Source organism: Trichosurus vulpecula, chromosome 1, assembly GCF_011100635.1.
Source record: "Trichosurus vulpecula isolate mTriVul1 chromosome 1, mTriVul1.pri, whole genome shotgun sequence".
NCBI lineage: Eukaryota > Metazoa > Chordata > Mammalia > Diprotodontia > Phalangeridae > Trichosurus > Trichosurus vulpecula.
The window spans coordinates 15,790,964-15,860,591 of NC_050573.1; the positions used below are offsets into that span (position 1 = coordinate 15,790,964).

The 69,628-nt window shown below is 51.6% G+C and overlaps 2 protein-coding genes across 5 annotated transcripts in view; both read left to right on the forward strand.

Annotated features, from left to right (window-relative positions):
• The first annotated feature begins 13,155 nt into the window (after positions 1-13,155).
• On the forward strand, positions 13,156-51,712 carry AP1B1 (adaptor related protein complex 1 subunit beta 1). Of its 4 annotated transcripts, XM_036760011.1 has the most exons (23): positions 13,156-13,318; positions 30,155-30,218; positions 31,573-31,678; positions 33,217-33,352; positions 33,728-33,973; positions 35,699-35,889; positions 36,146-36,367; positions 36,954-37,074; positions 37,347-37,442; positions 38,498-38,613; positions 38,918-39,083; positions 40,881-40,979; positions 41,558-41,817; positions 42,322-42,523; positions 43,101-43,121; positions 43,585-43,614; positions 43,700-43,843; positions 46,546-46,691; positions 47,498-47,627; positions 48,120-48,204; positions 48,737-48,823; positions 49,073-49,227; positions 50,537-51,712. In XM_036760011.1, exons 2-23 carry the CDS (start codon positions 30,182-30,184, stop codon positions 50,609-50,611), a joined length of 2,871 nt encoding a protein of 956 aa, XP_036615906.1. In that variant the 5' UTR covers positions 13,156-13,318; positions 30,155-30,181; the 3' UTR covers positions 50,612-51,712. The 4 variants fall into 4 exon arrangements, with proteins under 4 accessions (XP_036615906.1, XP_036615922.1, XP_036615932.1 ...); XM_036760027.1 differs by lacking the exon at positions 43,585-43,614 and having other exon boundaries at positions 50,537-51,711; XM_036760019.1 differs by lacking the exon at positions 43,101-43,121 and having other exon boundaries at positions 13,189-13,318.
• Positions 51,713-63,861: 12,149 nt separating this feature from the next.
• Positions 63,862-69,628, forward strand: part of RASL10A (RAS like family 10 member A) — a 10,899-nt gene continuing 5,132 nt past the window's right edge. Inside the window, exon 1 of the mRNA XM_036736004.1 lies at positions 63,862-64,222. Coding sequence (XP_036591899.1) covers positions 63,887-64,222 — 336 coding nt within the window. The 5' untranslated portion in view covers positions 63,862-63,886. The remainder of the gene's footprint in view (positions 64,223-69,628) is intronic.

Below are 69,628 nucleotides of genomic sequence, written 5' to 3' on the forward strand. Positions count from 1 at the left end.
GATGGTATGGGACCCTGAGTCCATGTCATTTAACAACAATAACAATATCCTTACAGTGTATTAAGGTTTGCAAAGCGCTTTACGATGACCTCATTGATTCACAACAACCCTAGGAGGTAGGTGTTATTATGGCTCCCACTTTACAGTTGAGGAAACTGAGTCAGGCACCAGTTAAATCACTTGCCCAAAGACATACAGCTAATAAATGTCTAAGGTGGGACTTGAACTCAGGTCTCCCTGACATTAGGCCTAGCACTCTACCCCCTATGCCAACCTAGCTGCCTGTCAAATGAAGATTAATGAAAGGAAGCTGGTGTGTTTAGTCTGGAGAAAAGAGGACTCAGGAAGGACCCTGAGCCCAATATTCAAGCTTTGTGTGTATGGAGGAGGGATTAGCTTTGTTCAGCTTGGTCCCTGGGGGCCAGGGGCAGATCCAGGAGCAATATGTGCAGGTTGTAAAGAGGCCAGCTTGGGCTGGAGGGCGGAGGACACCTGCCCAAAGTGGAGTGAGCTGCCTTGGGAGAAGATGGCCTCTCTGTCTTGGAGGTCTTCAAGCAGAGATCAGACGACCATTTGTCAGGCGTGTTATAAGAGAGGATTCTTCAGAGGCTCTGAGGCCTCTTCCAGCCCTAGATCTAGGCTCCTAGGACCCTAGTGCTTGACATTCTCTGAGGAATCTTCAGGCCTCGGTTTTCTGTCTTCAATGTTCTGAGATCCCTCCTAGCTCGGACCTTCTCTGAGGCTCTGGAAGGTGGGACCAGAAATAACTGTTGGTAAAGGCAGCAGCAGTTCATGCCTCCAAGCAACCAGGGTGTCCCTCCCCACCACACACTCGACCGCCTCAAGTATCGGCTATCTGGTCAATTCAGGGTCCTGGCTTGAGATGTGATGTAACGAGGCTAAACTGTACAGGGTCCTATTTGTAGTACGACCATGTGCTCCAGGCTGTGGCCACTGGAGGGCGACATAAGCCCACACAGAAAACAGCCCGCATTGCAAATGTTCATCTTTGCTCCTGCAGGCCTGTCAACCTTGGGGCCCCAAGCCCTCTCCCTAACTTCAGTGCCCAAGACCTCTGCTCTCTAAGCCATCTGTGCTCCACAAGCCCCTCCTCCACGATGGAGCAGCAGCCCTGGCATCCGCCACCTCAGGAAGGGGTCTGCTCTTCAGGAGGACCAACTCCTCAAAGGAAAAGCATCATTGCCCTGGGGAGCTGAGTGCCCCCAGTCCCTCAGCAGTGCCTGCCCCTTCCCTCCTAGGAGCCTTTAGCTCCCATTATCCACAAGACCAGGCCTGCTGGCTGAAGCCCTCAGCCAGGACTGTATGGAAAGAGGGGAGGAGGGAGAAAGGAAGGAAAGAAAGAAGGAAGGAGGGAGAAAGAAAGAAAGGAAAGGAGGAAGGAGTGAAGGGGGAGGGAAAAAAGGGAAAGAGGGGGAAAGGGAGGGAGGAAGGAAGGAAAGGGAATAGGGAAGAAGGAAGAGAGGGAAAGAGGGAGGAAGGAAGGAAGGAAGGAAGGAAGGAAGGAGTGAGGGAGGGAAGGGAGTATCAGAGGTAGGAAGGAGGGAAAGAGAGAAAGAGGAAGGAAGGGAAGAAGCAAGGAAGAAGAACAGGAGGAAGTCAGGAAGGAAGGAAGGAAGGGAGGGAGAAAAGAAGGAAAGGAGGAAGGAAGGAAGAAAGGAAGGAAGGAAGGAAGAAGGGAGGGAGGAAGGGAGAGAGGAAGGATGGAAGGAAGGAAGGAAGGAAGGAAGGAAGGAAGGAAGGAAGGAAGGAAGAAGGGAGGGAGGGAAGAAAAATTTATCAACACCTACTCTGCGCTAGCCACTGTGCTAAGTGCCTTATTAATATCATCTCATTTGAGACACAACAATCCTGGGAAGTAGGTGCTTTTATTGTCCCTGTTTTACAGTTGAGGCAGACAGAGGTTTAGTGACCTGCCCAAAGTCACACAGTTAGTATCTGAGGCTAGGTTTGAACTCAGGCTTTCTTGGCTCCAGATGACAGAAGAAAAGGAAAACTTGAGTTATCCAGGATGTGGAGATGGAAGACCCGGAAGCTGACAGCTGAGCCCAGAAACCTCACAAGAGGCCGTCCCTTCAGTTAGGGTAAGGAGGCAGAGCCCCGTAATGATAGGCTTTTTAGAAAGGCCCAGCATCTTTATCTCCTTTATGGGCCCTGCAGCGGCCTGCCTACCCAGTGGGATGAGGGATCTAAGGATAGTGGAGGTTTGCCTGGACCCCAGACAGATGTTCAGTCTGCCCCCTTCCCATACTCATCTCTTCCCTGAGTTGACCAGACAATGACACAGCCAGCAAATCAGGGGCCCAGCCAAGAGGCCAAAGACTCATTAGGTGGGACTTTCTCACCTGCCTGTGGACCAGTCTCACCTGTGAGAAGAACACAGTTGCCCAATCCCCAGATCTCTACCCAGTTTTTTGTTTGTTTGTTTCTGGCTCTTCCCAAGGTACCTCCTTCTTATCAAACTACCTATGAGTTATAGAGAATATATTTATTTTCAAAGTAGGGCCCTGGGAGGTAGGTAACATTAAATGATGGGTTTTGTAGCATTCATCCCATAGACCAGCCCCTCCTCTCTGCCATCATGGATGGGCACTGGCTAAACAGGGCAGGTGGACTTGCCTGCTTGGGGCTTTGTCTAACTCTGAACAAGCCATCTTGGCAGGACATGGCAGCTGGGCTGGTCACAGACCCAGTGACCCTGAGCATCAAGGAGACTGAGCTGGGCAGGGGGAGAGAGACTTTTATACATTAAAAAAGGAAACAAGACAACATTAGGTAATCTGATGCCTAATTACAGGAAAGATTAGGGACTTTCCAAGTTGGAAGGGAGAAAGCAAATAGGTACAACCCCCTGAAATCAGAGATGGAGGTGTCCCAGTCCCCGCAAGGGTCTGTAAACAACCAAAGGAACATGGAGTGAGCAATATGGGGCCAGTTTTCAGATAAAACATATGGATTGCCTGAGAAGAACAATTGTGAGAAAACTCTGTGTAGCAGTCTTCAGATCTGACCTTCTGGTCAGCATAACCCAGGTCCTTAGTTAGGGATCTCTGAGCAATAAACAGAGACGGTCCAGTTTTCCAGCCATGTAGGGATAGGTTCAAACAAGGCAATACAGTTTTCTCCCAATTCCCACTTTATTCAGGTTTTCTCAAAAGATGGAATTTGGACTAAAATCATAATTGAATTATTATTGGAAAAGCCATAGCTTTGACTACAGGGATCTTTGTCAGCAAGGTGGTGTCTCAGCTTTTCAGTCTGCTGGCCAGATTTGCCAGACCTCTCCTTCCAGGGAGCATCTTTTAATTTCATGGCTGAAGTCGCTGTCTGAAGTGATCTCTGAGGCCAAGAGTATAAGATGTGACACTGCTTCCATTTCTTCTCCTTCTATTTGCAGGTGCAGGGGATAAAATGCTGGGCCTGGAGTCAGGAAGACTCATAAGTTCAAATCTGGCCTGAGACATTTACTAGCTGTGTGACCCTGGGCAAGTATTTACCCCCACTTGCCTGAGTTTCCTCATCTGTAAAATGAGCTGGAGAAGGCAATGGCAAACCTCTCCAGTATCTTTGCCAAGAAAACTCTAAATGGGGTCACAGAGTCAGACACGACTGAAAAAGACCGAACAACAAAGATTAGACCAGATGCCATGAACTTAGGTTTTTTTTATGTTAAGCTTCCAGCCAGCCTTTACTGTCTCTTCTTTCACCCTCATCAAGAGGCTTCTTAATTCTTCTTCACTTTCTGCCATCAAAGTGGCATTGCCTACATATCTAAGACTGTTGGTATTTCTCCTGGCAGCCTTAATCCGGGCTTTTGATTCATCCAGCCTGGCCCTTTGCATGATGTAATCTGCATATAAGTTAAATAACTAAGGTGATATATCAGATTTCTTACCATCTCAGAGAGGGAGGGAGGGACAGACTTTAGAACTCAAAACTTAAAAAAAATGCCAATGAATGTTCAAACTGTTTTTACATGTACTTGGGGAAAATATTGTTAAAAAAATTACAAAGTGAAAAAAATAAATCAGGTGAACATACAGCTTTGTTGTGATCCATAGTCAAGGCTTTAGTGTAGTCTATGAAGCAGAGGTAGATTTTTTTCTGGAACTCCCTTGCTTCCTCCATAATCCAGTGAATGTTGATAATTTGGTCTCTAGTTCCTCTGCCTCTTTGAGAATTACCAGAAGACAGGCTAGTTTTTGAAGAGGCAAGCCCTCAAAGAAATGGGAGGACCAGATTATCTGCCTTGTCTCCTGAGGAACCTGTATGCAAGCCAAGAAGCAACAGTTAGAACCGAACATGAAACAATGATTGGTTTTAGATGGGGAAAGGCTATATAGTGTTACCTTACTTATTTCACTTATGTGCAAAGCACAGGATGTGCAAAGTTAGAGTATCCACACCAAATGTTCATATAGACTATTCGTGCCTGACCTGTGGCAGACCATTCTGAGCTCATATTGGTCTGATCAGTCACAGTCAGACACACTGAATCTTGATTCTAGCATAGTGACGTCATTTTGGTCCTCTTCAAGAACGAAGGACAACAACCAACCAAACCATATGCAGAGTATATCATGCGAAATGCCAGTCTGGATGAATCAAAAGCTGGAATGAAGGTGGCTGGGAGAAATATTAACAATCTCAGATATACAGATGATACCACTCTTATGGCAGGAAGTAGAGAAGAATGAAGAAGCCTTTTGATGATGATGCAAGAAGAGAGAGTAAAAAGCAGGCTTGAAGCTTACTATTAAAAAAAAAAAAAAACTAAGACCTTGGCAACTGGCCCTATCACCTTCTGGCAAATAGAGAGAGAAGAAGTGGAAGCAGGGTCAAATTTTGTATTTTGGGACTCAAAGATCGCTGCAGATAGTGACTGCAGTCATGACATTCAAAGACACTTGCCCCTTGGAAGGAAAGCCATGGTGGATCTAGACAGAAGACTAGAAAGCAGAGATGTTGCCTTGCCAACAAAGGTCTATGCAGTCAAAACTATGGTTTTTCCACTAGCAATGTACGGCTCTGAGAGTTGGACTATCAAGACAGCTGAGGACCGTAGAAGCACCATAGAATTGTCACTTTCAAATTGTGCTGGAGAGGACTTTTCAGAGTCTCTTAGGCAGTGAGGAAGTCAAATTAGTCAATACTTAAAGAAATTAATTCAGACTATTCACTAGAAGGTCAAATACTGCAGTCAAAGCTTAAACACGTTGGCCACATAATGAGATAATGAGAAGATGAGATTCATTGTAAAAGACCCTGATGTTGAAGGCAGAAGGAAAAGGGGACATCAGAGAATGAAATGGCAATTAACATGAACGTGGACAGACTTTGAGAGACGGTGGAGGGTAAGAGGGCCTGGTATGTTATAGTCCATGGGGCCACCAAGAGTCGGACATGACTGACTGACTGACCAAACAACAAATACCTAATTCTCAGCCGTCTATAGCATCTTCTCAAAAACTGACCACACAAACCTCACAAATAAATGCAGAAAACATGACTAATATGAAAATGTGTTTTTCATGACTTTGCATTATAATGTATAATATTGCTTGCTTTCTCAATGGGTACAGGAGGAGCTGAAGGAAGGGAGAGAATTTGGAACTCAAAATTTTAAAAATAAATGTTAAAAAATGTTTTAATGCTCCCAAAATGCAGAAAAGCAGAAGTATTAGATCCATATTTTATTGGCTATAATGCAATAAAAAACCTTCAAAGCAATGATGAAAAATTAAGTGTAGACTAAATAACTTAATCCTGAAATATGAGTAGGTCAAAAGACAAATAGAAATAATCAGTAATTTCCCTAAAGATAATGACAAGTCAACATACCAAAATTTGGGGGATTTAGTCAAATCAGGACTTTGGGGAAAATTCATATCTCTAAACACTTTTATCAATAAAAGAGTGAGTGAATAGATCAATGAATTGGGCATGTAACTACAAAAACAACAAAGTGAAATAGAAATCCTATTTCTAGTAGAGATCCAAAGTAGAGATTTTTTTAAAAACCTGAATTTTTAAACAAACAAACAAATAATAAAATAGATAAGCTAGTAGCTTATTTTTAAAAGAAAGGTAAAAAATAAATTACCAGTATCGAAAATGAAAAAAATGAATTCATAAACAATGAAGGAGAAATAAAAGAAATTATTAGGAGCTATTTCACCCAATTACATGCCAATAAAAATGACAATCTAAATAAAATATATGAACAGTTGCAAAAATACGAGTTGCCCAGGTTAACAGAATAAGTAATAAAGTATTTAAATAATGTTATCCTAGGAAAAGAAATTGAATAAGCCACAAATGAACTCCCAAATTTTTTTTAAAAGTCTCAGGACCAGATGCCTTTACCAAACACTTGAAGAACAATTAATTCTAATATTATGTAATTTGTTTGAAAAAATAGGAAGAGAAGGATTCCTACCAACATTTTTCTACAACGCAAATAATGGCCTTCATACCTAAACCAGGGAGAGTCGAAACAGAAAAAGAAAACTATAGACTAATATCCCTAATGAACAGTGATGCAAAAAATGTAAATAAAAGAAGACTATAGCAACATGGCATAAAGATTATACATTATGACCGAATTGAATTTATGCGACACATGCAGGCAGGGTTGGTTCAGTGTCAGGAAAACTATAAACATAACTGACCATGTTAATAACAATGACAAAGAAAAACCACCATATAATCATATCAATAAATGAAAAAATGCTTTTGACAAGATATAACGTCCATTTTTGTTAAAAATAAAAAACATTAGACAGTATAAATGGAACTTTCCTTAAAATGATAACTCTCTATCTAAAACCAAGAGCCAGTATTATCTGTAATAGGGATAAGAGCCAGTATTATCTATAATAGGGATAAGCTAGAAGTGTTTCCGATAGGATCAAGGGTGAAGCAAGGTTGTCCATTATCACCATTACTGTTCAGTGTAGCACTAGAAATGCTCACCACTGCAATAATACTAGAGAAAGCAATTGAAGGAATAAGCACAGGCCAAGAGGAAGTTTGATTATCGTGGCCTCTGACTGTAGGTGTCCCTCAGGGCTCCATCCTGGGCCGTCTTCTCTTCTCCTTCTGTATTACTTCTCTTGGTGATCTCATCAGCTCCCACCAATTTAATTTCCATTTCTATGCAGATGCTTCTCAGATCTACATATCCTATCCCCAACCCCTCTGCTGACCTCCAGTGGTGCATCTCCAACTGCCTTTCAGACATCTCGAATTGGATATCCAGTAGACATCTTAGAACTCAAACTAGAACTCATTATCTTTCCTCCTAAATCCTCACCCCTCCCCCACCTTCCCTATTACTGTCAAGGGTACCACCATCCTCCTATCCCTCAGGCTCACAACCTATGAGCCATCCTGGACTCTTCACCATCTCTTTTCACTCAGATTTAATTTGGTACCAAGGCCTGTGCTTTTCACCACTGCACATCTCTCTTTGCATGTCTGGGAGTGAGAGGACCAGGCAAGGCCTTCAGGAGATGGGATTTGGTCTGGGTCCTTCAGAAGGAAGCCAGAGAAACAAAGAGACACAAGTGAGGGGATGTGGGGGAAGGTGGGGGAGAATTCCAGGCATAAGAGAGATACAGTGCAAAGGCAGGAAAATGAGAGAGAAAATGTAAGTAGCCCAGTATAGCTTAAATGTAGTTTGTAAAAGGGATATGTAAGCAGCTTGGAAAGAAAACTAGGTATAGAGCAACATCCCATAATATATTCTGAGACAAGCTCCAAATGGGTACATGATTTAGATATAATGGGTGACATCATAATTAAATTAGCAAAGCTAATCTGTCAGATCTATGGATAGGGGAAGAGTTCATGACCAAATAGGAGAGAGAGATGCTCACAGAAGGTAAAATGGATCATTCTGATTACATAAAATTTTAAAAAAATTTGCACAAACAAAACCAATAGATAAAATCAGAAGAAAAGCAGGAAACTGGGAAAAAAATCTTCGCAGAAGATTTTTCTGATAAAGTTCTCATTTCTAAGACATATAGAGAATGAGTCAAATTTACAAGAGAAAGAGCCATTCCTCAGTTGATAAATGGACAAAGGATATGAACAGGCAGATTTCAGAGGAAGAAATCTAAACAATAAATAGCAATTTGAAAAATTGCTCTAAATCACTAATAATTGGAGGAGAAATACAAATTAAAATAACTCTGAGGTTCCACCTGACACCCAATAGATTGACCAAAATGACAAAAAAAGGAAAATGAGAAATGCTGGTGGGGATGTGGGAAAATAGATACACTAATGCACTGTTGGTGGAGCTATGAACTAGTCTAGCCATTCTGGAGAACGATTTGGAACTATGCCCAAAAGGCTATTAAACTGTGAATGCCCTTTGACCCAATAATGCCACCATTAAGTCTATACTCCAAGGAGGTCAAAGAAAGAAGGAAGGGATCCATATGTACAAAAATATTTATAGCAACTCTTTTTATGGTGGTAAATACTTGGAAACTGAGGGTGAGGTGCCTATAATTCAGGGATTGGCTGAATAAGTTGTGACATACGAATGTAATATAATACTACTGTGCTATAAGAAATGATGAAGGGGATGGTTTCAGAGAAATCTGGGAAGACTTGCAAAAACTGATGTAAAATGAAATGAGAAGGACCAGGAGAATAATTTATATAATAACAGCAATATTGTAAAGACAAATAACTTTGAAAGTCTTGGAGTTCTGATCAACACAGTGACTACCCACAATTCCAGAGAACTCATGATGAAACATGCTGCCCACCTCCAGAGAAAGGGGCAATGGATTCAGAGTGCAGAATGGCATGGCTAATGTGGGGATTTGTCTTGCTTATCTATACATGTTTGTAATGAGTTTTGTTTTCCTTGCTTTCTCAATGTAGAAGGTGGGCGTGAGGAAGAGGGGAATAGAAGGGAGAGAATTCAGAGATGAAATAAAATAAAAACTGAATTTTATTATTAAAAATTATATTATTATCACTTAACCCTGTTTACCTCACTTTCCTCATCTCTAAAACGAGCTGGAGAAGGAAATAGCAAACCACTTCAATATCCTTGCCAAGAAAACCCCAAATGAGGTCATGAAGAATCTGACATGATTGAATAACAACCAATTAACTCAGGCTTTGTTATCATTTTTATTGTAGTCCTACCCTTGGTAATAAAGCATCTGATGTTTCTGAAAAAGAAAAACTCAAGTAGACCGTAGAGTTATCTGCATAACGATGATTATTAGAACCACAGCAACTGATGAGATCACCAAGTGAAATAGTATAGAGGGAGAAGAAGAGAGAGTCCAAGATAGAGCATTGAGGCCCTCCCACTCTTAGAAGGCATGGTATGGATGAAAATCTGCCAAAGGTGACAGAGAAGACGCAGCCAGAAAAGTAGGAGAACCAGGAGAGAGGGGTGTCGTGAAAACCTAGAGAAAAGAGAGTATCAATAAGGAGAAGATGCAGAGAGTTCCAGAAGAATGAGAATGGAGAGAAGGCCATTGGATTTGGCGACTGGGAGATCATCGGTAACCTTGGAGGGCACCATTTCAGCTGAATGATGAGATCAGAAGTCAGACTGTCAAGTTAAGAAGAGAATAAAAAGAAAGGAAGTGGAGACACCTATTTTCTCAAGGAATTTAACTACAAAAGGGAGGAGAAATATTGGGTGACGGCTATCAGGATTGGACCAATGGAACAAATGAGGGTTTCTGTGCATGGAGGAGAAATGGACATGTGGAGGAAAGCAGCTCAGAGATGGGAAGAGACTGAAAATAAGTGAGAGCATGGGGATGGGAGAAAGATCAACATACTGGAGAAGATGAGATGAAGTGGGATCGCTTGTGCAGGTAGAGGGGTTAGCCTTGGAATGGGATCACTTGTGTAGGTAGAGGAGTTAGCCTTGGAATGGGATCACTTGTGTAGGTAGAGGGGTTAGCCTTGGAATGGGATCACTTGTGTAGGTAGAGGGGTTAGCCTTGGAATGGGATCTCTTGTGCAGGTAGAGGAGTTAGCCTTGTCAAGGAGAATGGCCACCTCATTACAGGCATCAGAAGGGAAGGAGAATCTAGCAACAGAGGGCATGTGGATGATGTAAAATGAGGAGGAAGGGAGAAGGGAATAGGTATTTATATGGAGCCTACTATGTGCCAGGCATTTTGCTAAGTGTTTTTGCAAATATTATCTCATCTGATCCTCCCAACAATTCTGCAAGACAAGTGCTATTATTTACAGATGAGGAAGCTGAGGCAAACAGGGGTGAAATGATTTGCCCAAGGTTGCATAACTATTAAATGTTTGAGCCCATATTTGAACTCAGAACTTCCTGGCTTGAAGTCTGGTGTTCTATCCACTAGGCTACCAGCTGCCTCTAAGGAGAGGGAGCTCTCAGTGAATGGCCTCAATCTTTCTCAGTTGAGAGGGTAGAAGGAAGAAGAGTCATAGGAAGTTTGAGGAGGGATAAAAAAGTTTGGAAAAATCAATGTGGTGAATGGGATGATGATAATAAGCAGCATTTATATAGAGCTTAAAGGTTTGCAAAGTACTTTAAATACTATGCCATATGTTCTTCCCAACAACTCTAGGAAACAGGCATTATAACTGAAGCTTCTTGAACAGAGAAGAGACATCATCAGACCATGACTAGAGGGATAGAGAAAGAGAAAGAAGGAAACAGAAGGAAGGAAGGAAGAAGAGAAAGAAGGGAGGAAGAAGAGAAAGAAAGAAGGAAGGAAGGAAAGAAAGGAGGAAGGGAGGAAGGAAGGAAGAAAAGAAGTAGGGAAGGAAGAAGAAGAAAGGAAGGAAAGAGAAAAAGAAAGAAGGAAGGAAGGAAAGAGTGAATACATACTTTTAAAAAATAATCTGGGTGTAATAGAAATTCACCGTTTCATATACAATCCTCTTTATATGTTCTCTGTATGTTTGAAATGTTCACGTTTGCTAATGTTTGTCAAATTCATAATAATAAAAAAAGAAAATTGGGACAAATAAAAGGAAGCTACTACCTGGGTTGCTTTGGGCATATCGTTTATCTTCTCTGGCCTCAGTTTCCTTATCTGCAAAATGAGAGAGTTGGACTAGGTGACCTCCAAGATATTTTCCAGCTCTAAAGCTCTGGTCCTGTACGTGAAAGATCAATTTGCTGGTTGTACAAATAGTGGATTGGAAGGTGGGAGAGAACGCAGGCAGGGAGAACCATTAAGAGCTTATTGCAGTATTCTGAAAAGGGATGAGGGCCTGAACCAGGGTGGTAGTGGAGGGAGTTGAAAGAAAGGGACAGGTGTCAGATATGGGGGGAGGGGCAGTGAAGAAGAGAAAAGAGCTGAGGCTGACTAAGATTAAGAAACTCGGTGACTGGAAGGACGACAATGCCTTCAAGGGAAAAAGAGAATTTCAGGAGAGGGGGAACGATGATGAGTCCTGTTTTAGCCGCGTTGAGTTTGAGATACCTATGGGACATCCGATTGAGATTTCTAACAAGCAGAGGGTAGTGCCTTAGGCCGCTGGTAATGGGGAGCTGGTGCTCCGGAGAGGTGACCTCCGGGTATTTAAGTCTAGGAATCTACTGCCTGGAACCCTGGGGACTGTTTCATTTTTCACTTTGCATACCCAGCAGCAAGCATGGTACCTGGAACACAGTAGGCACCTTTAAAAAAAATGCTCGTTGACCAATTGAGCTGATGAGCCCTCTAAGAGAGAGAGAGAGAGAGAGAGAGAGAGGAGAGAGAGGAGAGAGAGGGAGGGAGAGTGGAGAGAGAGAGAGAGAGAGAGAGAGAGAGAGAAAGAGAGAGAGGAGAGGCTCAGGACCGAGTGAGGTCGGGTTCTGTTACCTTTTGCGGTATCTTCCCCAATGTCTGATACACCTTTGTACATAAGCAGACCCTTGGTGAATGGTTGTTGAATGAACGAATGAAGGCACCCATGTTCAGTCCCATTGTGATAAGAATAAAATTAGCATTTATTAAGCACTTTGCAAACCTTAAAGCATTATATAAATGCTACTTGTTATTATTAGAATTTGAATTTTCTGAATCCCTTTGGGTTTATCCCTGAAGCAAAGGCTTATGCCCATCATCACTTGCGAGCTGCCTGGAAGACAAGGTTAGGTCAAGTTCACGATCATCCCTAGAGGTGGCTTGGGCCGCAGCTGCCTGATGTTGTCAAGAGTTTGGGATGGAACACGTATTTAAGGTAGGGAGATGTTGGAGGCTGTTTTTACCAGCTGAGGTCTGGGGTGTTGGGGTGGGGGAAGAAGTGCAATTGGGGGAGAAAAGAGCCTGAAACCCCTCGGCTTCCTCCAGTCGCCTTTGCAAGCTGTAATTGGCAGCGGACGGGATTAACACCAGTTCCCTCTTATCTCCTTATTTTTAAATCTGCTCTGTGGAGCTTGTAAGGAGAAAAGGAGGGTCAGACCCAGAAGGGTTCTGAAAACACTGAGAGGGAGGGGTGGAGGGCTGCCATTTGCCACTACCTTCTTCTATGCCCTTGGGCGTATATTAGTCTTTGGACCTTGGTTTCCTCGGCTGTAAAATAGACTCGATACCAGCAGTCCTCCTTAATGTGGGCGCCTTCCGTATGAGAATGTTTCCCGTATCTTATTGGTACACAGTTGTTTACACGTTGTCTTCCTCTTTAGACTGTAAGCCTCTCGAGGGTAGGGACTATCTTTTGCCTTTCTTGGGATCCCCAGGGCTTAACACATGTACTAGTTTGTTGTACTTAGCACAGGCGCTTGTTGATTGGCTGAAGGTCTCTTCCAGTTCTAGATCTAAGACCTTGTGATCTGGTAGAGTACAAGCTCCTGGAGGGCAAGAAGAGTTGAATATTTTTGTCCTACACCACCGAGCCCGAGGGCCTGACATTCTGCCGGGGCTGAGATGCGACACCAGAAGGGTTAACACTAGAGCGCACGCCCCGCCCCTCCCACCTCGGCCGCCTCCGCCCTTGGCTCCGCCCCCACCTCTTCGCTTTCTCTCCCATTGGCTGAGCCCGTCCGCGCGCCCCGCCCTTCCCTCCGTCATCTCCTTCTCTTGGTTCCGCCCCCTATGCCCCCCTCCTCCCGCCACCTCCTCCGCCTCTTCCCCTTTGGCTCCGCCCCCTCCGCGCGCGCCCCGCCCCGCGCCCAGCGTCCACCGGAAGTGCCCCCGCGCAGGCTCACTTCCGCCCGGCAGGTGACAGCCACGGTTCTGGGAGAGCGGCCGGCGTCGGAACGGGCGGACGGACGGACTGAGCGGCCGGCGGAGCAGGCGCGGGGCCGAGACCGCGGACGTCGTGCAGCCCAGCCGAGGCGAGCCGAGGGGGGAACTCCCGGGGCCCCGAGGGTGAGGGGGCCGGAGCCAGAGCCCGGTGGGGGAGGGGGGGGGCGGGGACCAACGGCCACCTCTGCCGGGCTGCGAGTCCAGGCGCGAGGGGTCAGAGGTCGCGGTGGGCAAGAGGCGGGGGAGGGGCGGCGGGGGGAGCGGAGCGTGGCCCCCACCCTCCTTGCCCTTCCCTCTCCTCCTCCCCCCAGTGGGCGGGCAAAAAAGAGGGGGACAGTGGAGCGGGGCAGAGACGGCCTGTCACCCTCCACCAATTCATTCATTCATTCGTTCGTTCATTCATTCCTCCCTCCAAGCCGCCAGTCCCAGACTCACGAATGTCCGACCTGGGAATGGCCTCAGAGGTCGCCCAGCCAGGCCCCTTCATTTTTTACAGCGGAAGAAACTGAGGCCCAGGGGGAGGAAGTGCCTGCCCAGGGTTACACAGCTAAGGGTCAGGGCTGGCATCAGCATCCACCTTTTACAGATGGGGAAACTGAGACTTAGAGAGGGGGGATGAGCTTGCCCATGGTCAGGCAGGATCCTCTGGGCCCCGAGGCTAGATGTCCACACACACACACACACACACACACACACACATCCTGCTTCTTCCTTGTGCCTGGATTTGGAGGTGGGGGCTCGGGGCCAGGCCGGACCTCTGACCCTTACTCCCTGTGTGACCTTGAGCAAGTTACCCCATCTCCAAGTTTCCTGATGTGTAAAATGAGGGGGAGGACTGGGTGACCTCTACTGTCCAGTTCTGACCCCGTGGTCCGGGGAGATGGACAGCGTGAGGTGCTGGGGCAGGACCCCCATCTAGGGCTCTAACTGAGCTTCACCCCAGCAGGAAGCTCCAGGGGGGCAGAGCTCCTTCCGTTGTGGTCTTTATACCCTAGTACAAAGCACCTGGCACATACAGTCGCTCAGTCGATGCTTAGTGAATTGAATGGTCGTGAGGAAGGACTGAACTTGGATCAGAAGCTCTGGGTTCAGGTCTTATACTCTGAGGCCCCTCGTTGTCCGTGTGACCTTGGGCAAGTACCTTCCTTTCTAGGGGACTCTCTTTCCCCATATGTAAAATTAGGGTAATGAGTCACAAGAAAGTGCATTGTCAACCTTAAAGTGCTGGAGAAGTAGGACTTTGTTGTCCAGAGCCTGGCAGATGATCACAAGTCTTGGAGCTGGAAGGAACCTGAAGGGCCAGTCCAGACCTTGCTTGTTGGTTTGCTGCCTTTCCCGCCCCCAGTGTTTCTGTTCCTGACCATGGCTGTCTATGGGTGCTTTGGGTCTGTCATTTGGCTCTCTCCGGAGATGGGAGTTTGTTCCTTGGAGATTCTGCCTTACTTAAGATGCAGAGATTAGTAAGAGCATCGAGGAGGTTCTGTTGAGGTGGCTGGGTTAGGCATTGGGGAGCGTTAGGAATTTGGGAGGAGGTATTAAGTGATCGCTATTCATGTATCTCCCTGGACCTTTGCAATAATGATTCAGGTTTCTATATTGCTTTAATATGTGCAGAGAACTTTTCTTTCTTCTGAGAGGAGGTTTGTTGTTCAGTTTTTCAACCGTATTTGACTCTGTGACCCTGTGGACCAGACTGTCCATGGGGTTTTCTTGGCAGAGATACTGGAGATGTTTGCCATTTCCTTCTCCAGTGGTTTAAGGCAAACAGAGGTTAAGCGACTTGCCCAGGGTCACACAGCTAGTAAATGTCTAAGGCTAGATTTGACCTCGGGTCTTCCTAACCCCAGGCCCAGCACTGTAGCCACTGAGCCACCTAGCTGCCCTCTTGTACTGATATTATCTTCATTTTACAGATTCAGAGATTGGGGCTCTCTGAGATTAGTGTGTTCACTTACCTGGGAAGTTTCTGAAGTTAGACTTGACATTCTGCCTTGGAGCCCTCATGAGGCTTGGGTCTGTTATCATCTGCCTGAATGAGATGATCGGAGGATTTATGCTTTAGCTCCCAATTCCACTCTTTCTGAATGAGTCGTTTGACCTCCTTGGCAAGGGGGGAGAGTGAGGAAACATGCCGGGTCTGCTGGGGCCGAGAAGCTGTAGAAGAGAGTGTCAGGGAAGGTATTTTTAAGAATAGACGAGTGTAATGTCATGGAGAGTCAGGAGGTCTGAATTCTTCACCTGATTCTGCCATAAACCAGCTTTGTGACCCTGGGTCGGTTACTTCACTCTCTGGCCTCGGTTTCCTCATCTGTAAAAAGGCGAGATCATAGAATCCCAGATTTAATGATGAGTCAACATTTCTGTGGGTTGGAAAATGTTCTACATATACCATGTCATTTGAGCCTCATAACAACCCCATGGTACCACACAGGTATTATTTATGCCCATTTACAGGTGAAAACTTTAAGGTAGGTTGTTATGCACCTGCCCATGGTTATACAACTAGTAAGTGTCAGAGGTAAGTGTGGAGCTGACTCCAAATTGAGCCTTTCTTCTGCTGTGCCTGCCTGCCTGTTCATTTTACAGACCAGGCACTACAGGTGGACAACCTCCAATACCGATTCCAGGGCTAGAATTTGGATATCCTGGAGGAGGCCAAGGTATTGCTCACACTCGGCTGCCTGGGGGCTGACCTCGGGAGTGCCTTCCATGACTGCATCATTTGATGCCTCACCCAAAGAAGGGTCAGTGCGACCCTTCTGAAGATGTGTGAGGGTCTTACTTTTATGTCTGAGGACTCGTGCTCCCAGTCCTGCTGTGATGCATTGTTTGCTTAGAGGTCAGAAGGCCTTCATTTTACTTTTGATGCTGTTGTTGGTATTCTCACTTTCTCCAACCCTGACTCAGTTTCTCAGTTGGTAATATGGGGAAGAATATCTGCTGCCAGCTCCCCCCTTCTGGGTGTTATAAGCGAGTGTATGCGTGTTTCCACAAGCTCGTTAAGAAAGCTGTGATATAAATATTACCGTAGTGCTTTTTTTTCCTGGGGATCTTTATTCCTACTTACATCCAACTAACAGAAACTTGTTAATCATTACTGTATCCCCATTTAACAAGGGAGCATTTAAGATGAAGCGACTTGGCCATGGGCGGCAGAAACCAGATGAAATTTGGAGCTTCTTTCTCTTGGGCCTGTGGGCATCCACTGGGCGCCTCTGGCCTCCATCTTTGGCACATTGACTAGTACCCCTAGTGGCCCCAGAGTTATTTCTTACAGGGGCACACATCTGCTGACTAGTGAAGCTTCCTGTGGAGAGGGATGTAGCTATTTGCTTTGTCCCTTGGCCCAGTTAGCACTTGAGGGAAGTTCACTCAGGCATTGCTGTGTTCGGTCTTCCTTCCCTTTTCAGAAAACTTTGTTCTGGGGCTTTCTGAGGCTACCTAGGGCTTTCCAGACCCTATTTAATGTACTTCTTAAGGGTGTTCAAAAGATACGAAGCCCATCCTGCTCTTGCTAACTAGCCAGGCCCAGGGTCTAAAGGGCTGGGGGGATGCAGCACATTCCCCAGCCCTGGTCTAGAAGATTTTATTTCTGCAGGCATTCTCCCTGGAACAGACACTAACTTCTGAAATGGTTTGGCTGTTGGCTTCCTAGGAAAACACCAAATTCATTATGAAATGCTTGAGGTGTGGCCAGTGGCTAGGCACAATTCCTCTTCTTCAGTGTTCTTGTCAAAGCTGAGTGGGCAATCTGGTTTCCTTGAAAGTCAGCTCTTCATGGGAGGTTTCATTGCCCAGATAATACTCCCTGTCAGAGACAGATAATTAGAAGTGGAGGAGGTTGACGTGGTCTTTTTAATTATCAGTTCCAAACTTCCTTCCTGTCACCTCCTTTCTTAACAAAAGAGCAAATTTTCCATGGAGAATTGGCCATGCAAGTAAATAAGGGAATGCCCTGTAAACATAGGCATTTAGTAAATATTTGCTGAGTGATTGAATTGATCCGGGGAGTTTAAAACAGTTTGTGAATGTTCTGTCATCTCTGTCATCCATCCTGGTGCCATTCCAGGTGGCAGTGAGGTTTTCCATCTTTAAAGCCATCAGTTGCTTTGCTTCTTGTGCCACAGTGTTCCCAGGACCCAGAAGGTCAGGAGAAGGTGAGGAGGTGTATAGTTGTGAGGACAAATGCCAAGGGCTAGCACCGGTGATAAGGTCTGAGGTGCCACCTGTCCACTAGCCAGGCCCCTCTCACCGAAGTCCTGGACCTGGACTCCTTCTGTGCTATCATGGAGGAAAAAGAAACTGTATGAGTTCGAGGCTTCCTGCCCTGGCCAGGGAAGGGGCCAGGTCCCCGTAGCTACTGGTCCCCTGGTTGCTCTTTGCATCTGCTCTTTGCTGGCTTCTCTTCGGGGCCCCAGGCCTGCCCTCTGCACCAGCACCTTTCCTGAAATCAGGAAGTTAGGAGGAGGGGGAGGGGGTTCTCTCAGCTGACTGACTGACTGCTGTGTGGTCCTGGCCAGAGTCCATCCCCTGGCCTCTCTGTAATAACAGATCCCAGACTCATGTTTGTAGCTCTTCCCTTAGAGATAACACTGCCTTAGGCAGCTCACTGCCCTCTCCACTTTTCCTGCAAAATGAGGCAACTTCTCTAAAGAATCTCTGTTGGTCATACAGTGAATAGAACACTGGGCCTGGAGTCAGGAGGAGCTGAGTTCAAATCCTGCCTTTAACACTTACTAGCTGTGTGACCCTGGACAAGTCACTTTACCCCCATCTACCTCAAGTCCTCATCTGTAAAATGAGGATAAGAATAGACATCATGATGATAATAGTGATAGCTAACATTTATATACTGTATGAGGCAACTGGGTGGTCCAGTGGGTAGTGCCAGGCCTAGAGTTGGGAAGACTCATCTTCCTGATTTCAAATCTGGCGTCAGACACTTACTAGCTGTGGGACCCTGGACAAGTCACTTAACCCTATTTGCCTCAGTTTCCTCACCTGTAAAATAAGCTGGAGAAGGAAATGGCAAACCACTCCAGTATCTCTGCCAAGAAAACCCCAAATGGGGTCACAGAGAGTCAGACAAGATGGAAACAACAACTTCCTGACTCTAGGCCTGGCTCTCTATCCACTGTGCCACCTGGCTGCCCAGCACCTACCTCTCAGGGCTCTTGTGGGGTTAAATGAGTTAAGATTTATAAAGCACCATATAAACGCTGGCATCATTCATCAGCAGGTACTTACCAAGCTTCTGCAGTGTGCTAGGCGCTGGGGGGGCCAGGACAAAAACAGAATTGCTGTCCACGCTGAGCTTACCTTCTTTGGGCAGGGGAGGGTTTGGAGGGGGAAGGCAGGGCAGTTGAGGTTAAGTGACTTGCCCAAGGTCACACTGCTAGTAAGTATCAAGTGTCTGAGGCCGAATTTGAACTCAGGTCCTCCTGACTCGAGGGTCAGTGCTCTACTCACTGTTCCACCCAGCCACCCCAGTGAGCTTACCTTCTAATGAGGCAGACAAATACTTGTACAGGAGATGCAGCATAAGTTTAAGGTGAATAAATACACATGCACAGAGTAGATAAGGACAGAGTGCTGTGGGGAGACCCTAGCAGTTGGCAGAACCCAAAGATTTCATGCAACAGATAATAGCATTTATATAGTGCTTTAAGGTCTGGAAATCTCATTTTACCCTCACAACAATCCTGGGAAGTAGGTATTCTTATTATCCCCATTTTGCAGATGGGGAAACTGAGGCAGAGGGGTGAAGTGACTTGTCCAGGATCAAACAGCTAAGGAAGGGTTTGAGGCTGGATTTGAACTCAGGTCTTCCTGATGGCGGGCCTGGCACTATATCTACTGCATCACACAATAGCTTGAGGCAGAAGTGGAGCTGATGCCAGGCTCAGGAGATGGCAGAGTCATGCAGACAGGAGGTAGATGTGATGTTGACTTGCAAGTGAGATCTCCGTCTTTTCCAAAATCTCACCTGTGAATTTCTAAACATTTCAGCAACTTGGCCAGATTGGCTTTGGAAGTGAGATTAAATACTTTTGTTTCAAGGACTTGACTGGGACTTCACTGGGATGGTCTAAGCAGGATTTAGCTATAGTATGTTGTTGACCTCTCAGGCTTGGCTAAGTTGGGTGTCCTGACACTCTAAAAGAGGAGGAATGTATGAGTGTCGAGAGGGAGAGGCATCAAGGCTGGGCTCCCACCTGTGGGCCCCCCGACCTGTTCGAGGAAGTCCGTGGCTGCTCCGATTCTGTTTTCATTATGGCAGCCAGGGAGGGGCAGCCTGGCCTGGGTGGGAAAGGGAGGGTGCAGCTTGACTTTCAGGCCCATCCACCCTTTTGTCCTTCCTTTTCCCTTTTATCATTTATTTACTTAGCTGTGGTCAGCTGTCGAAAAACTTGCTTGGGGACTGATATATTCAGTTTCAGTAACGTGAAAACCAGTTGCCAGTCAGAGCAAACACGTCTTTGAGCCACCAGAGTCATTTTTGTTCTTTTTCTTGAGTCCAGAGATGGAAAGTCTAGGTAATTTCCCTCCCTCTGAAGCTAGTTCACCTAATACTGAGGTTTCTTTCACAGTGTGCCCAGTCTCAACAGATGAGGTTTTATCTGTACCATCTGGCAGAAGCACTCTTCCCCAGAAAATTGCCTCCAAGATAAAATCCAGATTCCTCAGCTTGGCATTCCAGGCCATCCCTAATCAGGACTCTCCTACCCTTATCTCCAGCCACTTTCCATGGCAATCCTTTACTTGAGCATGAAGGCACGCATGCTTCCATGCCACGTGTTTGCTCTCCGCCCCCCCCCCCCCCAGCCTTCAAGGGCCAGCCTCATTCCATCTTGGTTTCTAGCATCACCAGGTTATTCAAAGCCTCCATCACCTTTACAGACTTTTTGTTGGCATTAATTTACTAGGTTTCTGATTGGTCTTTCTGCCTGTATTTCACTCCTCCCTTGTCTGCTTCAAACCCTCCAACAGGAAGTATCTACCTGAGGCCATGGCCTTCCAGCCAGCCCCCAGCCTAGCTTTCCAGGCTTATTTTACACTATTCCCCATTCTTTTCTGACTCTGCCTTTACTCACATCTTCCAGAGCCCCATCCTGGGATCACCAGCTCCTCCTATGAAAAGAACCCCTTTCCTGCAGCCTCCAGGAAACTTATCCTCATCTCCTAGAGCGGAAAGTGATCCCTCCCTCCTCCAGTTTCTCATGGCACTCTGGCCTCCTTCTCTGAACTCACTCCTGTCATAATTATCTGTGTATAGCACAGCTGTATCTTATTTCATCTTTGTTTTAGCAGCACCAGGAGCTTTAGAAATGTTGGTTTAGTTGAATGTTCTCCCCTCAATGAGGGCACAGTGATGTGCTCCATGTCTGAACTTTGCTAGTATTTATGGCCTCCGTTGTTCATCTGAGCGATTGTATATTCCATTTGTAGGTAGTTTGATGAGGTGTGTGTGTGAGTGACTAGTCGTCCCAAGCAGGGTGTAAGATCTTGGAGGATGAGGACTGTCTTCTCTTTTATGTCCCCCTCGGTGCTGAGCAGAGGGCGGTGTACAGAGTGGACACTCAGCACTTGTGGATCCCAAAACTTAGCCCCACAGAAATATCCCCAACTGATGGTTGAGAAGTCTGGTAGCTGCCCGGGATGGCATGTTTCTTGGGGCTTCTTTCTCTGGTGTGTCCTGAAAGGCAGTGGGCAATAGAACATAGGATCATAGCAATAGAGTTGGACGAGGCCTGAGAGGTCCGTCGTCCGGTTTGGCCTCCTTGTTTTCCAAATGAGGTAACCGAGGCCGAGTGGTCAGGTGATTTTCCCAGGTTGTACAGCTAGTAAGTATCAGAGCCAGCATTCGAACCTGGGGCTGGTATTCTGACTCTCTCCATTGCGAGGACCCAGGGCTTGGCCCACGGGGCCTGTAGGGATTGCAGTTGATATGGAGAAGTTGCACATCGAATAGGTCCTGGGGCAACGTCAGCTCCCAGCCTTGCTGGCTTTTTCCCTGGGATTTGGCCCCTGCCTTCTCCTTGCTCCCGTAGCTTGAGGTCTTTCTTATCCAATGAGCAGTGAGAAGCCCCGGTGTGCCACAGAAATGTGAGTGATTGCTGTCCTCCTACAAAGTTTCTTGTAGGTTCTTGAGAATGATAGACTGGAAGGAATCTTGTAGGTAGTGTAGCCTGCAGACTGGTTGAACCCCCCTCCAATCCTGGATTCTGCTCTAGAACCGCAGGACAGAAACAAAAACAAGGCCATATCGTGTCAGGATGTGCCTGCTTTTGATTTTTTTCCTTTTAATTTAGCTGCTCACGTGCCCCAAGAAATTGCTTTTAGGAGTAATCAGTTTTTATCCACTCCCAGGCAGGACCAATAACTTGATAAGCTGGCACAGACCTAGCATTTGCCAGGTGTGTTACTAAATTTGGGTTTCACTTTGTTCAGACTAGATGGTCTGGCTCTAAAATATCCTGTAATTCAATCCCAGAAGGGCTCTTGAGGGCCGTGTTGCAATCCTTGCTACCAAGCGCCTTTTGGTGAGGAGAAGAGAGCCAGAGGCCCATTTCTGGGCCGCACTCTGCGCACAGGGAGTCCCTAGCTTGATGAAAAGGTATGGTTGCAGCGGCAGCCACCTCATCACCTGACCACTGTGTTAGCCCTGGCCGGAGAAGGCTCACGGCCAAGTCTGCGGCCACCACCTTCTACTGAGTTTCCTTGGCAGAGTTGCCATTTTTCTTTCCTTTCTCCTATTTTTTTTGTTACAGGGATAGCTCTGGGTCTCAGGAGCGGGCAGGATGTGTTTGGGAATGAGGCTGTAACAAGATTAAGGAAAAGATCCAGAGCCCTGATAGACTTTCGCCTCTTGGCTGGCCACTGGGATCTTCCAGCTGCTCGCCAGTGAAGGAGCATGCCTCCTGGTTTGAGCGGGTGGGCATGTTGGGGTTTACGTGTCCAAGGATTCACACAGGCCAGCTGCTGGGCATCATTGGCAGTGTGCCAGCCTCAGATCCAGCTGAAGCAGGACCAGGAGAAGTCTGAAAGGAGGATTTGGGCTTTCCATTCCAGGGAATACTTTAGCCTCTGCTACGTCCTCCAAGATGAGGACTGACCTTTGGCACAAATTTACCCATATTAAAAATTTAAGCCTACTGCTTTTAGGGTTCCAAAGCATTCATACACATTATCTCATTTGCTAGGATGTGATTGGTAGTGCAAGAATGACTATATATCCCATTTTACAGATGAGAAAATTGAGGCTCAGGTTATAACTTGCTCAAGAGTTACATACAAGGTGGGGGAGGTGGAACTCAGCCCAGGGCTTTTGATTCCACCCCCGCGATCTTGTCCTCCGTGTCAGGACTCCTCTTTAACAAGACCAGGTCAGAGAGACTGTTTTTGCTGCTAACTTCCTTAGGCTGCCCTTAATTGGTTGCCTGGCACCCCACATGCCTCCTGTACCTATCCCAGGGCAGCCCCAGGGTGGCCCAGGATGTTGGAGTCGACCCATGGGCTGAAGTGCCCAGAATCCCACCTGCTCAATCCCTACACACACCCCCCACACACACACACCCTTGTTGTCTTGGCAGCATCTTTTGTCATTTGTTTGTTCGGGAGGTTTCCCGGGTGCCCTCAATGTGCTTCTGCCTACTGTAGCTGCCCCATTGACATTTATCATCTGACTGAATAACTTCCCGGAGATGGTGAACCCTCCCCAAAGCTGTTTGGGGAACTACCCTCTGCACTGTTCACCCCCTCGGGCACTACCCTGTTCCTAATGTTTTCTCCCCAGTAGAGAGCTTCAGTAGCATCCATTGTCATTGGCTACGTCAGGCGTGGGCCTTTCTGTTGTTCCCCCAGAGGCTTAGAGGGCCACCTGGCTCTATTTCCTGTGGTTTGAAACCCCTGGGTAAAGTCCCTTGTCACCATGTGTGTGGCATTTCACTTCTCAGCCTCAGTCTCCTCAGGTCTAAAAGAGGAAAATCCTGCAGCCATAACGCCTACCTGAGGCCCTTGTGGGGAAGGGGTATATGAAATGTGACAACCACATTCATGTGCCGCAGTGCAAAGATGAAGTGTGTAGTGGGCCTCAGAGCTGGGCTCTTCACCCTTTGCAGGGCCTGCACCCCTCGCGCAGTCCGGTCAGGCAGTCCAGGCTTCCTCCGGGAGCTGCCAATGGGCAGTATCCATATACAAGCGAGCTGCAGCCACCATCCAACCAGCAGCCGCTAGGGGGCACCATGGACGGGGTTGTTACCACCTAGGCCCTGCCCTTGGTGCACAGTGAGTGCTTACTAGGCACACAGTGAGGGCTTTTCCATGAGCAGTGGGTAGCAGGGCTTTACAGACCTTCTGGCCCACTGTGGGGCACCCTTCCCTGAAGAGCTAGAAGGGTGGTCTTTGGAGCCCTTTCAGGCCGCCACTAGCTTCTCCAGAGGCTTGACGTCAGAAAGCGCTCTGTACAGAGAGCAGGAAGAAGACCCCCTTCCTGAACCTGAGCCACGGGTGCCCACAGGGCAGTGCCCCATGGGGCTCTTTCCTAAAGCCTTCTGAAAACTGGACTCCCCGGAGAGAATGGCAGTGGATGCCAGGCTTTCTTTTTTGTTTGTTTGGAGTGTGTGTGGTGCCCTTTCCATGATCCATTTAGAATTTAGATTTAGATTTAGTGGAGGAACCTGAGGTTTAAACCATTTGCCCAGAGTCGTATGTATAGTAAGTAATAAAGCTGGGATTCAGACCTGGGCCTTCTGTGCCCAAACCCAGCTAGGCCAGACTGCCTCTTTAGAGAGGTAAAGTTACTTTTAACATTAAAATCACAACGTTGACTTTATCATAAAACTTGCCTTCTGTGAGGCTCTGGATCAGAGAGGGAAGTGGAGAACAGTGAGAGAGAAAAGATTTTCTGTTCCAGTTCCCAGGAGCCTCCCCTTTCCCCTCCTTCAGTTCTGGAGTTAGGAGGGAAAATGTTTTCCCACTTCTTGTCCCCATTCTGGTCCACTTCTGGCCCCTTGGGTGGTACTGTTTCCACCACACTGCCTTGGTCCCCTGCAGACTGCTCCCAGACCCTCCCAAAGGCTCCCTTAGCACCTGAGAAATAACCAGTGGAAATGATGCCATGCCTGGCTTTCCTGCTCAGCTGGGGAAGGGGCTGCTATTTCTACAAGAGAAAGGGGGGCCAGGGAGAGGTTCTTCCTTTTCAGTCAGATGATGACTAGTCCAGGGATTTGGCCCCAGAGGCCAGGAGACTGTCCAGGCCTTCTGCATGGGTTGGAGGAACACAGGACCCAAGGGGGCTCCTGGCTTGGGAGCAGTAGCAGGGCCTTTCTCCTCTTGGGATAGTTTACATGCACCCTTCCCTTGGGGCCATCCCAGCAGCCATTTACCAAGACTCAGGTAGAACTTAGCTTTGGCAGAAGTAATTGAGAGTGGGAGCAGGAGGCATTCTGAAACCAGCCATGGCCTTATAGTCATCCTGTGCCTTCAGCAACAATCAGCCTGATCAGACCTGCGCACACGGGCACATGCGTGGGCAGGTACACATGGGCACTCACATATATACATGGGCAGGCATACATGGGCACACACAGGCATACATGGACATACACATACACCCAGGCACACAGAGAAATGCACAGGCACACGTATACACATGGGCAGGCATACATGGGCACATACATGCACACAGAGAAATGCACAGGCACACACATATACACATGGGCACACAGGCAGACACACAGCTCTAATAGGCAGAAACCCAGGCCTGGGTCATCCTCCGTCCTGAGGCCTCTGACCCTTGGGCCCCAGGCACCCACACACCTTCCTGTGGCAGGTGATGTGACACCTCTACAAAATCAAGGAATCTCGGAGCAAGGCCATGATTCCTCTGAGCTCTGCAGGGTAGAAGTGAAATCTGTCAGACTCCAGTCATGCCAGGAAAACAGCTGAGCTTCCTTTGGCATCACTAACTCTCCTTCTCCAGACATTAACTTTCTAGGTTTCCTCTTCCTTGGGGAGGAAAAGGAAAGTTTCCTCCTTTGGTATGAGGAGGCTGGGCCAGATCTCCTCCTGAGATCCTCCTGCAGAAATAATCCCAATAGTGATAGCTTACACTTTCCCTAAATTCTCTCCTGTGATCTTAACCGTGCTGAGTGCTGTCATGATGAGGAATCCGAGGGTCAGGGCAAGGGTTTGCTAGAGGTTACAGAGTAGCAAAGCACCCCAGGGCTTTCTGCGCCAAGTCTGAGCTCTTTCCATGATGGAGTCTCTCGCAGAAAGCATATGAAAGGTTAATAATTCTCACCAAATAGATGAGATTCAGGGGCTGGTTTTGTGGTTAAGTCTCTAGGCTGGTTGTGCTTGACTCCCTCCCTGCAACATGACAGGTTTCTCTCTTTAAAAATGAGTCTCTTATCTGACTTCAAAGGAATAAGACTTCTGCAGCTTCTCCCTTTGGGATCTCTGCAGCAGCGATGGGCGGAAAGAGGCTGCAGAATGGCAGGAAGTCGGCCTCAGGTTGATTCTGGGACAAGCTGCTTAGCAGCCGTAAGGAGGCCGTGGTCCAGAGCTTAATACCGTTGAAATGTCAGAGACCTCGGTGGCTGAGTAACAGGCCCCTTCTCCTGATGTTCCCCAAAGTGAAGCCTCTCTTCCCTTCCTCATGGCTGGTGGGTATAACACCATTGGAGGCCTGGGATAGTCTAGCAGCCCAAGCAGCAGATTTCAGCTCGGTATAAAGAAGGCACCAGATTGGAAATGAACGGGGGCTTCCATTGGGAGGTAGCACACTGGACTCCAAGGAACCTGCCTTTCCATCATTATGTCCCACCGTACCCTCACCGAGGCCAGACACTGGCCTACTTCCCCTGGCCTCCTGATCACACTCGGCAGGCCCATCTGTGCCTCTGCAGCGGCTGGCCCTTTCTCTCCATGTGGAGACCGGACCACCCTGCCAGATGCCACGGAGGTGATCAGTCAGTCCACCAGCATCGAGTAATCACCTTCTACATGCTAGAGATGCTGGAGACACCGGAGATGCAGGCGAAACTGAGATAGAACCTGGCCTCAAGGACCTTATGGTCTCTGCACTGGAGATACAGATGAGGCAGCCAGGTGATGCTCTGGGCCTGGAGGCGGGAAGCCCCAAGTTCAAATCAGGCTTTGGTATGCCCTGGCTAAGTCACTGAACCTCCCTCAGCCTCATTTTCCTCACCTATAAAATAGGAATAACCCACTTCCTAGGGGTGAGGTAAAGTTCTCAGCAAAGCTGACAGTGGTGTCTGATTCTGTGACTTTATTTAGAAAACAAATGCAAGTTAAAGGGGAGGGGGGCAGCCACTGGTAGTTGGGGCATCAGGAAAGGCCTCAGGTGTGGCAGGTGGCACTCCTTTCTAACTGTAGGTCCCATGGTTCTTCCCGCCCACGTGAAGCCACTTTTCAGAAGTTGGTTCCCCCGACCATCTCGTTCTGTTCTGCAGCTTTTCCTATGTACTTCCTATTCTGGTTTTTTTTTTCCAATCTCAAATGAAGTAGGTTGCTATAAAACCAGGAGGGAGGTTCTTGGGGGAATGTGTTTTGTCCCTTGCAGATGAGGGAAGGTGAAGTTGACTTCCTCCTGGCCTGGAGAAGTTGGTTCTCGATGCTTTTAACACCATCACATCAGGGTCCAGGTCTTGGACATAGTGAGGCCCACTTGGATTCCAGCCTCAGCTGTGTTTTACCTGTAGGACTTTGGGCCGGTCATGTCACTTCTCTGGGCTTCATCTGTAAAATGAGGTGGTTGGCCTCTCAGGTCTCCCTAAGTCGATGTTTCTGTGGTAACTGTAGCTCAGACACATCTAGATGGAGTGTGGCTTTCCTTCCAGCTTCAGCAGCGCCAGCCGACCTTGGCATAGAGTTTGTTTTATTTTCTCTGTGTGTTTGTCTGACCCCGTTTATTACCAGAGATATCCCTTCTAGAGACAGCATTTCATTCCCTACACTTACCCTTCTAGCACAGCTCAGTCCTTCCTGTCCTCACCTTCATCCTGCCTCCACAGCTGGTCTTGTCCTCGTAGGCAAGAAGAGCCTTTCACCCCTAGGGTTTCACCCATGGTGCTCTCCCTTCAGTTAGATGCAGGTAACATTGATGAAGTGGCTACACTGGCCTGGCCTGAGGAGAATACAAAGACACATGAGACAGAGTTGCTGCTCAGTGGATAGAGCCCCTGGCCTGGAATCAGGAAGAGCTGAGTTCAAATTCAGCCTCAGACACTGACTAGCTGTGGGACCCTGGACGAGTTGCTTCACCCTGTTTGCCTCAGTTTCCTCATCTGTCAAATGAGCTGAGAAAGGAAATGGCAAGCCACTCCAGTAGCTTTGCCAAGAAAACCCCAAACTGGGTCACAAAGAGTGGGACCTAATTGAACAGCCACAATCTGGTAGAGGGGTGTGTGGTGGAGGGAGAGCTGGCCTCAAAGCCAGAGATACCTGGGTCAGAGCCCACCTCTAACACATCCTGGCTGTAGGACCCCGAGGTTCTGAGACTTCACACTGCCCCAGACTAGTGGGTGGGGAGGAGAGCATATTGGCTTAGAAAACCACAAATCAACATTATCTGTGTTATATTGTGTCTTTTATTAGTTTTGTCAAACATTTCCCAATTCCATTTTAATCTTATTTAGCTTCGCTTTGTGGGCTGGTGCGTTTGATACCTCCACTTTTGGCCACTCTCTGAGATGATCACATGACCACAGACGTGCATAGTAGAGGGAGTTTCCCTGGGAGGTCCCTGTCCTAATGAATTCCTGGGTGCAGTCCCTCATCCTCAGCTAGGGGAAGTAAGAGGCAATGAAACTTGGATTAGGCATCAGCAAACCTCCTTTGCCTGGGAGAGACAGCTTCAGAGCTGGATGGCTCCTGGTCAGTGGTGGCGTCTGAATGACTCGGGGGAGATGGGAGGCCATCGTTGGCGTGCAGAAGGGGGTGAACAGCTTGGAGTTAGGAAAGCGCGGGAGGCTTTGGGGGGTGAGACGTGAGGAATCCAGTTTACCTTCCTTGGGACCATGAGTCCTAAATTTAGTTAGGCTGTCTCAGTGATGCAGAGAGGCTTTCTATCCCACCCATTCCTGTTGGGCCCTTCCTAAAGAATCTGATTAGGACTAACTAGACCAACTTCCAGTGGCCCACTGTTGAGTTGGTTGTTGGCCATTTCAGTCGTGTCTGAGTTTGTGACCCCATTGGGGTCTTCTTGGCAGAGATACTAGAGTGGTTTGCCATTTCCCTCTCTAGCTCATTTGACAGATGAGCAAAGTGAGGCAAACAGAGTTAAGTGACTTGCCCAGCGTCACCCAGCTACCAAGTGTCTGAGGCCAGATTGGAACCAGGAAGATGAGCCTTCCTGACTCCAGGCCCTGCGCTCTATCACCTAGCTGCCCCAAATTGAGGCATTGCCTGATTTTTATTCGAAATAGTTCATATCAAAAGCAAAAAAAAAAAATGGATGGCTCACAACCAGGCAGTAAGAGACTGAGAGGTTTAGTCTGGAGAAAGAAAACCATGAGCTGTGAGCGATGGCTGTCTTCAGGTATTGACGTCTGCCCAGCTTCAGAGGGCAGAACAGTGTAAAAGAACTGGCCAGAGATGGAAAGGGCTGCCTCAGGCCCAGAGCAGAGACCAGGTGAGAGCAAAGGTGTGCCTGCCTGGCCTCCCAGACCCCTCCTCACCCCTGGTCAGTTATGAGGCCCATTGCTGCAAGGGTCTTGCCTGCCTTTGTAGGCCTCATGGCAACCATCACGTAGACCCCTCAGGGAACCTGCTTGGGAACGGTTGTTCTGAAGGGTCTGTTGTGCCAACTGACATTTGGAGCCCAAAAGCTGCGGCCCCTTCTTTCCTGTGCTGCGTTTCTCTACCCTTCCACTAGGGAAATTCCACATCCCTTTTTAGTTTTGCAAAATAATACATCTTTACATCATGGAACCAGGCAGGTGCTTTTCCCCCTTTCCACCAACAATGACTAACAACTATTGTTAACCTGGAGAAGGTCTCAGAGCCAGTCTGCTTCCCATCAAAACTCCCTTCTACCAGAGGGTAGCAGAAGGCTGCCCATCCTTTTTTGGTGGGGGGAAGGCAGGTCACACAGCTAGTAAGTGTTATCAAGTGTCTGAGTCTGAATTTGAACTCAGGTCCCCCTGACTCCAGGGCCGATACTCTACCCACCCCTAAGGCTCCCCTTCTTGAGGCTCGTGGCATGATGTCTCCTAGCCGTCATTCTCAAACCTTGACCTCCCCATCAAGAAGTAACAGATTGGAAGAAGGTGGGGTTGGGTCCACAGCAGTCCTGAGTCTTTTGACTTCTCTCTTCCCTGAAGACTTATGAAGAATAGACAGAGGGCCGCAGGGGGCCGAGTCTGTGCCACTTTAACAGAGCTTCCTCCCAGTTAGCCAGATTTTGCTGCTAACTCTGTTTTCATCTGTCCAATTAGGATCATAGGCTCATAGACTTAGAGCTGGAAGGACCCTTAGAGACCATTGAATGCAACTCCCCCTCCCATTTCACAGCTGAGGAGATTGAAGCTCAGAAAGGTTAAGGAATTCGTCCAGGATCATGTCTGGGGTAGGATTTGAACCACACCAGTGCCCTTTCCACCGTCCTGCCTCTCAGCTGACGCCATTCCTCACTCAAACTCCTAATGTCAGGCCTGCGTCTGAGAGGCCTCTGAGAAAGGGAGAGAGGAGCTGTCAGGAAGGCGGGCAGTGGAGAGTCACTGGATGCTCCTGCCAGGCTGCAGCCTCTCTACGGCTGCTTAGTACCAGACCATCCAGTTCGCTATCTCCCCCAGGCAGCTTGGCCTTTGGATGGCTTCCCGAGACTTCTTTCTCGTGGCTTTAGTGTGAAGTTATCGGGGTAAAGTCTTTCTTGTTCTTTCTGCTTCTTGTTCTTGCAGAGCTCTGCTACCAATCAAGGGACCAAAATGACTGACTCCAAGTATTTCACCACCACCAAGAAAGGTACTGCCCTGGAGGGACGCCGGGCTGGGCCTCAGCGGGGCTGACCTGACCACTTACTCCCCGGGGGGTTACGGGAGAGGGAGCCCCCCCATGGAAGGCAGTCGATCATGTTAACAGCTGGAGGGGTTTGGCCAACCTTGGGCAGTCACTTCTCATGAATGGTGGAGGTGACTGACTGTTCCTTTGGAGAGTGGGCAGAAGGAGTGATCTCCTCATGGAAATTGGCCACTTGGGGAAAGAGGCAGCCGGAGGTGTCGGTCTCTCTGGTCCTTCCTCCGTCCGGCCCAGCTAGATGTGCCAAGCATGGGAATAGAGGGTTCTGGTCAAAACGGTTGGGGGCTGGGCCTCCAAGCCTCCCTTCTGGTCACGTGGCCATCTGGCAGAGCCCCCTTCCACCCCATCAGCTGCTATGGGGTTTAGGCAGTGATCCCAGTGGAGCAGCCGTTGCTGCCTGCCTCAGAACCCTCTGGAGCTGACAGGGCTTACGGGAAGGGAGCAGAACTCTCACTGTCAAGGCCAGGCTGAGCTCATGCGGCTGCCCGGCTCATTCTTCCTGGCTGAGCTGCCATGCTGTGCTGTGTGTCCTTGTGTTTTTGTTAACCCTGTTTCAATCTCAAGATCCCTCCCACTTCCCCAGGGTCCTGAGCCATTCTGCATTTCCTTCTCTTCCTGGCTGCTCACTTTGTGGGGGGTATGCCTGTGGCCCCTCCCCCCAGAGAACTGTTTCTCACCACTATAGTGCCCCCCCTTTAGGAGCTCAGCACAAAGGAGGTGAGAGTTCTCATGGTACAAATGGGAAACTGAGTACAGCAGCCCACAGTGTGGGTGTGCTCAGAGGAGAAGTCAGGAGTCCTGGTTACCACCACTTGTCAGTCCTAGACTGCCCTGCTTCCCCATTCCTTGGGGGTTCAGGGTGTGGATTCCCATGTTCAGCACAGAACAGCCGGATGTAGGCCAGGAAGTGAAACCCTGACCAAGGCATTCTAAGCAGATATTCCAGGAAAGGCCCAACTGCAGAAATCACTCAATGTCTGTTTGACCCAGGGTCCTCTGTCCCTTAGCTCTGCATTTTGCCAGTTGCTGAGGATTCCTGCTCAGGCCTTGAGTGAGCCCACTGAGCCAGAACTATCCCTCACCCTTGTTCTCTCCTTGGTCCTCAGCCTTCCAAGCCCTCCCTGCCCACGAGCTCCTCCTTCTAGAGAACAGCTCTCCGGTGTGTAGTGGTAGTCTGGTCTCTTGGGTTTCTGGCTGTCCCTGCAGAGGCCCTGGGCTGATGTGGGTCTCTGCCCTTCGGGGGAGGTGAGCCCGGTCGTGCCGCACAGGCCTGGCTTCACCGTCACCTGCTCTTTTCCAGGGGAGATCTTCGAGCTGAAGGCAGAGCTCAATAGCGACAAGAAGGAAAAGAAAAAGGAAGCTGTGAAGAAAGTGATCGCGTCCATGACCGTGGGCAAAGACGTCAGGTGGGAGAGGCCTCAGAGCCCCCAGGGACGTGGTTCAGTCCTCCCAGCCCCCAGCAGCCGGAGCCCAGGACGCAGCTTGGCTCGCGGTGTTAATCGCCTTCCCCCTCCTGCCTCCTCGGAATCCTAGGCCCCTGCCAAGCCTCTCCTGACTCTGGGCCCACCACGCTGTCACCCCTTTTCTATCTAGGGCGCTGTTCTCACTGCCATGCATTCACTTCTCGTCTGGTCTTGCATCGTGTGTGTACAGCCTGTCTTTGCAGCCAGATTGGAAGCTCCTTGAGGGTAGCAACTTTATTTTATGCTGAGAATTCTCTTAGGGCAGGGCTTGGTCACCTTCCTGTGTCCTGGACCCCTCTGGCTGTCTGGCGATGCCTAGGAACCCCTTCTCAGAATCATGTTTTTAATGGAGTCGAATAAAGCAAGTAAGATTATAGAAGAAAGCCACTATATTAAAATATGATTATCGAAATATTTTTAAAAGCAGGTTCATGACCCTGACTAAGAATCGCTGCCTTCTGGTGGCAGTCCCATGACAGCTGGTCTCTGATTTGCTAACACAGGCACACATCCACATGTGCTTTTCCTTTTCACTGGGGACCTGGTGGCTGGACCAGATGTGTCCTTGGAGCTGTCACCCAGCAGAGGAAGGGCTCTGATCACCCATGATTATCCCCAAGCCCTCTGCCCAGTTGTCAGCCAAGAGAATTTGCTGGACCTGCTCTGGGGCCTGGCCCGGCCCTGCTGGGCCCCTTCCTAAATCAGATGCCTCTGAAACTGCATTGCTTGCCTCAAACAGAACTCCCGAGTCACCTCTTTGTGGAGAAAGTGACTTTGTCACTCTATTTCAAATGATCCTGTTTTGCTCAGGGGTTGGGCACACAAGATTAAGTCAGGCTCATCAGTATTGCCTCCAGCCCCCTTTTTTCTCCCTTGATGGCAGCTTCAGGGTGACCTGTCTGCTTCAGCCCTGGCCCACCGCCCCTGAGCCCTTTGGAGATCCATTTCAAGCTCACAAACCTCAGCCTTCCCTTCCCTTCCCTGTATTTGCCTTAAGAATTTGAGGGAAGTGAGAGTGAGGCTAAGACTGTCCACCCACTGGAGAACACTGGGCTTCCCCACGGCCCAGTTTAAAAGCGGAGTCTCAAGGCCAGAGGCAGTGTCCTCCACTAAGGGCTATGTGGAGAGAGCTCTTCCCCTCAGGAGCCCAGCAGGGTGTCCACACAACTCCTTGCCTTTTCTCAGGTTCCATCCAGAACAGAGGAGATTTGTTCACAGAGCAAAAACAACCACCTTAGAAGGACCTTTGGACCCCCAGGCTGCTTAGACGTCATGGTAGCCAAGGGAGGCCCTCCCTTTCAGTGGAAATGTCTCTGGCTGTCTCCCCTCCCCCAGCCACACTCTTCATCTCTCTCATGTGGGCTCTCACACTCCTGCCCCTCCCTGCCCAACCCTAGGCAGCCAGTTACCTGAGGCTGCCTTCTGCACCTTCTCCACACAAGGTCAGACCTGGTGCTGATTGGTTTGCTTTGGCTTCCCAGTGCCCTCTTCCCTGACGTGGTCAACTGTATGCAGACTGACAATCTCGAGCTGAAGAAGCTGGTGTATCTGTACCTGATGAATTATGCCAAAAGCCAGCCAGACATGGCCATCATGGCCGTCAACACCTTTGTGAAGGTGGGTAGGCCCAGGCCTCAGCATGGGGGAAGTCCTTCTCTCCCTTTTATTCACACTGATGATCCCAGCATGTTTCAGCAGGAATTTTAGGGCTTCCTTCTCACCCTCTTCCCCCTCTTCCCTCCCCCCGCCCCCGCACATGTGTGCATGGTTATTTCCCTTCATGGTGTTATCCTATAGATACTAGGACCCCCTAGGATCATTTTGGAGCAGATAAGGAAGATTTCTGTTAAACCACTTGACTTGCCTACTCTTGGCAGGTGAATCTGGGGCTAGTAAGCTTAGTGGTGTCAGCTTGCACTCCAGCATATAGTCCTGAGACCCTCTGTAGGGAATTCTGGAAATGAGATAAGCACCTGTGTTTAACCCCTTCAGGATTGCGAGGATCCCAACCCCCTGATCCGGGCCCTGGCCGTGCGGACCATGGGTTGCATTCGAGTGGATAAGATTACTGAGTACCTGTGTGAGCCTCTCCGCAAGTGCCTGAAAGATGAGGACCCTTATGTGCGCAAGACTGCTGCTGTGTGTGTGGCCAAGCTGCATGACATCAATGCCCAGCTGGTGGAGGACCAGGGCTTCCTGGACACCCTCAAGGACCTCATCTCAGACTCCAACCCCATGGTGAGCCAGTGCCTTCCTGCCTCAAGCTCAGGCAACTTGTCGAGCCTGGCACTTCCTGGGCAGGCCAGCCATGATTAAACATTATCGCCTCCCTGTTAATGGCACATGGGCTGCTGCTTTCCCAACCATGGTTCCCACCAGTGTTTGTGGGAATTTCCACTGGTGGCATTTGGTGCAGTGAGACTTGTTTGTGTCCCTGGACTCCTTTGGTACACCAGGGAAACCCTGGTGGAGAGCTTCCCTGCAGCACAGCAGAGAAGTGTCCTAGGCCAAGACAGTAGGAGCTGGGCTGTAGAGAGGGGATGCCTTGGCCTAGGAGGCGAAGTCACTTGCCCAGAGCCACACAGCCTCTGTGTGTGTGTGTGTGTGTGTGTGTGTGTGTGTGTGTGTGGAGGGGAGTGGGGGAGAGAGATGGAGTGGGAGAGCAGGGCACGACTCAGTGGCCCCAGGGTTGGCCCTGGATCTGTTAGGTTAAAGGCACTGCCTCTCACTGGAATGGGGATTAGGGCCTGAATTTTCCTCCTCAGCTTTGTCTGTCCACTAACCAGAAGAGTTGGGGCCACTCACTGAAGTGGCGGTGGTCCGTGCTTTCTGTCCATCAGAGGGAGGTTAGGAAAAACAAATGACCCAGTGAGTGTGTGCATATGCGTGTTAATGTGCATGCGTGTGCGTGCATGCGTGTGCACGCGTGAGCTCTGGAGCATGTAAGATGCAAGGTAAGTCCCACTAGCTTGTGTGTCAAAGTTGACAGGGCTCCTTCATCACAGTCCCCCAGGAGGCAGGCAGGATGATGATAGAGGAGGCTCCAATCCCTGCCCAGCTCGTAGCTGAGCCAGGACTGCAGGAGAACTCTTGATTCCACACTCCAGGTGCCCCTCATGCACCGGCCTGGCTTCTCTCAGCAGCCAGCTCTTGGTTGTGAGCCCCTATTCCTGCCATGGTGGGTGCCTCCTGGGAGGCCCTGTTGACATCCAAGAGGTGCTCTCTCTGCACCAGAGCATGTGCCCCTCTGGGCATCCCTACCCAGCAGCCTGCTCCTGGGGTGCCATGGCCTGGGCAGCAGCCAGAAGACATACAGAGTAGCCTCTGACTCCAAGACAGGGAGAGCAGGAAGGAGATTGTGACCTTCCCCAGGCTCTCTGCCAGATACTGAGGCCCAGGAGTGGTGGCTGAGGTTCTCCACTTGGCAGCCTCCCCTGACCTTCCCGACCCACTGGAGACAGGGGCTCTAAGGAGCCCTCTCTGTCGGCCTCAGGAAGCGGACACTTGGGATGGTGGGTGGGGTCGATGGGAGATGTGGTCCCCAAGCACCTCTTCCTAAAAAGAGCCTCATATGGCAAAATAGGGAGGGGAGCATCACATACCAGAGACGCCTCCGTTGTCATCCTCCTCTTCTGGTTGGACGCATAGAGGCTTTTGGTTCCATTTTACAAATAGAAGAGTCATAGAGTCATCGATAGACCCCAAGTGCTCTCAGATCACAAGCACTGCCTGCTAGATCGAGCCCTGTGTTAGTCAGGCAGACAGTGACTATTTGTGAAGTACCTACTGTGTGGTGGGGACAGAGACAGAAATGAAGTAGTCCTCTGCAGGAGCTGTTAGGGAAGGGCACGCATGTGCGTGTGCGTGCACGCGCATGTGTGGAGGAGACAGTAACGAGCACGTATACCAAGTAGCAAACCGCCGGTCTCGTCATGACCTGATCTGCCAGCCTCTCTCTCACAGGTGGTGGCCAACGCTGTGGCCGCCCTCTCAGAGATAGCCGAGTCTCACCCGAGCAGCAACCTCTTGGACCTGAACCCACAGTCAATCAACAAGCTGCTGACAGCCTTGAATGAGTGCACAGAATGGGGGCAGATCTTCATCTTGGACTGCCTGGCTAATTACATGCCCAAGGACGACCGAGAAGCCCAGAGGTGAGCTGGAGAGGGGATGAAGGGCTGCTAGGTTCCCAGTCTAAGGACATGAGCCTTCTGATGGCTCCATGGTCCCCAGCTTTGTCCTTCCTCTGCTCAGAGGAGCCCCGGTGAGGAGGGACGTGGCTCAGGGGCGGGGGCTGTGCCGGCTCCCTTGCCTGGCCCCCAAATGCTGGGATTGGGTGGCAGATGCCGGCCCTGTCCTCTGTCCCCCTCTCTTGTTTATTGCACAATGGGGAATGCTGTCTCTCCTCAGCATCTGCGAGCGTGTGACCCCCCGGCTCTCTCACGCCAACTCAGCCGTGGTGCTGTCCGCGGTGAAGGTGCTGATGAAGTTCATGGAAATGCTCTCGAAGGACCTGGACTACTACGGCACGCTCCTCAAGAAGCTGGCACCTCCCCTGGTCACCCTGCTGTCGGCCGAGCCGGAGCTGCAGTACGTGGCCCTGCGCAACATCAACCTCATCGTGCAGAAAAGGTGACCAGCAACCTGCGCGTGTGAGGGGCCCTCTGCTCACCCCATTCACTGCTGCTGGGCTCTCAGGCTAACCCGAGGCAGAGGGGCCTCCGCTGCCCTCTGCTGCCATCTCACTTTCTCACTGAGGGCTGCCAGGGGAGCGGCTGGGCTTGGGCTCGGCTCTGAGCTGGCGTGCCTTCTGTTACTTGCTCGGGTTTGGGGCACATGAAGGCAGGTCTGAGCCTCCTGGCCATGGCAGTGGTCAGAGCAGGCAGCTGGCCCTTGTCGCTGCCCCAGGTCCCCTAAGGAAGCCAGCTATGCAGACCTCTTTTCCCTCTTTCTTCCTTTCCTCCCTCTCCTGTGCCTCAGGCCTTGTGTCCAGCTGCCCTGTGGGTGTGGGCTCATCTCCTAGGCATTCAGGACAAAGCCTGCGGAGTTTGGTGCTTTGTGGAGGTGACTCCTGACTAGATTGTCACTTGTTTGTGTAGGACAAGACATTCCCAGGAGAATGGAGAATGTTGCTGCCCCCCTCCCAGTCCCCCGGGCTTGCTTTTTTGATCATTTCTTAGGATTGCCTTATGTGTGAGCAGTTTTTCTCCCCTTCTAGGCCTGAGATCTTGAAACATGAGATGAAGGTCTTTTTCGTCAAGTACAATGATCCCATCTATGTGAAGCTAGAAAAGCTAGACATCATGATCCGCCTGGCCTCCCAAGCCAACATTGCCCAGGTTAGCCGGCCCTGGAGCTGGGGCACCTTGGGCCTGCCTCCCGGGTAGCCTCAGGCTCCACCCCCAAAGAACCCTGGTTCTCCAGCCCGCCCACCCCTACCCCCACCCCCTGCCATGGGACCCAGACTCCCTGCTCCCAGATGACCCCATCCACTATGGCCTCCATCTTTGCAAAGCAGTCAGTGTGCCCTCTTAGGAGGAACCCAGCTCCTCACCTGCAGAGAGCTGATCCTGTTCCCCTGACTATATCTCACTGCATGTCCCTGTGGCAGGTGCTAGCAGAACTGAAGGAATATGCCACAGAGGTGGACGTGGACTTTGTGCGCAAGGCTGTGCGTGCCATTGGCCGCTGCGCCATCAAGGTGGAGGTGAGCATTCCCAGAGCTAGCCCCAGGAAACTGTACCTGTCATCATCTCGGAGAAGGTCCGGGCCCATCTGGGTAGTAGGAACCTTGGGAACCCAAGCCACGGGCCCCAGTAGGAGATCAGAGTGAGGGGGAGCTTCCTCACCGCAGCTCTCACCTCCTTCAGGGCTCCCCAGTCCTGGTGATGGAGTTCATCCACCCCCACAGAGCTCATCTCTCCTCCCTGTCCTTTGGGCACTCGGAGTCACTGGCTTTGAGGTCAGTTGTGGTGCTCTGTGTAGATGAGTTGGACCTCACAGATCACTAGCAATTAGGGGCTGTCCTGCAGGAGCTCAGGCCAGATTAACCTGGATGTCCAGAAAGGCATCTGTGGTTGGCTTGCCCGGTGAGGTGCATCCTATGGGGCAGACAGAAGGTTGTCAGTGGGTCCGTCAGCACCAGGGCTGGCATCTCTGCAGACCCTGCCATCCCCCTCGGGCCGCTACCTCCACACTGTGGCCTCCTTGTCCTAATTTAGATCTGGAGGGAACCTCAGAGGTTGGTACAGCTGAGGAAACTGAGGCCCAAAGAAGGGAGGTAATGTGTCCAAGGCTACCCGCAGAGGCAACAGTGAAGGGTGAAGCTGCGGTGTAACTGATGGCAGAATTAGCACTCTGCCCCTGTGCCAAACCCCGGCTGGTAGTCTGCAGAGATATCCCCTCTGCCACCAGACCTGATTATCCTGGGGGTCCTCCCCCAGGCTCCCTTCAGGAGCCCCTCCTCCCTGGCTCCTAAAGTGTGGCGCTATCCCTATTCAAGGATGGCCTTTGTTTCAATGCCCAGGAGGCTGGTTTTTAGCAACAAAGGTATAGAGGTCACACCTTGGGCTGTGATCCACGGTCTGACTTCACCTCCCCAAATGACTTTACATGAGTTATTCCTCTCATTCTCGGTTACCAGGGAGGAGATAGCACTGCCTTGCTTCTACTAGAGAGTGAGGGCTTAGAGAGGCGGGCAGTGGGCTCTGAGACCCCATTTGGGTGCTGTTCTGACCTCTGACCCCTGCTCTGTCCTTGCAGCAATCTGCAGAGCGCTGTGTGAGCACACTGCTGGACCTGATCCAGACCAAGGTGAACTACGTGGTGCAGGAGGCCATTGTGGTGATCAAGGACATCTTCCGCAAGTACCCCAACAAGTAGGTACCCAGCAACAAGTAGGTAGGTAGGAACTCCTCAGGCCCTCCCACTGCAGGGCAGGCCCAGACACATCTGCCCTACCACCCACACATGCCTTCCGATCTCAGCTTCCTGCTTCCCTCGTCCCTTGTTCCCCTGCCCCTCAATGCTTGGTGCCAAGATGCCCCAGGGTCATGTCTGAGTTTTTACACTGTCTCCAGCTTCATGACTCAGTAGACGATTGCTGAGGCGGGGCAGCCACTCCTGGGGTCCCCGGCGGCCTTCCTGGTCCGCCCTCATCACCTCGCTCTCCTACGGCCCCAGGTACGAGAGCGTGATCGCCACCCTGTGTGAGAATCTGGATTCCTTGGATGAGCCAGAGGCGCGAGCGGCCATGATATGGATCGTGGGCGAGTACGCGGAGCGCATTGACAATGCTGATGAGCTCCTGGAGAGCTTCCTAGAAGGCTTCCATGATGAGAGCACCCAGGTGAATGGGCAGCGTGGGCATGGCCTTGTGCCCTGGAAGTGTGTGCCCCCTGTTGGAGGAGAGTGCATCCCCCTCAGCTGGCATTCTCTAGAGGCAGGCCCCTGGGAGGGAAGGGGAGAGGGACATGAAGCAGAGGGACCAGCCTTCGCTCGGCCTGGGCCTGACTGGCTTGGGGTGCACAGCAGCTCCTCCTCCCCTGCGCATGTACACACGCACGCGCACACACACACGTACATGTACACACACATACTCTCTCTTGCAGAAAGAATCAGGGGGAGCAGGTCTTGAAGCAGGAGGCAGCTGGGAGGCTCTGCTGGCAGCAGGGATGGCCACTCCTCCTCACTCCCCCACGCTGCCCAGACATTGCCAAGAAGCCCAAGCAGAATTTGGTGACCTGTAGGAGGCTGGGCTCCTCTCTAGCCCATGGCAGGCGAGGGGGCTGATATGGGCCTGGAGAGAGGAGTTGTTCTGAGGGGAAGCTGGCCCTCTGACCTCCCACAGAATGCAGCACAGAGGCAGCCCTGGCTACCACCAAGCACTTTTTTGAAATCAATAAGCTTTTTTGAGCACCCACCTAAACATTGAGGAGGCCAGGACAAAAGATGGAAACTGTCTGCTTTCAGGGAACTAGGACTGTTGTCCAGAGCCAGGCCATTGGCCCCCTTCACAGTGGTGGCCTCTTTTCACAGCCCTGCAAGGCAGGCAAATAGGGGACATGGTTGTCCTGTGGGACGGTCAGAGAGGCGAATTTGCTCCCCAGCTGTCCCCTGAGAGGCTTGTGGATTCACTGTGTTCCACACCTCCACACCCTCATTAGCCTGCCATGTGGGCTGGGATCATTGAGCAGCTGGTTGCCATGGGCATGATCAGCCCTGCAGCTGCTGCCTCAGTGTCCCCAGCCTCTGCTCTCCTCCTCCCTCAGAGCTAGCTTCAGTGAGGGGCTGGTTTTGGGTGGAGCCCTTGGGCGGCCTCTTCCTGTGGGATTTGTATCAATTCTGTTTGCTATGGGACACAGAGGGCCTCCCCATCACGCTCACTGTTGCAGGGGATGTCCAGGGGCCCTCTGGGTGTTTCTCAGAGAGGGCCGGCTGTCTCCAGGGAGTTCAGAGCCATCAGGGCCTGTCACTCCCATGTTATAAAGAACCAACAGAGGCCACAGAGGGAGGATGTGGCAGAGCCACAACCTGGGTCCCTGGGCTGCCAGTCCACAGACCGGGGCTCTCCTCTCACTGCTGCCATTTGAGGCCTATGAGACCTGGGAGCTGTCCTCACCCTGCGTTAAGCCTCCATGTCCCCACCCATAACGTGCTCTGGGTACCACCCACAGTCTGCAAGTGAGGGTATGAGGACTGGCCACGAGTCATGGCCTTTGTCCTTCCTAGGCCCAGAGGCCTGGATCAGCCTCATTCTAGTTATTTCCTGCCCCTGAGGCTCCGTTTCTTCCACTGCAGAGTAAGAATCACATTTGTAGCCCTGGCCTCTCAGGGCTGTTCTAAGCAGGGTACCTGGGGAGCCTTCAAGTGCCATAGAAATGTGGGCCATGGGCTACCCAGGGGAGGAGGAGCCCAAGTTCCCAGTGGGGAGAGCCCACTGCCAGCTGTGCCCAGGGCTCCAGCCTGCCCGGGCAGAATTGGCTGAGTTGAGGCCAGATGTTCTCCTACCCCCTCACCCAGAGTGGTGGGTTCTCGGGTTTCTTGCTGGCTCCTCCTGGAGATGGTGACCCTGGCTCTGGTGCTGGGGTGTGGATAATGTCTCTGCCATCCCCTACAGCTCTCACGCCTCTCCCCCACCCTTCAGGTCCAGCTCCAGCTGCTGACAGCAATTGTGAAACTCTTCCTGAAGAAGCCGACGGAGACCCAGGAGCTGGTGCAGCAAGTGCTCAGCCTGGCCACCCAGGTGTGTGCCAAGGCCTCAGCCCAGCTCAGCGTGGCAGGGTTGGGGAGGTGGGAAGCGGGCACCGGAGCTAGGCCTCAGCAACTCTGCTGCAAGCACGCCAGACAGGCTCAGCCCTGAGGGAAAGCCTGGCCCCTGCCCTCAACAAGCTTTCATTGGCCACAGAGGCCTGCCTGACATTCAGGGCCATGTCACCATCGTGGCTAGAAAGAATGTGTCAAGTGAGCTACAGAGGGCAGGCTTGGATTGGTGAGGGGCCGCTGGACTTGATGTGGGAGCTGAGGCCAGGGTGACAGGCCCATGACCCTAGTGACCCTGCTGCCTCAAGGCCATCAGCACCCCCCACCCCTTGCTCCTACAGAGGGAGGGTGTGTGTGTGTCTGTGTGTCAGACACAGAGAACAAGGCCACTCTCTGGAGGAAGGCAGTCAAGTTAAGGTAGCTGAGGGTGTTGCTCCACCCTCCTCAGGCCCTGCATAGTGAGATCTGACTTGAGGCCATCAGCTGCTGCCCTGCTCTGACCTCCTCTGGGCCTCTCTCTTCTCTCTCCACGCCATGCCATGCCCACCTCCTCTGCTGAAGGACTCTGATAATCCTGATCTGCGAGACCGAGGCTATATCTATTGGCGGCTGCTCTCCACGGACCCCGTGGCAGCCAAGGAGGTGGTCCTGGCCGAGAAGCCGCTGATCTCAGAGGAGACCGACCTCATTGAGCCCACGCTTCTCGACGAGCTCATCTGCTACATCGGCACGCTAGCCTCAGTCTACCACAAGCCCCCCAGTGCCTTTGTGGAGGGCAGTCGGGGGGTGGTGCATAAGAGCCTGCCCCCACGCACGGGCTCGTGAGTACCAAGTCCTGCAGGGAGGGAGCTGGCTGGGCCCTGGGGCATCCAGCCAGGCCAGTCAAGTCAACTCAGAGTCACCTCTCCCTGGGATCCAAGGAGCTGGTGGTGGTGCATGGCTCGGAAGGACAGTCCGCCATTTCCCTGCAGTGGGGTGGGCATCATCGCCACCCACTCTGCAGGGTCTCAGCATTTGTTGTTTCAGGGTGATCTGGGGTCTTCCTCCCCTCTGCTGTGTCAGCTCAGTTTAACAATTGAGTTCCTGGAGGGGAAAGGGGCTGGCTTCAACCTCCTGGAGGCCTCTGGGTAGGGGGTGCAGAGATTGCCCTTTCCCCTCCAAACCAGAAATGGCACCCAGCTATGCTCCCCTCCCCCTTTCCTACCCCTAGAACCAAGATGCTCTGGGTTGGTGGCACAACTTCTCCTGACTTGGTCACACAGAAAGGGAAGGCTTGCTGCTGTGCCCAGCTCACCATTTCCTTTTCCCCATGTCTTCTGTGGCAGGAGTGAGAGTGCCGAGAGCCCTGAGGCTGCCCCAACAGGTGCACCCCCCGGGGAGCAGCCGGCTGTCATCCCTGCCCAAGGAGACCTCCTCGGGGACCTGCTCAACCTGGACCTGGGCCCCCCTGTCAGTGGGCCCCCACTGACCACAGCCCCTGTCCAGATGGGGACTGTGGACCTGCTTGGGGGAGGTCTGGACAGCCTGGTATGTTGGGGCTTTCCCTCATTTTAATGTGTGGGCATTTCCAGACAAACAGGCCTAGACTCTGTCTACGTTTGGCCTTTCACAGTCACAAATGTGCCTTCAGAAACTGGGTCTGGCTATAGATTGGTGGAGAATCTGAGGCACAGCAGCCTAGAGGGTGGCATGGACTGGTACAGAGCAGAGGGGGAAACTCTTGGTGAGCCCCTTTGAGGGGTCTGGCATGGCTCAGGGCACCTGCTGCTAAGTCAGCAGCTCTGAGGAGCCGGGCGAAATGGGGAGCTCTCTAGAGGCCACTCCGGCACAGGGGGAGAGACTGTCTAGATGAGTCTGTAAGGAAGGCCTTTCTCTCGAGGTTCACACATCAGGAGTCCTACCTGGAATCAGGTACCAGCCTAAGGGGAGGGCTTTTGTCTAGAGTAGAAATGTCTCATGACTGATCTTTTTTCTCTCCTTTCCTTTCTTTCTCTTCTTTGTCTGTGTCATGTCTGTCTGTCTTTCTGTCTGTCTGTCTCTCTCTCACTCACTCTCTCTGCTTGTGGCTGGCTGTCCTCTTCACCCTGGCTGCATCTGCTTGGAGATGGGCGATGAGACTGAAGGGGTAGGGAACAGGCTCTTGGCCCTTGCCAGTCCCCCCACATGCCCAGATTAGATCTTCCCTCCCTACTTTCCTGTTTGACTGGCCCACAGCAGCTCCGAGTGGGCATGCCTCCGTACCAAGGGCTGTACTGGACACCTGCTGCTGCCTGTGGCCTCCGGGCTTGTGGCACCTCGTGGGATTCCTACCACACTGGGGGTGGTCCCTGGGCTGACCTGTTTTTCAGCAGCCCCCTTTCTGGCCGGGAGTTCTCTCTGCAATCCCAGCCCTGGGGGGAGTCACTCTGGCTCCTTCCCTACAGCCCCTTTTTCTGAGCTGGTTCTAAATCCCCTTGTGATGTGTGTGTCGAATGATAGCCAGGCAGTGTCCCCGCCAGGAAGGCTACCCAGAGGAGGGGCTTCCCCAGGGGCAGTGGGAAGCTTCCACCCTGGCGCTCCAGTTACTGGGCTCTTTCTTGTCTCTGCAGCCTAGAGGTGATGTGAGTGGCAGCCCTGCAGTAAGTACCCTGCCTCTCTTTCCAGGCCTGTGGTATCACCTCCTCTGCAGCCCCCCTCACCACCTCTCTCTCTGTCCCTTTCCAGATGGGTGGCACCAATTTTGCTGCCCCCTCCGCAGGGACGATGTCAGCCAACCTGGGTGCCCCCATTGGCGGTGGCTTGGGTGACCTCTTTGACCTGAACAGTGGAGTGGGATCGCTGTCAGGCTCCTACGTGGCCCCAAAAGCAGTAAGTCATGTGTCTGCTCTGATGCTCATTCCGGGAGGGAGCTTAGCTTCCAGAGGGAAGAGGTCTTTCTATGCCCATTATCCATGCCTTGGGCCAGTCTGACCAGGGTGTACTAGTTTGCCAATGGCAGGTTTTGTCTCCTTTCATCCCAGGAGTCACAGACATTTAGGAAACCCCCACTAAGTGCAAGGCACCATGCTGGGCTGTGATGGCCCTGTCATGGCGAAGCACAAAGAATGGCCTTGCCCACCATGGCCTCACCCGGCCTGCCAAGGGGAGGAGCCTAGCCAGGGATGTGGCTGCAAGGGGCACTTCTGCCAGCATTGATTTAACAGACAAAACACATTTACTGACCATGTACTGTGAACCACGTTTGTGTCCCATGAACCAACATCACTGATGGTTGGGCAGAGGGGGCAGCTGAGACCGTGGCAGTCCCTTGAGGAGAGTGTGTGTGCATGTGCCCAGACATTAAAGTATCGTATAGGCTAATTGTTTGTAGATTTCAGCATCACAGGGTCCATCCTGTGTCCCTAATATCCTGCTTTTGCCTGGTCAGCTTGGAGAGGCAGCATGAACCCTGTTTCATCAATGCTGAAACTCACTGAGCACCCACTGTAGGTGGTACCGTGTAAGATGCTGGCTGGTCTGCTCGTCCCTCTCATCAGAGGGTCTGTCAAGAGCTGTCCAGGGCTCTGTGGTGATAAGTGCTTAGCAGGTGGCCCTGCTCTGGAAGAAAGCCAGGAGACCATGTCCTTTGTCCATGCCCTGTTCAGCATCTACAGCAAGCTCATTGACCACTAGCCTTTCCCAAAGCCCCCTGGGCAGCCCATTCAACTTTGGGAAAGCTCCCACCATGAGGAGACATCATCTGACATTCAGCCTCAATCTGCTTCTTTGCCACTTGGAGCCCCTGCCCCTGGTTCTGCTCCCCAGGCGCAGCAGAACAAGCTTGTCCCTTTCCCTCAGGACTGCCCTTCAGGCACTTGTCCTCCACCCCTGGCCTCAAGACTCAGCATCACCATCTTCTCCGAAGCAGGCAGCCCTTTGTGAAGGACTGACCTTGGAGGGCCAAAGGACCCCTCAAGGGCCCTCTTTACCGGCTGAGGGCCGTAGAACCATGCAGTCTGATGGCTGAAAGAGGCCTAAAGAGATCATGGAGCTGGGAGCCCACTCCCCAGAGACCGAGGCGGCATCAAGATGGCATGTCCCCAGTGTGTCAGGGGCCGCTTGTGTCCTGGCCTTCCTCAATCTTCAAAGGAGAGAATATCCCCTTGTAAAAGCATTCAGAGAGAGAGAGAGACCCAGTGAGCTAGCACGAGGGATGAACACCAGATTCCCCCGCCCAAAACAGGCCCAGAGCTTCCAAGCTCATTTACCCTGGACAGCTTTTCTGTGGCCATCATCCATTGGCCTGCCCAGCCTCACTGGGGGCTGTGCTTAGAATCCCAGGCCCTGGGATGGTGGCAGCTGCTCAGACCCCCCTGTCCTGGCAAGGCCAGTTTATGACCCTCCAGGTGTCACTGGGGTCACCTTGGGCTCTGGGGAAGAGATGAGAACAGTGGCCTCAGAGTCCATCCTGCACTGGCAAGGGGTCACCCTGAGGCTGAATTGTATCATCTTGGGCTCTGATCCTAAGGAGAGCCCTGCACCTTCACCCAGCCTCACCCCAAGGTAACAAAGGCAGGCAGGCAGGCATTAAATATTTATTAAGCACTATTTTTTGGAGAACTCACACAGGGCAGGCACTCCCACAGAGGTCAGAAGAAGTGATACCAGGACACTCAAGGTTTCTCTGAAGAACTTTGGAATCGATTGTGACACATGGGAGACACTGGCACAGGACCGCCCAGCACCGCATGCCCCCATCAGAGAAGGCACTGTGCTGTATGGGTGAAGCAGAATTGCAGCAGCTCAAAAGAAACGTGAGATGTACAAATTTAGAGACGTCTGCCCTCCAGGTGTTCATCTGGACTGTTTGTGCCCAACCCGGGGTGGAGCCTTCCAAGGCGGTACTTGTCCGGTCAGCCCCAGTCAGACACACTGGGCCTCGATCCCAGCGTATGATGTCATTTTGGTCCTCTGCAAGAACGAAGAAGTGCCACCACCCGACCATGTGCCCGGCACTGTGCCCAGCACTTGGTGGTCCAGAGAAAGGGAAAAACAGGCCCTTTCCTCAAGGAGATGCCACAGTTGCCAGTCCTCACCTTCAGCTAACCCAAGCTGGCCGAGCTGCTGCCTTCCAGTGAGGCAGGGCAGTATGGCAGAAACAGCCTTGGCTTTGGAGCCCAGAGGTGCTACTCTAATGCTGGTCACTTGGGGCACATCTCGCAGCCCTCTGGGCCTCCTGTAAATGAGGGGTTTGGCCTCAATGGCCCTTCCAGGTGTAGGTCTGGGCAGGGGGCATGGCCACCCCCCCCACTGGCCTTGGGGCTTCCTCGGGGGCCTGGGAAGCAGGCCCCTGAAGAGGGCAGCTAGGAGCACTGCCCCAAGCACTCTCAGGTGCCTTTTCCTCCAGAAGGCCAAGACAGGGATCTCAGGCCCTTATCAGGGCCAACACTCTCACTTTACCAAGGAGGAAGGGGCATTGGCCTCAGGTCCCACAGCTTGTAAGTGTTTGAGGTAGGAATCGAACCCAGAGCTCTAGCCGCCATGCCACACCATGCCGCTGACCCCTTCCTTGTGTTGACCTTCTCTCATAGGTCTGGCTCCCTGCCATGAAAGCCAAAGGCCTGGAGATCTCAGGGACTTTCACCCGCCAGGTGGGCTCCATCTCCATGGACCTCCTGCTGACTAACAAGGCCCTGCAGGTCATGTCTGACTTTGCCATCCAGTTCAACCGCAACAGGTAAAGCATGGAGCTGGCAGCTCTGGCCAGTCCCTCGTGAGCTTTCTGAACCATGCGCTTAGGGAGGAGGGGATGCTCTTAATGAATGCGCCCCGGGAGCAACCAAGAATGGCAGACCAAGAGAAGGAGGGCGATGGTGGGGGCTTGGTGGGTGGCCGGTGTGCATTGCCAGGCAGGGCCAATCACCAGACCTCTCCACTAGGCCCAAAGCAGCCTCTCCTGATAACTCTTTTCTCCCTGAATGGCTACAGTGATGCCTGCACTGCAGTGTTTGAGAAGGTGCCCAAAGGCACTCCTGTTAGCCAGAGCCAGCAGGCAGAGGCTGGCACCCACCTTGAAACAAAGGAGTCAGTGCCAGCCGCTACCCTGGGCCAATCAAGGCCAGGCCTTGGGAGTCCTCTGGGCTGGGGCAGTCTTTCGTAGTGATGGGGGTGCCCCAAGACAGAATCTCAGAGTGAGGGGCCTCATTGGCCGTCTAGTCCAACCCGTGGGATCTGTCTTCCCTTGGGAAATGTCACGGAAGCAAAAGTTGGATTGGCTCCTCTGAGAAGGGCTGTGAGCTAGGCAGAGCTGGGGCCAGAGCCTGGCCCAGCTGATGGGTGGCTGGAGACAGAGACTCCCCAAATTCTCCAAAGAGAAGGAGCTTAAGTCCAGCTCCCTTGTTTGGGGCAGCTGAGGACTGACTTCTCTCAAGCCTGCTCAAAGGGACGAGCACAGCCGGACAAGTGGGAATGAGGGTCTGGGGGGTGCACAGCGGGAGCTGTGGCTCTGGCCTCCGGCTCAGCTCTGTCCCACCACCTCCACAGCTTTGGCCTGGCCCCCGCGGCTCCCCTCCAAGTACATGCCCCACTCAGTCCCAACCAGACAGTGGAGATCTCCCTCCCTCTGAACACTGTGGGTTCTGTCATGAAGATGGACCCTCTGAACAACCTCCAGGTACGCTCAGCCCTGGGGCAGCCTGGTAGCCAGCATGGTAGAGCTGGCCTACGTCCATAGAAGGCCTGCAACATGTGGTTTCTTGGCTAAGGGGAGGCAGAGTGGGGTGGTCAGCTGTTAGATCCAGGAGCTCTGAGTTCGTCTGCCTTCCTCTCTTAGAGCTGCGGGGGAGGGTTGAGCCCCTGGCATGAACCTGAGCCTGTGGGAGTCAGGGCCAGCAGTGTCAGTGGCAGCCAGGCCCAGAGCACTCCCAAGGACAGTGGGAACCAGCTTGAAGTGCCACTGTTTAACAAAACAAATCGAGACAGGCACAACATAGATGATGTTAATATGAGGTTTTCTAAGTCTATTTGAGTCTGATAGCCAGGGACCAGAGGACACCATCCTTCCCCACAACAACTTAGGGAGGGCTGGAGGCCAGAGGCGGTGGGGCTGGCTTTGGGCGGGTCAGCAGAAGGCCTGGCAGGTGCCTCACCCCCTTCACACCCCCAGGTGGCCGTGAAGAACAACATTGATGTGTTCTACTTCAGCACCTTGTACCCGCTGCACATCCTCTTTGTGGAAGACGGGAAGATGGGTGAGCGGCCCTCTAGCCCCCCTCCACTCCCCCAGCCACACATCCCTGGGGCCCCCTGCGGGCACAGCCGGGCAGCCTGGGGCCCTCAGTCAAGTTCAGGGTCAAGGGAGACACGTCCCTTGCTCTGGGGGGATGGCTGGACGGGCAACAGTCATGATTGAGGGCTTGTGGAAAGGGGCACGGTCCCCAGCCCTGCTGGTGGCCTGGGACAGTAAATGTGGAGGAAGGACCCTCGGGCTCCATGTGGGATGAGAAGAATGCCCTGCTGGGGAAAATTGGGGACAGACGTGGGGAGGGCTTGCAGAAGGGAGGGGCGAGCAGGAAGGACCTAGAAGGATGCCATAGTCCGTCATCGCATCCCCCATTGGTTTTACACCAGCGGGGTGGGGTGGAGGATGGGGACTCACCCCAGTTACAAAGTAGCACAGTTGGTCTAGAAGCCCAGATAGAGATGGAGGCTGGGCCTGGCACTCGAGGCCTTTGCTTTGGCCCCAGCCGCAGCAGGTGGGCTTAGCCCAGCTTCTCCCCTCAGAGCGGCAGATGTTCCTGGCCACATGGAAGGACATTCCCAATGAGAACGAGGCCCAGTTCCAGATCAAAGACTGCCCCCTCAATGCAGGTGAGGGAGATGGGCTGTAGCCCATCCTGAATCTCCATTCGAGGCTCCCTCTGCCGGGCACTGGCAGCCCACCAAAGGGAGCTGGAGAGGGGTGATGGGAGAGGGGTGAAAGTTGGCCAGGCTGCGCCCCTCCCCAGAATGGGGACTTTGGGAGAAGGGGACCAGTGTGGCCACAGGGGCAGAGGGGTCTTGAGGTGTGGGGGCCTGCTGGCCCAGGGTGCCATTTCCCCTCTGATTGCCTCCTCCCAGAGGCCGTGAGCAGCAAACTGCAGGCCAGTAACATCTTCACTATCGCGAAGAGGAATGTGGAGGGCCAGGACATGCTGTACCAGTCCTTGAAGCTCACCAATGGCATCTGGGTCCTGGCCGAGCTTCGCATCCAGCCTGGCAACCCCAACTTCACGGTGAGGCGCGTGGCAGGGCCCTGAGATGGGCCGGCCTTCCCTGCTGGCTCCTCCTCTGGTCACAGCCGAGACATACAGCAGGGTCACACACACACCCACACACAGCCCTGCACCCACTCATCTGCTCTCTCCCCATCTCCCTCTTTTCCTTCTCTCCATCCCTGCCCAAAGCAGTCACGTATCTTGCTACACTTGAATTTAAATGGATTCTGCTCTCAGAAGAAAGCAGGTTGAAATCCAAGATCAGGAGCTCCTTTTTTCAGTCTCCCTTTTCTTCTGAAGGGCCCCGCCCCCACCCCCACACCACCTCCACCCCCCAGTCCAGTCTCCAGCCTCGTTGGGCTGCGCTTGGCGCCTGAGTTGGCGTGTTTATTTCCACCTCCCCTTCTCCCATATGTTTGGTGGTTTCATGCCCACCTCCTGCAGGGCCCCTGGGGGGCGGATCCCTCTGTCTTCCTCCTGCATCCACCTCCCACTTGCTCCCCAAAGACTGCAGCTGGTCTGGCTGACTTTGACCTTGGGCTCAGGGGATGGCGCCAACCCTGGCTTTCCCTCAGGCAGATCACAGCCTCCTTTGGGCCTCAGTTTCCTCATCTCTGAAATGGGAGAGGTCCCCTCTGGGTCTGGGATGATGCTGACACCAACAGCGCCTTGCCACTGTTGCCTCATTTGGCCTTCATAATAATATCTCCATTTTATAGTCAAGGAAACTGAGGCTAGAGAGGTTAAGGGACTTGCCCTAGGTAACACTAGTCAGTGTAGGAGTCTGGCACCCTGCCCGCCAGGCCACAGTGCCCAGAGAGGCCAGAGGGCTAAGTACCGCTGACCAGGAGGCTTCTACTTCCTTTCCCGTCCCCTCCTTTCTGAGGAGGGCGATGGCAAGAGGAGGCTGACGTTTTCATCTCCTTGGCTCAGTGATGCCGAGGCTGTCACTGCCAGACCCAGAGAGGACCTCCTGCCCCTGCCCCCCCCCTTCTTTCAGCTCCCCAACTTCCTCAAGCCTCCTGGGATGGGCTCCCTGACAACCTGCAGCTGCTGATTCATCCCTTCCCTCTCTGGCAGGGAGCGGGGAGCGGGTGTCTGGGAGCTCGCTGGCAGCAGGTGTGTGGGCTGGAGGTATATTTGGGTCCCTGGCCTAGCGTAGCAGAGGAGGCTGCAGCGCTCGCCCCCGGCTTCGTGCGTGGCTCATCTGCAGCATCCGGGGCTCGGGCTTGCCCTGGGCCTGGGCGGGGGACGGGGTGGGGGGCGTTGAGTGATCCCTCTCGGGTCCTGTGCCAACAGCCCCTTTCTCTTCTGTCTCCCGCTCCAGCTGTCCCTGAAGTGCCGAGCCCCGGAGGTATCTCAGCATGTCTACCAGGCATACGAGACCATCCTCAAGAACTGATGGTCTCCTCCCCTTCCCCTGTCCCTCCTACCCCTCCTCCCCCAGGGCGAGGTGATGGCATCTCTTCTCATCAAAGGGGTCCAGGGATGCTGAGTCTGCTCAGGCCTCAGGCTTCCCAGAGAAGGAGGAGGACACACACAGTGGGGGCCATGTCTGCGAACTGGAATTGTGCCCTCCTGCCACTACAGAGATTTAGTGGGGGAACACAAAGAGGGAGCTGAGGTCCGGAAGCACTGGGGCCTCCTGGCTTGGGCCGGAGCCTAGTATTGTTCTCCCTAGTTCAGACCCCAAACAGACCCTGGGAAGACCCTTTGTCTCTTGGGTTTTTTCTTGACTATATCTATCAGAGAACCAGCGTCTGGGCCCTAGCTAGAGGGGTGTCTGTTTTTAGGAAGGCGCTCCCTCAGCCGGGGAGTGGGGAGGTGGGGACAGGAGGGAGGGGCCCTCAGCCCTACAGCATTTCCTCCTTCCCCACGTTTGCTTTGGCTGAAACCTCCCACATTTCATTCCACTGGGCCTCGAAGGCCCTTGGACTGCTGCTTGTCCCATCCTCCTCCTCTGCCTTCCTCAGATCCCACCACGGGTGCTCATGGGTTTGGAAATCCTCCCCATCCCCCCACCGGAAGCTGCAGCCACTGTCCCCTGAGCCCTTCTCCCCTTTGGGGGGGGCCTCCCTCTGCAGGAGGAGCCCCCTGACTGCTACAGCCCAGCCAGGCCCCAGGAAGCTCCTGACCTGGAACAGCTGGCTCCTAGAGCATCCCAGGCCGCAGGGCTGAGCCTGGGGGTGGCTTTGTCTGCTGCCACCATCCCCTAGGCTCCTGAGGCTTGGCCAGTGGCTCTCGCTGGAGCTTGGGGTGTTTTTCCTGCTGTTTGTTAATAAAGAATTACCGCTTTGGGCAGCTGGTGACACTAATTTTTTTTTCTCCCCTATCCCCCCCCCAAATAAAGACAGAGTTCAAATCAATTCTACCAGAAGGGCTGGTGTAAGTCTCCAGCCCTTGCAGTAAGTGTATCTAATATATATAAATAAGAGGCATATATATTGTATGTTTACTCGTGTTTTCAGAAAGAGGGAAGCAATAAAAGTGACATCTTCCATCACCAGTGTGTCCGTGCAGAAGTCTGTCAGCCCCTGGGATCTCCCTGCTGGTACCCAGGGCACCCAACATGGGGTTTGGTCTGGAATTCCTGATCGATCTCCCGCACTCCCATCTGCTGGCTGGAGAAGTCACCTTCCCTGCCTCTAGTGTAGTAAAATGGGGATCCTTGCTCTGCCCTCGAGGCCCACAGGGCTCTGGATGGTGAAGGCGTGACCTTTGGCCTCTGGGCCCTCCTTTTTTCTACCACGAGGGCATGGCCCCAGTGGCCCCCTGGAAGCCCTTCCACCTTTGCTGGCTCCATCCCAACACCTCCATCCATGTGGCTCCTTGGGCTCCTCACTGCCATTGTCATCCCAGAGGCTTTTGAAATCAAGGAGGACAAACTCATGTCTCCACCCTAGAAGTGAGCTGCTACACAAATTTCCTGCAAAGCCCTCTGTCCAGCCCCAGCTTTAACTGGGACCAGGCCGGATCCCAGACCCCTGCTGGAATGCCAGAATGCCCCAGGAGCTGCCAGGGAAGCAACAGCTTTGCTGCGTACCTGAGCCCTGCTTTTCCAGCTGGCATGCCGGGCGTGCCCCTAAACTTGTGGACATGAGCTACATGGGGCCTTCGTGGCCGTTTGTCATCCTGCCAGTCTGGCTTTGAGAACCACATCCCTTGGCACTGGGATTTGGGGGCAGGGGGCGGGGAATGGGGAATGAAGACAGCCAAGCCAGAAGACTTCTTGGGTTTGTGAGGTCCTCTTTCCAACAGAGGAACAAAGCTAGCCTCCTTGGGGGCCGACCTTCCAGCATCTGCAAACACCTAACGGATGTCGGCTCCCCTTGGTTCTCTTTGTGAGGGGTTCAGTTTCTGGTCTCAGCCTGCCTGTGCTTTAGAGCTGCTGTTTCCCTTACTGCCTTCCCATGTGGTCTGCCACATCCACCCTCCACACTCGGGGTGGGGCCTGGCATCGTCCCACGGGGCCAAGCAGTCACCAGATCCTGTCATCTCTCCATAACATCTCCACTCACACAACCACAGGCCCTCATAGTCTCCTAATTGGTCTTTGTGTCTCCAGCACCTCCACCTTCCAGCATGTTCCCCACACCTCTGCCAAAGGGATTTTCCCAAAGCTTAGGTCTGATCACATGGCTCCCCAGCCCATCTAGTTGGAAATGTCCAATGAGGTAATGCAGAGTCTGGGGCTCGGTGTGTGCATCCATCCTGTGCATAGAGACTGGCACCAAGGGTGTGGCAAGAGAACATTTAGAGCGAGAAAGGAAAGTCTAGCACAGAACTTTGGGGAACAACCCTAATTAGGGGGCATGGTGTGGATTATGTGACACAGAAGGAGCAGTCACAAAGGTAGGCAGTAGAGGGCAGCTAAGTGACACAATGGTTAGAACACTGGCCCTGGAGTCCGGAGGACCTGAGTTCAAATCTTTACTAGCTGTGTGACCCAGGGCAAGTCACTTAGCCCCAATTGCCTCCAAAGAAAAGCAAGAACAAAGGTAGGTGGTGAACCAGGAGAGAGAAGTATCATGAAAATCCAGAGAAGGAAAAGATCCAGAATATTGAGGTCAACAGTATAAAATGAAGTAATTCAATTCGAATTTCCCACCCCTTACTCTTTATTCCTACCTCATTTGTCAAAAATGACCATCTCTGAAGAGCTCCAAGCATCCTCAGTCCTGGTTGGAACTCCATTTTCAGAGGTTTAGAAAGTCTCGCCAAGTGGAAAGGATGAGCCCCCAGCAATGTGTTACAAATGAAGAATCCTGCTGGTGAAAGAATACAAAGGATTTTCTCAAATAACTTTGTGACTGGTAATAGCCAAGTCCAGTGGAGTGGGGAGAGTGAGGGTGAATAACCTCACCATCTCCGGAACACGAGGAGGCCCCCAGAATGTGGGGTGCACAGGACGCCCTGTGTAGAATTTGTAGCAGGACACAGACCCAGGATGGGTTGGCGTGGATGGATTTTGAGATCCCAGAGTCTTCCAGGATCGGCTTATAGGATGACAATGGGCAGGAATCTCCATCCGCAGAGGGACGGTGTTCAAATCCACCTCTCACCATCTCCCTCTGTCTGGATCCCTATCTCCACTTGGGTGGGCAGACAGCACCAGACATAACATGGGGGGAAAGCCTAAGATCTTTTCCAGCTCTAAAGGACCTAAGAATTTTTTTAAGCCAGTTAATCAATAAGCATTCATTAAGTGTCTACTATATGCTAGGCACTGCTCTCAACACTAAAGATAGAAAACATACCCTGCTCTCCAGGAGCTTGGTCTAATGGGAACAATTAGAGACAGGATGAATTGGAGATACCAAGTCAGCGGAGGGATGGGACTAGAATTGAGGGGGTTGCAGGGTGGGATTTTAGCTTTGAAAGACTCCAGGAAGTGATGAGGAGGAAGATCATTCCAGGCATGGGGGAATGGCCAGTGGAAATGCCCGGAGTCAGGAGACAGTGTCTTGTATCAGGAACAGCCAGGAGGCCAGGGGCACTGGGTCAAAGGAAAAGAGAGTGCAAATAAGAGATAATAAGCTAAAAAAAAAAACATAAAAAGAATAAAAAGAAGAGAAGAATAAGCTTGGAAAGGTAGGAGGGAGCAGATGCTGAAGAGCTTTGGACACCAAGCAGAGGATTTTACCTTTGATCTTGGGGGCCAGGGGTTGGGGAGCCTCCATGGCCACCAGGCTCCCTCTTGGTCTGCCTCAGGGCACTGGAATGGACAGGCTTTCCATTTGCTCTCTTTGGTTCCACCCCCTAGCACATTTCTAAAGCATTTTTTAGCTACCCTGGACCACGTCCTTCCTGCGCCCTCAGACTCTCCAACTGAGAGTGGTCTCTGCCTCTTCCTTCATCCTCTCCACTATCTGTCATCATGTCTTGTGTCATTCTTCACTTAAGTCCCTCCCTTCCTTTTGATTCCTGATTGGGCTCTAGACTTTAGGAAGGTGTAATGGCAAGCAGGGTGGGACTTTTTGCTGTTTTTTATTTTGGAGTGCTTCTCAGCACTAAGGCAATCAAAATGCCTTTGAGTCTTTCCTTTGTTTCAATCAAGAGTCTTTGATTGAATGGGGAGTCTTTGATGACCTGCTTAAGTCACGGTAAGGCCTAGGTCACATGGGTTTGAGAGGGTTGTGATGCCCTCTGACCCTGAAGAAGTGTGTATATACTCTGAGGTTAGCATTTTGCATGGGGCTCACTCATTGAAAGAGTGTTGGTGTGGAGACTTCTGGGTAGCCGTTAAGGAGCCCCATGGCTTTGAAAACAGGCATTGGTACTTCTCTCTCTGGTAACTGTCTATGTATTGCTATGGTCAGACAGAAGCCTGTTGGTTGATTGGTGTTTATATAATTTCTGCTTGGAATTTCTGTTCGTGTTTTCTCTGAAGTTCAGGGTGCTGGCTTTCTCCCCTGAACTAAGTGAATGATATTTGTATGTTTAATGAAAGTAAGATTGTTAACCCCTTAAAGTTGCTTTCCTTAGAAAAGCAGATCAAAGAACCAGTGCTAGCAGCCCTCCTGTGTGTTGGTGTTATTGGCTTTACACAGTCACAGGAGCTCCAAGTAACGTTGTTGCAGAAGGCCATCGATAATCTGGAGTGTCCAGTGTCCAGAGGGTCCAGAGAGGGGAAAACCAAGATGGAGAAGGGCTTGAACCCATGTCATAGAAGTATCAGTTAAGGGAATCAGGAGGTTAAGCCTGGAGATGAGGACACTCAGTAGTGATGAATGAGGGGAAGTGGGACATAGCTGCCTTCAAATATTTCCATGAGGAAGACAGATGCCCTGTTTTTCTAACTGGCCCCAGAGGGTAGAATCATGGATTGAAGTTCCAACTGGAGTCAATTGGAAGGATGTCAACAAAAGCAATTCTAAGTTAGACCGGCCTGCTCCTAGAGGCGGTAGGTCCCCTCTTCTTGGGCAATCTTCATGCAGAGACTAGATAACCATTAGACACACTGCTGAGAGTAAGGGACATAGACGGCCACTGCTCCCCTTCTAAGTCTACATAGGCCAGACACTCCCCAAATCAATCCCTCTTGCACATAGAAGTGAGGAAGATAATAATATTCCAAAATACCACTTTCCTCACATCCCCATCACTGGCACCCCTTTTGGGTTCTTGAGAATCTCTTTCAGAGGTTCCCGATTTTGATAAGGTATTGAATCTCAACCTGCCACTCATGTCCCGGCAACGTCATTGCAAAGAAGGATGGAGGCTACATCCCATCTTAGCTCCCCAGGGCCTAGCAGTACACTTTAGGTGCTTAATAAGCCTTTGAATTAAATTGAATGCGGTGTACTCCATCCTCCCAATCCTGGCCAGCTGTACTCCAACCAAATTAGATGCAGCTTGGTATACAGTGCATAGAACATTGGGCCTGGAGTCAAATCCTGACTCAGACATTTCTGAGCTATGGGCCAGTCATTTGACCTCTGCCTGCCTCAGTTTCCAAATCTGTAAAATAGGTATAATAATAGCATCTACCTCCTAGAGCTGTTATGAGGATCAAATGAAATGATATCTGTAAAGTACTTCTCAAATTCAAAAGCACTATTTAAATTCTAGCTGCTGTTGCTTTTACTACCACCACCACCAACACCACCACCACCACTACTACTACTGCTATTAATCATCCTCCCATCCCACATCAGGACTGGCTCATTACTGTCTTTGGTACCTGCTAGTCATTCCATTTGGCCTATCCTCTCCTCTTGGGCCAGCCCATGGGCATCCCCCTCCTACAAACAAAATTCAGGATTGAACCCTCTGGGAAGCCAGCCTGGGCTGACCCAGACCCCTCCTACCTGCAGTCACTGATTGTGTGGACAGCCAGCTCTTACCTATCATTCTTAAGCGAATTCTTCTCTCTACACTTGAGATCCCCAGTGAAATGTAAGTTCTTCACAGATAGAGACTAGAGCCCTCCCACAGTGCCTACCGTAGTAGGTCTCTGCACACAGTGGGTGGCCTAGTGCACAGAGTGCTGGATTTGGAGTCAGGAAATCCTGGATTCCAATCCAGCCTCAGACACCGGTTAGCTGCGTGCCTCTAGGTAATCACTTAACTTCTGCTTACCTCGGTCTCAGCTTCTGTGTTGTTGTCCTTGTTCAGTAATTAATCAGTTGTATCCGATTCTCCTTAATCGCATTTGGGGTTTTCTTAGCAGAGATAATAGTGGTTTGCCATTTCCTTCTCAATTTACAGATGAGGAAACTGAGGCAAAGAGGGTTCAGTGACTTGCCCAGGATCACAAGGCTAGTAAGTGTCTGAGGCTGGATTTGAACTCAGGTCTTCCTGTACCACCCACTTCTGTAAGATGAGGATAAGAGTATCAGCTCCCTCTCAAAGTTGTGATAATCAAATGAGATCACTTTGCAAATTTTAAAATGCTATATAAATGCAAGCTATTATTATGTCTTTGGTGTGGGGATTTCCCTTGTGAGAACTTCCTCCATCAATACAAATTATCACCTTGGAGGTGAGTCCAAGAGAGTCCTCTTAGGCCCAGGGAGGTTAACTGCCTCGTCCAGGGCCACAGCCAAGAGGTGACAGAGTTAGGATTTGAACATGAGTCTTCCTCACTCCAAGCCTGGGATTCCAAGCACGCTGTGCCTGCTCGTCAGTATAATCACTGTTTTTAACATTAATGTCAGTTATACGTGTAATTATTAACAATGATGAATAAAAAGATATTTGTTAAGTTCTTACTGTGTGCCAAGCATTCTGCTAAGATCCCGGGAAACAGATCCAAAAGCAAATTCAGTGCCTGCCCTCAGGGAGTTTACATTCTAAGAGGGGGAGAGCACTTACTTAGGGGAGCAGTAGTAGCCAGAGAGGCCACTTTGGCCCAAAAGTCTTGGAGATGTTGGGTAAGGCCAGAAGAGAGTAGATTGCCACACCCCTGTGATGCCAATAATGAGGATAATTGGCATTTAGGTAATGCTTTGAGTTTTGCAAAACACTTTTTGTTATCTCATTCAGTCCTCACAACATCCTGGGAGCTGCTGCTTACGTGTTGTCTCCTCCTTTAGACTGTAAGCTCCTTGAGGGCAGGGATATCCTGCATCTTTCTTTGTGTTCCCATCACTTAGCACAGGGCCTGGCACATAGTAGGGGCTTAATAAATGCTTGCTGACTGATTGACCCCCGTCTCTTCACACTCCATCTTTCCTTGGCCCACCATGGCCTTCCCAACAGCAGAGAGAGCTGTTCTTGGCTGGGTGGAAATGGCCAAGGTCGTTAGTCTGAGGCTAATGGGGCCAGACTTGGATGTTGGCCTCAGATCAAGTCCAAAGTCCTGGGCCTAGCAGGAGGGCCTCTCACCAGCGTCCTTGTCTCACCCCTTCGGCCTCCTGGCTCGCTCCTACCCAATGGAGACAAACCCTCCAATTCAGTCTCATTGGTTTCCTGACTGTCCACACAACGGCTGCCCTCTTGGTCCTTCCTCCAGGCCTTTCCTTGAACTCAAATGCCCCAACACCGCTCTTTCCTGCCTTTGCAAATCCCAGCTCATGCAGAAGGAGGGACAAGGCAGTAGAAAAACATTAATCTCTGCTATATTTTTATTCGCTTTTTTTTTGTACCCCGCTACTAAGCCCAGTGTTTGGCACATAGTAGGGGCTTAATAAATGCTTGTTAACCTAACTGCAATTGGAGTCACAAGAACTGGGCAAGTCAGCTCAACCCATTGGGTCTCTCACTTTTCTCCTATGTAAATTGAGGGTGTCGGATGTTGAGGTCACTGTCTTTAAATAGCCCAAAGCTGTCCTATGGAGGAAGGGCTGGCCTTGTCTTGTTTGGCCCCAGAGGGTAAACTCAAGAGCCACAGCGGATGCAGATTTGATATTAGGGAGATTTTTCTTTCCAAAGTAGGAGGTGGTGAGCTCCCTGTTACTGGAGGGATCTAAGCAGAACCCCTTCTCAGGGATGTGGTAGAGAGTAATCTTGGTCAGGTACTGACTGGACTCGATTGTCTTTGAGATCGATCTTTCTGCCCTCAGAGGGTCTGTGAAGACTCTCCTGCCCAACCTCACACCACAGTTTTCTTCCCCTTACCTGGAAGGCTGGGACCTTCTCCCTAGAGTTGACACCCCATTAGTAGACAATTAATTCTATGTGGATTATAGACTTCTTCAATATGAAATTATATTCGATTGCATTTGGGTGAGGTGTTCAAGTTTGCCACTTAGACATGCCCCTTGGCCTCCCAATAGCCCTGTGAAGTAAATGCGACTTTGCAAATCCCCATTTTACAGGTGCAAAATTGAGGCTCCATGTTGAGAGAAACTTCCTCCCCAATGCAGGGGAGAGGCTGAATGACCACGTATTTGTCAGGAATATCCCAGGGATTCCTTTGGGGTATGGGCTACACAGGATGGCCATTCCAACCATCAGCTGATTCTGACTTGCTCAGGGTCACACAAGCGGTAGGTAACTGGCAAGATACGAACTGAGGTCTTCCCGGCTCCAAGCTAGTACTGTGTACTCTCTTTGCATTACCCTCCCTCAGAATATTCCAGGGGACACCATGATGTTGGCAAACACATCCTGGAGCTTCTAGGCAGGCATGGAATGACTTTAGGATGTAGTGTGTGAATCCACGAATGTAGAAGCAGTTATTAAGTGCCCCTGTGTGCCAGGCACTGTGCTGAGGGCTGGGAAGAACAAAAAGATGAAATAGAGACTGTACAAGCTGGAAGCCATGGGAGGGGAAGCACACTCCTGGCTGGGAGGGCTTCTTCCAGGAGGTGCTATCTGCTTAGCCTTAAGAGGATGGGTGAAAGCTAAAAGGGCAGGTTTGGGGGAAGGGGCCTTCTGGGGGAGGGATCGAAAGGCCTGGGCTGAGACAGAGCCTGAAGGGTGGAGGAACAGCCAGGAGAACTGGTTTGACCTAAGCCCTGGCAGAGAAGGCTGGAGAGGATGGCGGGAGGTGAGGGGGTGTCGAAAGCCAGACGGAGAAGTTTGGACTTGTACCCAGGGCTCCAGTGAGGTTGGTTCCCCCCCCCCTTTTTAAAATAATGAACCTGACAGACTTCAACAACCCAGATCATTTCCATATATAAAGAGGAAGCGAGAAGGAGAAGTGCATATGAAACCATGAATTTCAATTATGTAAAGCTTGAAGGGTTTTTTTAAGTAGGCAATAAATTTATTCCAGCTCAGTTCTGTTTGTGTCTCTGAGCTTCTGTCGATATTTGATTTCATTAACGCCCTTTTTTACTTTTTTCTTTGGGAACACCATTACTGTTCCCTCTTCTCTCTCCCCTCAAACAAAATAACAGCTTCCCTTGTAAGAAACAGCATAGTCCAAAAACCTGGACCCTTCCTTTGGCCACAACAGAAAAATGTATTTCTCGTTGTGCATCTCCTACAGCTGGCAAACCCAACCTCCGAGGTACCCACAAGGTGAGGCATTCTGGGTGCTGGCTACCTCTCCATTCCCAGGATGTTTAATAAAGGGGGGAGTCCTGCTACTGTCCCCTAAGACTCTCAGGAGTCTTTTCACACATAGGAGACTTTTCACACAAACTGTGGTCTAGTCATGGCTTCCAGTGTTATATCTGCAAAACCGAATTTTGGGACCCAAAGATAGGACTTTTGGCCCATTCATCACATAACCTGTTTGAGATCCTTTGGATTAGTGGCGTGGAATTAGAATGTTCCCCATGTCTTCCTGAGATGGGCCTTGGCCAGGAGCCAGTCTTGGATGCCTTGCTTTCTCACCAAAGAAAGAAGACTGAGAAATTAAGGGTGTAGGGTTTTTGTTATTCTTTGTTGACCCTTATCTAGATCCTTATTCTGGCTCAAGACCAATGGTAGGAGCAGCTCAGTAGTCTGGGGTGTATTTGGGAGGTGCCCCATCACCATGAGAAGTCCTAACTCCCAAGTACTCCTGTCTCCAACTGCAAGCAAGAGGGAGGGAGGAAAGGTGAGAATCAAGGCTTTTTGCTTAGGATTCGGGGCTGAAGTGGATGAGATAAACTCTTAGGTCTCCAGCTCCCAGATCCCTGGGCCCTTGGTTCTGTGGGAAAGCAGAGGGTGGCTCCTGTCTGTCTGTCTGTCTGTCTGTCTCCACAGCAGGGAGGGAGGCTGGCTCCATTGATATCCAAGATCAGTGACTGTGGCAGGAAAACACGTGGCCCAAGTACTTGTTTTGGCCTGGTTTCCTAGCAGCCCAGGTTCAGGGAAGCAGCAGGTGGCAGCTGGGGCAGGCTGGCTGGAGGTGCCTAGGAGTTAGGTGGGATGGTTGAATGTGTCTTGGCGAGGCCATCAGATTCCTCTTCATGCCAGTCTACCATTTTCTCTCTCCAAGGTCCCTTCCTCCTCCTGTTATGGAGTCCAGTGGGTGCTGACTCTGCCTGCCCCCAGCACCCAGAAAGCAAAACTTTCTCTTCCCTTGCAAAAAAAAAAAAAAGCCTTGGTTTAAAGCAAGAGAAGGGGAGGGCAAGGGTGGACTTCCTGGGCCTGATTTTTTCCAAGGTGCACAAGCGAGCGTTAGGAGAATTAGAGCATTAGGAGAAAGGGATGGAGTAGTCCAGATGACATTGTTTAGACCTGAAGACTCAAGGGACAGTCACCTTCCCCAGCTTCCCCCAAAAGTAAATTTGTCCTCAGTGCTCCAGAGCCCTGGGAGAGTGTAATGGTATTGCCTTGTGATACAGAGGGTGGCAGGGACAGGAGCACCAGGCTCCCAGAGGGAGAAGAGACCTCCACCTCAGGAGAGGGTAGGACCTCTTCTCTCTAACCTCTGGAGATGGGGGTGGGGAGTGGCCTGCCTCAGGAGAAGCCTGGCTCCTCCTCCTGGCCCTGCCTCTTTGCTGGAGTGAGGCCTGGCAGGACACCCCCTTCGGCATCAGGCCTCCTTTTTCTGGTCAGTAAAACCAGGGGGTGGGAGCGGGAGCTCTCCAAGGTCCCTTCTGGAGATACCTTCAGATGCCTGAACTGCTCCTCTCAATTCTTCAGTACAGTTTGGGTGAGGAAGACCTCTCTTCAGTCTGCCTTTGACTCTCACTAGCTGTGTGATCCCGGAAGTCACCTCTGGGCCTCAGTTTCTTTTTCTGTAAAATGAGAATTGAAATTCCTTCCAGCTCTAAGGCTTTGATCTGAGTTTGGAATCCTGGGCACCTCTTACTACCTGTGCGATGTTGGACAAATCATTTCCTGCTTTCTAGGCCTCAGTTTCCCCCTTTGGAAGATGAGGGTGGTCAGTGCAGGCTTTAAGTCTAGAATCCTCTGATGTGACTAGGGAGTGGGGGATCCGGGCTGGGGGTGGGAACAGGAGAGACGACAGCCGCAGCTGGAGGGTAGCGGGTGAATGAGCCAGTAGTTGGTCCGAGGGATCACTGGGAGCCAAAGGGAAGGGGACCTTGTTGGGGAAGGGCCTAGGGACAGTGCTGAGGTGGAGAAAGGCTCCCCTCTCATTTAGCTGCACTCCAGCCCCCGGACAGTCCCCCGGGCTTCCTCAGGCCTTTCCTGGCCAACCTGCATAGGCCCCCACAGTCAGATCCTTTGAGTTACTCATCCAAAGGATTGGCGCAGGGGAGGGAGAGAGGCTGGGGGTCCTTTGGCTTACGAACTCCCCCCAGACCCGAGCTTCACAGCGAAATCGGGCGGATTCTCAGAGCTCGGCTTTCACGCGGGCAGTGGGAGGAGGCTGTGAGCTGGGGGGTTGGGTAGGGGGGCGTGGGAGGGGTTGGGGTTCTGTCAGCTGGGGGAGGGGAAGGGGAGAGCCATCAAAGGAACGAGAGGGGCCTGAGACAGAAAGGAGAGGGACACCTTGCGAGGTGGTGCTGGGGTGCTCCTCCTGAATTTAGGAGGACCAGGGGCTGGGCCATCCGAGCGGGAGGGGGAGGGGGCACATGGGAGGGGCGGAGTGAGAAGGCGGTCGGGTTTGGGACCAGAGAGACAGCTGCTGGAACCAGGGTGCCTGGGTTCAAAGGCGGAGTCACCTTTGGGTGACCCCTGGGCTGTCTGGGGAGGAGGGGGCGGCCTGCAGTTACCTCATCAGCCAAAGGGCCGGGAGTCTGGGAGCTCAACTAAGGGAAGGCGGGAGGGAGGCGGCAGTAGTGGCAGCCGCCAGCGGTGGCGGCGGGGAAGCCGCGACTCCGCTCAGCCGGAGCTGGGCAGCCAGAGCCACCAAGGGCTGAGCCCGGCCGGACACCCCGCCAGCCCTCCGCGCCGCCCCGGGCGTCGTTCCGTCTGTCCGTCCGTCCGTCTGTGCGTCTGTCTGTCTGGGCTCCGGTGGGTCTACGGGGGCGGGGGCGGGGGCGGGGGTGGGGGTGGGGGCTCCTAAGAGTCCGTCTCCGCGCTCGGGCCGGGTCCGCCTGGTTGTGCCCGCTGCCCCGGCTGCGGAGTGCTCAGGGTGGGGGGCTGTCTGTCTGTAATCAGAAGGGACGCCAGCATCTGTCCTACTGGGGGGGGCGGTGTTGGGGCGGCTGTCTCTCTGGGATCTTAGGGGTGATTGTGGTGGGGGACTGTTTGTACGCACTACGGGAAATGGGGGGAGACCTGTCTGCCTGTCTGATCTGAAGGGGGGTCATCTGTCCGTGTGGGGGCATCTTTCTGACCATCAGTTTGTCGGTGCGGGCCGGGTGCGGGGGGGTGGGGGAAGGATCTGCCTATCTAGCCTTTGGAGAGGCTGGCTGTTCGCCTGTCCGTGAGGGGGAGAGGGTCTGACGGTCTGCCCTATTGGGGAGGCAAGTGTCTGTCCGCCTGTCAGTGAGGGTCTCCTGTCTGTCAGTAGAGGGGGTTTATCTGTCTGCCTGTTCTTGCGGGGGATCCATCTCTCCCGGGGTGGGGGGGTTGAGGTCCACCTGTCCGTGAGGGTGCGGGGTGGGGGGTCGTCTGTCATCTATCTGCACGGGAGGTCGTCTGTCCATCTGTCAGTGTGGGAAGGTCTGTCCGTCCGTCCGTGCGGGGGGAGGGGGTCTGTCCATCTATCCGTGAAAGGGAGTCTGACCATCTGTCCGTGCAGGGGGAGTGAGGGGTGGTCTGTCCGCCTGCCCGTCTCGAGGGCGGGGGCCAGCGGCCGGAGCCCCGGATGCGGCGGCGGGGGGGCCATGAGCCCGGGGGCGGGCAGCCGGAGCGGGCCAGCCCGGGGGGGCCCTGAGCGGCCCATGCGGCGCCCCGGGGCCGGGGCCGCCGGGGCCCAGGGCCCGGGCGCGGGCGGGGTATGGGGGGCACCCTGCGGGTGGCAGTGCTGGGCGCCCCCGGCGTGGGCAAGACGGCCATCATCAGGCAGTTCCTGTACGGGGACTTCCCCGAGCGGCACCGGCCCACGGCCGCCCGCCGCCTCTATCGGCCCGCCGTGCTGCTCAACGGCGCGGTGTACGACCTGAGCATCAGCGACGGCGGGCCCGGCCCAGCTCCGGCCCCCGCAGCCGGCCCGGCGGCCGCCCCCGCGGCCGCAGCAGCCTCGGCCGCCAGCAGCAGCAGCGCCTCCGCCTCCTCGGCCGCGGCCTCGGCCGCCACCAGCGCAGCCTCCTCGGCTGGGGACGGGGGCCTCCAGGTGAGTGAATCCTGCCTGGCCCGGGGGGTGAGGAGCGGGGCTGAAAGGACTGGGAATGCTGGGGACCGGGGGCACGCATGTGCCAGGGCTGGGGGTCTTTGTGTGTCTGGGATGGGGGTCAGGGAGCATGCATGTGTCCGGGTTGGGGGCTGGGGGCCGGGGGAGCCGAGGATGCTTCGGAGCCCATTTCTGGGAGAGCCTAGGCTGGGGTGGGAGGGGTGCCAGGGGCCCTTAGGAAGGCCCAGTCTATCCCCTAGGAGGGCAGGCTGCGTTGACAATCTATCCGAGAGTCTCAAGTAGGAGCACGTGGCCTGTGTGTCAGCGTCCTTTGTGAGGTCCGTGCGCTGCCTGGACCGTGCCATTGCACATGATTCTGAGTCCAGACAATGTGTGGTCTGCTAGAGTGTGTTCTGTAAACGCCCTGAGTGCCCTCTGCGCCCACCCTGTGTCTGGAAGCCCAGAGCTCTTGGTCCTGGGGGAGCCATCCTGGGCTCTCTCTGCTCCTCTCTGGAAGGGCAGATAGCAGCAAGAAAGACTCTCAGAGGATTGGGCTGAGCAGGTTGCAGGAACCCAGAGAGAGAACAAGCAGATATGTATATTGCCTTCCTTGTGCCAGGAAATGGGCTGAGCACTTTTTATAAATATCGGCTCATTTGACCCTCACAACAATGCTGACATGTAGGTGCTATTATGACCTCTATTTACAGGTGGGGAAAAACTGAGGCAGACAGGTGAAATAGCTTGACCAGGGCCACACAGCTAAGTGTCCGAAGCCAAATTTGAACTGAGGTCTTCCTGACTCCAGGACCAGCATTCTATCTGCTTCACCTAGCTTCCTTTCCCACACCCTTCACGCGCACTCCTGCCAACTACACAGAATACAGAATGCCTTTTCCATTATTGCTTTCATGGGTCATTTCAAAGGTCTGGGTTTGGAGTGGAGAGAGGATCAGCTGAAATCCCCATCACTCTCTGCTCCCCTAAGGAACATGTGGGGTGGGGGTGAAGGGTACTGTTTAGAACATAGCTTGTCACAGCTAGGAGAATTCTCGGAACAGAGAATACCAGAGGTGAGAGGGACCTCAAAATGTCAGAGATAGAAGAGATCTTAGAATTTAGAACAGAGAACGTAGAGCCTGAAAGGGCTGTGGAACAGAGAATGTCAACTCTTAGAAGAACCCTTAAAATAGGACTTCTTAACCTGAAGTCCCCAAAGTCTGTGAACTTGGATGGAAAACAAATCACATCTTTATTCCCATCCTCTGTATCGCATTTTACGCTTTTGCAAACATGATTCTGTGAAGGGGCTGCTTATGTGGTCCATGGCCCACCAAAGGCAGAGGATCTCTATCTTAGAACATAGATTGGAAAAATTGAAAGAGATCTCAGACCACCATCTATTCCCAACTGCCTTTCTGCTCCCCAGGGTCCAGGGCCTTCCATGCAGTCCCAGGAAAAACTCAAAGGCATGAACCTGTAATGGTGGGATTTCAGGCACTCTAACAGAAAGTAGAAGGGATAGTCAGGGACAGGAAGGACTCCCCAAGCCCCTCAAATCCTACCTGTTCACTTTGTAGAGCCATCCTTACGTAGGGGAGCTAGGACCAACCACCAAGGAGGAAGGCCACTCGGTGAGTAGGCAGAGTGAGTGAGAGGACAGCAGAACTAGAGATTCATTTATTAAGTACTTGCTATGTGCAGAGCACTCTTCCAGGCACTCAGGGAAATAGGAAGTTTGGTCAAGAAAAGGTTGCTGCCCTCAAGGAAGTTGCCTTGGGAGTTCCTTCATCAGCCTTTGTTGGGTTTCTGCACATATTTCAGAAACAGAAAAAGATCCCTTAGTTTCCTTTCTCTTGGTTTTCAGTAGATTGAAAGTGACTTGAAGGCTGGGACTATCTCACTTTTATTTTTATATTAGTGCTTAGAATAATGCCTTATACATCATAGATGCTTAATAAATGCCTGTTGGTTGATTGATACACATATCTGTATCCCCATTGCCTAGTACAGGAGCTGGTACATAGAAGGTGCTTAATAACTGCTTGTTTATTGCTTTATTCATTTCTTGGCTGGGGACCCAGAATCAATCAGCATTTATTAAGCACCTACTACGTGTCAGGCACTGTGTAAGCACTGAGGATACAAAGAAAGGCAAAAGACAGTCCCTGCTCCTTGAGAAGTTCAAAATCTAACAGAGGAGAGGACAAGGAAACAACATGTACAAACAAGCTCTATACAGGATGAATAGGAAATAATTAGCAGAGTGGAGGCACTAGAATTAAGAGGGGTTGGGGAAGGTTTCCTGTAGAAAGAGGGATTTTATTCCAGATTTATAAGAAGCCAGGGAGGTCAGTGGTCAGAGTGGAAGAGAGTGGTCCAGACATGGGAGACAGCTAGAGAGAATACCCAGAGCCAGGAGATGGAAGGTCTTGTTGCAGAACAGCTGGGAGGCCAGTGTCTCTGGATAGAAAAGGACTTATTGGAGAGTAAGGTGTGAGAAGACTGGAAAGGTAGGAAGGTGCCGACAAACTGAGGATTTTGTATTTTTGTATTTGTATTTTATCCTGGAAGCAATAGGGAGCCACTGGAGTTTGTTGAGTAGATGTGACATGGTTAGATCTGTGTTTTAGGAAGATCACTTTGCTGATTGAATGGAGGACAGATTGGAGTGGGGAGAGACTTGAGGCCAGCAGACCCACCACCACATTAAAGTCCAGGAATGAGGTGATGAGGACCTGCATGGGGCAGGGCAAAGGGAATGGTGTCAGAGGAGAGAAGGGGGCATATTGGACACAGAAATAGATGCTGCAGAGGAGAACCTGATGAGAGATCCTGCAGAGATGAAAGTGACAAGAGATACTGCCAGAGGTGAAACTGATGAGAGATGTTAAAGAGGTGAAATTGATGAGAGATGTTACAGAGGTGAAATCCTTGGGCCTTGATGTGATGCCATATTGGATCTGGGAGAGTTAGTGAGGAATCCAGGATCACTCCTAGGTTGGGAACCTGAGGGACTGGGAGGATGGTGTTGCTTTCTATAGTGATAGGGAATGTAAGAGGTAGGGAGGGTTTAGTAAGGATGTGGAACCTGCAGCCTCAAGGCCACATGTGGCCCTCTAGGTCTTCAAATGCAGCCCTTTGACTGAATTCAAACTTCACAGAACAAATTACCCTTAAAAAGATTTGTTCTGTAAAACTTGAACTCAGTCAAAAGTCTGCACCCAAGGACCTAGAAGGCCACATGTGGTCTTCAGGCTGCAGGTTCCCCACCTCTGATTCTTTAAAGGAAAGCAAATGAGTTCTGTTTGAACATGTTGAGTTTAAGATATCTACTGGACATCCAGTTAGAGACATCTGGAAAGCAGTTGGAGACATAAGACTGAAGTTCAGGAGAAAGGTTAGTGCCGGATGAATAGATTTGAGAATCCTCAGCAGAAAGATGATAGAAACCATGAGAACTGATGAAATCACCATGTGATAGAGTATAGAGGGAGAAGAGAAGAGGACCCAGGACAGAACCCTGAGGGACACCTATGGATGGAGGGCATAATCTGAAGAAGGATCTAGCAAAGGAGACAGAGGAGCGGTCAGATAGGTAGGAAGAGAACCAGGAGACAGGGGTGTCCTGAAAACCCAGAGAGAAGAGAGTTTCGAGGAGGAGAGAGTGATCAACAGTGTCAAAGACTGCAGAGGGGTTGAGAATAAGGATTAAGGAAAGGCCATTAGATCTGGCAACTTAGAGATTAGTGGCAAATTTAGAGAGAGCAGTGTTGGTGAAATGATAAGATCAGAAGCCAGACTGTAGAAAGTCAAGAAGAGAGTGAGAGAAGGAATGAAGGCACTGAGTGTAGACAGCCTTTTCATGGAATTTAGCCACAAAAGGAAGAAGAAGCATAGGATGATTGCAAAGATGGGGAGATCAAGCGAGGGTTTTCTGAGGATGGGAGAGGTAGCAGAGAAGCACGCAGTGGCTGGAGACTGATTAAGTAAGAGAGTGAAGATAGCAGAGGGGGTGGTCAGAAAAGGGAACCAGGTGTGCATTGGGGAAGAGGAAACTGAAGTTCAGTGGTGCAAAGAGTTTTGGGTTCCTTATCAGGAACCTGCTCTTAAACCACATCTGCCACTAGATTTGTGACTTTTGGGGGGAAGTTAGTTCAACAGACTTGAGGCTCAGTTTACACATCTGCCCAATGGAGACGACACTCCCTGCCCTGTGTCACTCATAGGCCACCATCAAGGATCAAAGGAAATAATGGCCATGAGAGCCAAGGGAAATATCACAATCAACCCCCGACCCTGATGTCAGGGGAACAGATGGCAAGCAAAGAAAAGATCGTCTGGGCCAAGGGGAACGGGGATCAAGACCCCTCCCCAAGTCTCCAGTCCTTTGCAGGGAAGCAGTGTGGTATATTGGAAAGTACATACAATCTGGTATCGTTGATGCTTAGCCAGGCAGCCTTGGGCAAGTGCCTTCCCCAATCAGGGCTTTAATTTTCAATTATCTGAAAGAAAGGCTGTGTAGATTAGTGGGTAGAGCCCTGGATCCTAGATCTAGAGCTGGAAGGGACCTCAGAAGCCAACTAGTCCAACCCCCTCATTTTACAGATGAGGAAACTGAGGCCCAGTCACAGGAAGTGACTTGACCCAAGGTCAAACAGGTAGAAAACAGGATTTGAGCTCATCATAGGCTCATAGAATGAAATCTGGAAGGGAACTCTGAGCTCATCCCAACCAACTCTCCCATTTTACAGAGGGGGAAAATAAGGCCCAGATGGAATGACCCAGAGAACGAGGATCAGAGCTGAGATCTGAGGCCAGGGCCTCGGTCTTCAGGCCCTGTTGGAGAAAGCTAAATGGGTTTCCAGGCCAGGGACTGCTCCCAGCAGAGGGGAAGTAGCCAGTGGAGCTGCTCTGTCTCTTTGCAGGCCTTTCTGATGGCTGGAGCAGGCCTGGGTTTCCTTCTGGGTGTCCTGGTTGGCCCCCACTCCTCCCCACCCCCTCTCTATAGGCACCCAGCCCAGAGCAGCGAGGCAGTAAATATTTGCTGCATGACTGAATGTCTGTGCGTGTTTGTGTCTGTGCCCAGAGAAGTGTGAGGTGTTGCTATTGTGAGCTGGGGCTTTCCTGCATCCAATGGGGGCCATTGGGGCCCTGCCAGTGGAGATCCTTGTTAGCCTAGGCTCTGGGTGCAGCTGAGAGGTCAGTCTAGACCAGGGTTTGGGGTTCAGTCCATGGACAGGGTCAGGGGTCAGCTTGGAGCCAGGGTCAAGGTTCAGCCTGGTACCAGACTCAGGAGTCAGTCTATAGACAAGGTCAGAGTTCAGTCTATGACCTGGCTAAGGGCTCAGTCTGTAGACCAGTCCAGGGCTCAATCTGTAGACAGGTTCAGGGGTCAGTCTCTGGCAA

Bases quoted from the DNA above. Each gene is read 5' to 3' on its own strand.
- AP1B1 (XM_036760011.1), top strand. From the start codon at position 30,182: ATGACTGACTCCAAGTATTTCACCACCACCAAGAAAG. The intron at 36,368-36,953 runs GTGACCAGCAAC...CTCCCCTTCTAG, and splicing joins AACCTCATCGTGCAGAAAAG to GCCTGAGATCTTGAAACATG. The intron at 47,628-48,119 runs GTACGCTCAGCC...TCACACCCCCAG, and splicing joins ACCCTCTGAACAACCTCCAG to GTGGCCGTGAAGAACAACAT.